The following is a 72,089-nucleotide window of genomic DNA, read 5'->3' on the forward strand; positions in this document are numbered from 1 at the left end:
ACGAGAGTGAAGATGATCAACATTCCATATTTCATGTGCCGAAACATCGAGAGGATGACTACTCTTGTGCAAAAGAAGACTCCTGAATAGCAGTACAATAGCATTTACCATTATGTGCTCATCAAGATCATTGTTGTATATCAGCTTGGCTTGCAGGGTATCACATGGGAAGACTTCATTTCTCGTGAGTTCTTCACAGCTTTTAGTAGCTCATTAGGAGGTTGTCCATCATGCAGGTGAACCTTCACATCAGCATGGAGGTCGGGAGGCAGAGACTACTAGTGTTTCGACATATTTCACCTATTAGAGAGGCATGAGAGGATTGTTTACAGCAACCTGACGAGTATTATCTCCACCTGGGGTGGAAGGGGTCTCGTTTCCGTCATTAGTAGTACAGGTACAGGACAGAGGCAAGAAGCCTATGCAGCATTTTTATAGACATTTTTGGGCACTGCAACCCCAATCATAAATGTCCATAAACCAAGGGCTCTTAAGTCCCTAAAAGTGTTGTTCTAACTTCTAAAAGAACAAGGTTAACTAATTACATCTTCTCCCAGAGGTTCTTCATGAAAAACTGCTCAGAACTGGTCAAAATTGGACCATCTCACCTACTCCATGGTCAAAGTGCACTGCATCCCACCTAAATACACACAGTAGGTGCGATGCATCTTGAAAAGCCCTTCTATGGGGTGTGATGGGCGAGAGTGGACAAATGGCAGGGTTAATCTGCAAGGTGGAGGATCAAGGAATCTTCTAGAAACTTCTCCTATGACACTTGCCTCTCTGCATTCGCCAAGGGATGAGTAAGAGATCATCAATCTCCAAGTGGAATCAAGAACTATCAGAGAGAGGACACTAATCATTTCTCAAAAGCTGACTCACCCCCCTTGCAAGCATCTATATATGGATCCCTCATCCCAGAGATCCAGAGGCTGGAATTTTGTATCTTGTAAGGAAGCGCTGCTGGTTTCTTGGTGCAATATCATAGTGTTTGGTGATCTAAACTTTTCATGAGGTGAAGAAGGGCTTTCTTGCTGAGAGGATGATGCTGGGTCAGAACAATTAGTTGTAATCCTCTTTGCTCTTTCTTGATTATCAATAAATCTATTCAAGTTTTCTTCCACATTATTGTATGATTGATGTTATGTGCATTAGTGTGGTCAATATATATCTGGTCCTATATTGTTTATGGTAATAGATCTATGTTCTTGGATAGTGTTATGTTTCTTTGATTCTACAAGTGCTCTGTGAAGCTGGGTAGACAAGGAAGCAAGTAGCAAAGATCTATCAGAAGGGAGAGGAATCAAGCAAGGAACCAAGCGCAAGACAGAGGTTGGTCTCCTTATTCCCCTCTTATCTATTTCTCATAAAGGAAAACGGAAGTAGTTTTAGTTTGTTTGTTTCTAAGGTAGCTACCAGCCTTAGTGGGACTAGCAGCTTTGCATAGACACTAGTTTTCCCGATAACAAAATGGTGACTCTGCTGGGGAGCGAATAGATTGTTTGTTTATCTGCATTTGTTTACTTTATAAACTTACAGACGGAGCCTGAAGTCACGCAAGCTAGCCTTCGAACTGCATTTTCTATGCAAGTGCAAAGTAGATCAATGCTGCTTCAGTCTATCTCTGGGTTTTGTTTATGAATTGAACAATTGATTTACAAGCTCTCTAATTGCCCTTGTGGTGGCTCTAGTAACCTTTGTAGATCTACCCCTATGATTCATTTAATGATTACCATTTTCTCGGCCTAAATCCCTGAACTGAGCTGCAAACTGTGACCTGGAACCTAGTTAAAGTCTCGTCCCTGGTCCAGCACACTGTCTCTTCTATTAATTCTAGATGCGTCACACTTCCCGAGTGTAGTAGGTGCGCTACATCTCCAATTCACTGTGTTATAGGTGCACTAATCAGACAAGTCCCTTCCTGCTCCTAGATTTGGTTTCTGTGTTCACTCTTTTCAGCTCTATTCAAGAGTTTTGCTGCCTATAGTCAGTACACCTCTATTGAAACCCCCTTCCTTGCCATTATTCCGCCTCTATTGTGCAAAGGACGGTAAATGTTTTTATGTATTTTGAGCCATTTTCAGTTCTCTTTTACAAAGAAGTAGCGTAATCGTACTGTCATCTCTTGATTTGAAAGTGTCGCAAGTGTCGTTTTCAGTCATAGAAGAGAATCTGATTGTTCTTGATAGTCGATTACACTGTTACTCTTGTATTTGATTTGAATTAGTAGTTTTTCAAGTGTCAAAAGCAAGTTTTCATTTCCAAATCGCAAAGTGTCGTCATTGTCCTCATTTTGTCTTGAAAAGAAACTTGTTAGTAATGTCGCTTTGAAAAATAATTCAGATTTGCGCTTAGCTTTCTTTTTATCATTCACATATTAAAAAGGCTGAAAACAAGTACATGCACGTGCATTTGCATTTAGACTGTTTGTTGGTTTGATTTAGGACAGTGCATATAGTGTGTGCTCTCTGCTCTATGTTGAAAGAACACCATCTCTCTTTCCTTAGTAGCTAGGATTTTCATTGCAAAAAGAAGATTAAACCACTATTTATCATCTTAGATTGCATTTTAGGAATTGTACATCTACATCACACGGTGAACCTGAAAGGCAAAATTTCTTAAGCAAGATCAACTGTAAAATAAATTTAATGAATCTAAAAATGCTTTGGAACCTAACGCACAACATCTAGAAGTCTAGGCTAGAGACGTATTCTGGCGTCGTAAAGCCTGGTAACTGTTGTTCTCATTGTTGGTTGGGTGATTCCTCCACCTTGAGACGATAAGTGCCAGTACGGACTTGTGCTCCCACGTACCATCAAGTATATATTTGGAGACCATAATAGGCTTTATCCTTTGTCCATAGGAAGCCTTGTCTGCCGCCCTATCGATCGCAATGCACTGAACACAGCATTCGGGCAGATTGACTGCCGTACCATAAAAATTATTCTGCAGTTTTGCAATTGGTTTGGTAATCCCTCTGTCTCGATTTCCAGAGCAGTCCCTTTCATTCCTTTTTAGACTCCTTAAACGAAAAGGTCCATCTGAGCACTTGTCACTTTAGGCTCATTAAAAATCGAAGGCAACTAGAGTCATCTTTTGTTTTTTCTCAACTCTTAAAAATTGAAAAAACAAGTTGTGTCAAAGCGTCTAAAATTCATCTAATTCGGAAACATACTTCCCCTTGATTTTTAGTTGATCGAGTAATCCGCAATCATGGAAGAAAGTCAATTGAAACCCCGTCGTTTGCGGAGGCTTATGAGTCAACCGTCTTTGTCTCCAGAATCGAAACTGTTACGGACAAAGCAAACTCGTTTAACCGGTTCCAAATCCCCTAGTAAAGTTAGAACAAGTGTTCCAACACCATCAGAGACTCCGGCGACTCCAAACATTTCTGGTATCCCTGCCTTTATAGAAGAAGTTTAGCAGCCACCAAAGGACAGTAGAAATGATCCTAGTGTGAAGGTAAACACTTGTATTACTAAACCAGCTCCATCTACAGCTGATTCAGAAGGTGTTATTCCCCAAACATCTGTCACTACAGATTCTATACCTTCTTCGGCACCGGAAATATTTTACGGACCTGATGGTCTACCTCTTCCACCTAGTCTGATTGCTATAGAAGAGATTGTGGAGGATCCTCCATCTAGTACTCTATCGCGATTTGGAGTCGGGATCACTCTATATACTTCTTCATTAGAAATTAGTCTACCGTCATCGGAAGCTCCTGTAGAATCGCTAGGCAATCTTTTGGATAGACTAGAAATGTCTGAACAATTGTCGACATCGAGGATTGTGTCATTCGACACAACGACAGCAGAACTTCTTGCTGTCACTCCAACAATGTTCGTCGGCATACCATCTGTCCCAACTAGCTCTCAATCGCTAGAAGGGGCCCACTCAGGGGCTATTTCGACAGTATGGTCCTTTCCTGTTTGTTCATCCGGAATAGTATACGGGAAATCTTATGTTGGGTCTCAGCAAATTGATCCTTCAGGGTTTCAATTTGGGCAGTCCAGTTCTCAGGGACAAACAATTCCTTTGAGTACTCGATTACCGCCATATGGGGGGCAATATACCCTTTCATTGTCTCCTCCGGGAGGACAACCATACAAGAGTTCACAACAGAATTCAGGTTATGCTGGAATTACATCTAGCGGTTGGGTGCCGATACTGCCTCAACAACCAAGAGTTGTATATTCGATGCAACAATGTTTACCTATGTCAAATATGCCAACTATGCCGACTATTGTGACGGTGTCGCAAGTACAAGTGTTGCCTATTGTATGCCAACCTCAGGTTTCTTAGGCTGTAATGCAACAGCCTCTTGTCCTTGCGACTCAACCACAATCACCAACTAGTGGAATGACACAAGCCCAAAGGGGTACAATTACCCCTCATCTTGGTCAAATGGTCAGTACTAGACAACAGCACATGGCTTCGCAACCATGGCTGGTGCAATACCAACAATCGAAATTCCAACAAGTATACCAAGGATCTGAGCAACAAATCTTTGCAAATAGTGGACAGTCGTATATTCAAAACGGTCAAAATCAACCATTCTACAATGGTTATGCCCATCAACCTTACCAAAGTTACCAGCATCAAATGAATTATGCTGGTATGCAAAGACCAACTACTCAGGCCATTCCATCCTATCCTAGGTATGCTTCGCCAAACCTGAATCAACAGTTACCCTTCGTGGCAACTTTAGAGTTACCAGATCTAAATTGGCTGACGAACGATCCAATTGCTTACGCCCCTTCGTGGCCAGCGATTCCGCATAAACTTCCGTGAGATATTCCTAAATTTAATGGAAATCTGGGTGAAAACCCATCGAATCATGTGATGACATTTCATCTGTGGTGTTCATCAAACACCCTAAACGATGATTTGATTAGGCTTCGCCTTTTTCAGAGGACGTTAACTGGTCCGACAGCTAAATGGTATATCGAATTGCCTAGAGCTTCACTTCATAACTTTAGTACCCTAGCTACAACCTTTTTAACCCATTTTCAGTTACCCATAAGGTACGAAACGGGAACATAACTTCTTACCAATTTCAAGCAAACGATGGCCACTCACATATTCGATCATATTCATGAGTGGCGACGTCATCGTAGAATGGTAAAAACATATGTTCCTGATCAGTTGTTGGCTGAATGGTTTATTAAGTCACTGTTACCTTCTATTACGAAAGATGTGGCAAAGGGAGGAGTCGTCACTGAAGAGCAAGTCATTGCTCATGCGCAATATCTAGACTTGATTTATAATCAGTCTGGCATGCTCTACGATAAAATCCGCGATGCTCCCAGACCGGAATTTTCCGTTCCTCCCCCTCCTAAATCAAACAAAAACTCTCATGCCGGCGATGGCGTGATTGGTACGACAAGCACGAAATCGACAAAGGCTACCTCTAAAAAGGCCCGTAAGATTTCTGGTCAAAATGCAAATGAGGAAATTCTTGCCTCGGAAGTAAATTTTGTGTCTACTGACAAAGGCAAAGAAACCAAGCAACCAGGAGGCAAGAAGAAAAAGAAAGGGAAGAAGAAAAAACAGGAAGAGTCGTCTCCTGAAAAATCTTCTGCAAACCCCTCCGGAAATAGGAAACTGAGTCATCCATGCTTTATATGTGATGAGGATCATTAGACGAGCGATTGTCCACATAAAGCCCAGCTTAAGAAATTCTTCAAGAATTAAAAAACCTCGGCGGTATTGACAAATCCGTTTCCGAATCCAGGAACAAATCTGGTTGCTAGTAACAATGCTTCCCCGTCCCAAGTGCTAATGTTGTCTGTTTCGAAGCAGCAAAATGATGCTTTGATATCGACAAGGAATAAAGATTACAGGAATCCACAGATGTCGAACAACAAGGATAATGATCAACCTAGTAGTTTGACAACAACTTCGACCGAAGTTGTGCCACCCATCATTCCCGAGCTAACGATAAAACCGCCAAAGGGAGTAGTACACAAATCGACATTTAATCCTCATGCCAGAGCAGCACAGCGTTATAATATAGTGGAGGATCTGGCCCAATCGTCGTCCGCTATGTCGACAGTTGAGGTACTGCAAAATTTCCCCTCCCAAAAGCAGGCTTTATTATCAGCAATAGGTGGGATTGACCCAATGGATTCCAATCTTGTGTCCTTTAATCACAAAGCATATGACCCTCAGTTACCAGCTCAACTAGCTTTCCTCATTCAAGTGAAAGCCCTCAACAAGACTGTTCATTGAACAATTATTTATGAGGGGGCATATACATGTATTATGTCGATGAGTTGCTGGAAAACTTTAGGATCTCCAACCTTGTTGCGATCTTCGACAACATTAAAAGCATTTGACGGATGAACATACACCCCATACGGGATTTTAAGTAACTTGCAAGTCGAACTGGGGGGAAAAACAGTAGAAATAGATGTTGAAGTAATTGACGGAAACCTCGATTACAACATCCTACTGGGAAGGCCCTGGATATATGCCATGGCTGCCGTTGTGTCGACCTACTTCAGGAAGATTACATTTTCCTTCCAAGGAGGAATTACAATCGTCAACCAATAAACATTTCTCCCCAACAGTTCACAAGTTACGAGAAGCATTCCGATGATCCACGGAAACCCTCATACGCTTCAAAATATCGGAGTAGGCCTACTAAAAGACCCTACATTGATAGGGACTTTTTCCCTACTGCCTCCAAACAATCTGGCGGAAGTGGCCATAGTGGGAACTTGCAACATGATATCTTCTAGATTTAGAAGTTTCCTGAACATTTTGACAGCATGGATCATCCCCCTAATAGAAATATTATAGCAATCAATTTTCTTGGCCTGGGGGGCAAACCCAAATCAACGCTCATCGAGTGTTTGGATAGATAGGTCTAAGGAATATGGCACCTCTTCAGATCCTTGTTCGCATGACATTACACAGACGAAGGAATTGTTCAGTCAATGATGATTGATAGGGCACCATGGGAAGATTACCACCATCGTTCCCATCTTCCGAATTACCACGAAGATTATTCCAACAACCTTAATCATCCTTCAGTTTTTGATTTTCTATCAAATACTATAAAGATGGTGGATTCTGAGGATAGTCCTTTTCCAGTGTCAACCTCATTAAAAAATGAAACAACTCCCTTTCCAAATCGAGTCTTTGACTACGATCTCGTAAAATCCAAGTCGAGTATTTCAAAGATCTCGAAGGTAAACCTTCATTCCAACCACCGTGTTGAATGCAATGAAGATTGGAGGGCATGCACCTAGATTATGCTGGGGGCATGCAAACTATCACAAGCAATGTTACCGCAGGGTTCAAGCTCATTAAAAAATAAACCCGCCACGAGCATTGTTACTGCAGGGTTCAAACTCGTTAAAAAATAAACCCGCCACGAGTAGTTTTTATGTGGAGTTCAAGCTCGTTAAAAATTAAACATAAGCAATGAGCAAATGTTTCCCCTAGAGTTTAAGCTCATTTATTAAAAAATAAACCAATTCCCGGTAAATAACCATCGTGAATGCATTATCATCAGACTTTGAGCCTTGGTCATGTTCTCATCATCACCTCCACTTTGTTTTGGCCGATCATTCACCTCCATTTGATTTTTTACCCTTTTTCAGGAACAACTGCGAAGAGTGATCCTGTTATCCTTCCTTGTGACACTGTCGTGATTGGAAAATTCCAAACCTTACCTAGAATCAGCTGCTACCCGAATTTATCACTCGTTCCTCAAAAAACGAGTCTCCTTTAAGCTCTTTTCAACTGACTCGTAAAATTTGAAAAGATTGCTGATCCATTGGCCTCTCCAGCTCGTTAAAGGGACGGAAGTGCTATCCCTCCTTTAGATTTTAATCTTTTTGGACTTGAGGGATCATTACACAAAAATATCAAGCGCTTGTTTTGTTCGGCTCGTTAAAAGTACCGAAAATTCATCTCGTTTGTATTGTTTTATACTTTTTCAGACTCAAGGGATTATATGACGAAAAAGGATTATTGGAGTTTTCTTTACGTCCCTTTTTCACACTCTCTAAAATTGAAAAGGACCGAGTTATCCTTGTCGTTAAACTTGTTAAAACCGAATAGCGACAAACTTGTCCGTACAAACAATAACGAGTTTCACTATCGCTAGGCTCATTAAAACATAGCGATGGGTTTTCTCGAAGGGAAAATTATAGAACAAGCATATGTTATCCTCCTCAAGCTTGACAAAAATAAAGAGGTACTGGTCAGCAATGACTGGGGAAAATTGGGAAGAAAACTTGAAGAAACTTTATCGGTAGCAAGTCGCTCTTGAACATGACACTTTCACTCCGCATCCGAGTCAGGTTGGGTTGTTCCATTCACTAGTCACATCACCATGGTTCTGTCACACCATCCATATTTGGGGTTAATTCTACCGATCCATCGTGTCAGTGTCGCCGATATGTTCAAGAGAAGTCGCTCAGAGAATTCACCTATGTCTCACCCACTGCAATACATTCACGCTCCATTCTTTCATGACCACCACCCTGAACCTTATATCACCACATCATTTTCACCTCCACTAAAATCATTTGCTCCGTTCCATGTCATTGATGTGGGATTCATTAAGGCCCTCCTATGACGGATCGCTTCTTGTTGACATCAGCTCATTATCCAAGAAGTCGATCTAGGAACAACCCTTTCAGTGCTTTGAAGCTTGCATGCCTCAATGGCAAGTTTCTCACTTCCGGCAATAGGTTTACATCAATGGCCTTCGACTGAAAGATTTTGCGTGGTGTTCGACGCCAAGTCCCTTATTCACACCACGTGAATTAGACTATAGTACCTAGAGGGTCATCATCATTATCGGTGATTCCTCTCGCGCCTGTTAACAGCTTACATCATTGGCTGGTAATCAGGCGATGTCTTTCCATGTTCGACTCCAGAACATCTCTCACATGGATCGACTTGTACTTTGAGAGAAGATTGAATGAGATTGAAGACCCCGGATCTAGTTTCATCCATTCGGGCTGCGATATATATTTAGGAAAATAAAGACATCAAATGTACATCATTACTACACAGATAATCATCCAATCTAAGGGATGATGGCTATACCAGAATCATCAGTCTACACTCAGACGATTGTCTGTCTTATGTACATGAATTTATAAAGCTGAGCATGGGAATGCCCGCCTCAGCTAGATCATGAAAATATTATGAAGATAATGTATTGTATTGTATCTTATTACAGGTTGCCTTCCAGCTTGAAAGAACTTCAGATCCTCATGATAAAGCATTTCACCCGACATCAACAGATTAACGACCTCATGCTTTAGGGGGCAATTGTTATAGACAATTTTGGGCACTGCAACCCCAATCATAAATGTGCATAAACCAAGGGCTCTTAAGTCCCTAAAAGTGTTGTTCCAACCTCTAAAAGAACAAGGTCAACTGATTACATCTTCTCTTAGAAGTTCTCCATGAAAAACTGCTCAGAACTAGTCAAAACTGGACCATCTCACCTGCTCCATGGTCAAAGTGCGCTGCATCCCACCTAAATACACACAGTAGGTGTGATGCATCTTGAAAAGCCCTTCTATGGGCTGCGATGGGCGAGAGTGGACAAATGGCAGGGTCAATCTGCAAGGTGGAGGATCAAGGAATCTTCTAGAAACTTCTCCTGTGACACTTGCCTCTCTGCATTCGCCCAGGGATGAGTAAGAGATCATCAATATCCAAGTGGAATCAAGAACTATAAAAGAGAGGACACTAATAAACTCTCAAAAGCTGACTCACCCCCCTTGCAAACATCTATATATGGATCCCTCATCCCAGAGATCCAGCAGCTGGAATTTTGTATCTTGTAAGGAAGTGCTGCTGGTTTCTTAGTGAAATATCATAGTGTTGGGTGATCTAAGCTTTTCATGAGGTGAAGAAGGGCTTTCTTGTTGAGAGGATGATGCTGGGTCAGAATAATTGGTTGTAATCCTCTTTGCTCTTTCTTGATTATCAATAAAGATATTCAAGTTTTCCTCCACATTCTTGTATGATTGATGTTATGTGCATTGGTGTGGTCAATATATATCTGGTCCTATATTGTTTATGATAATAGATCTATGTTCTTGGATAGTGTTATGTTGCTTTGATTCTACAGGTGCTCTATGAAGCTGGGTAGACAAGGGAGCGAGTAGCAAAGATCTATCAGAAGGGAGAGGAATCGAGCAAGGAACCAAGCGCAAGACAGAGGTTGGTCTCCTTATTCCCCTCTTATCCATTTGTCATAAAGGAAAACGAAAGTAGTTTTAGTTCGTTTGTTTCTAAGGTAGCTACCAGCCTTAGTGGGGCTAGCAGCTCTACATAGACACTAGTTTTCCCAATAACAAGCATGAGGGCCCTTTAGGAGGCCTAGACACTGATTTCATACTCATCGATGATGATGTGAGCTCTCCTAGCTCAAAGCTGAGGGAGGTTATTCAGGAGCAGAAAGCCAAGATAGATGCATTGACCAACAAGTTGCAGAGAGCTCAATGGGTCATAAACTATTTGGAGCAGTGAAACAAACAACTGGAGGATTAGCATACAGTCATGGAGTTACAAAACATTCGGCAAAACCGCCAAGCTGCCCAAAGGAGGAGGATAGAGTTCACTTCATTGGAGCAGGAGATAGAGGCTGATCGAGAGTCTTGGCTTGAGAGGGTCAATATTCATCTTGAGAAGTGGTTGGCGAAGGCAAACAAAGACAAGGACATGCTCAAGCACATGAAAAATCATTATTGGGCACAAACTCATGTTTGCAAAGCAAGGATCAAAATCCTGAAGGCAAGACTAAGGAGAGCTATAAAACGACGCAAAAGGCATGATAGTCTCCGAATATTGGCTGAAGCTTCTTTCGCTAAGCATGATACTCAATGATGGACCTTCAGTCCAAATTTCAGCAAATTTGGAGAAAATTTTGTCAATTTTGAATTTTTTGGCTTCAAAACAGATTTTCCTGCCCAACGCGTAGCGCCACTTTGTGCGCGCTTATAATTGGGAGATCCTCTGGATAAAAATTTGCATTTCTAGATTTTTTATGGAAATTTATGCATGCTCAAGAATTACCTAAGGATTTCATCAAGTTTTGGGTTGCCTAAAGGGTCAAAAACACACAAAAAATGACCTCTCTACCACCTTTTGCACCGACAGGAAGCAGTCTTGGGAGATTGAAGTTTTGGAGGGGCAAATTACATCCAAATCTAGAAATTCTAGTTGGGTTGGAAATTAGACAGGTAGGCCTTTCCAATGATCTATCATGAGTGCAATTTGGACTTCGGGAAGGGCCTCAAAATCAGCCTCAAAGTTGTGTTATGAATACAGGTTTTGAGCGCGGTGCATAAAGAAATTTGGCCTATTTTTCACTCTTCAACTCAGAATTTCGGCCAGTTTTGACTAGTTTTAATTTTTGATGTTACTCTTGTTCTAAATTGATGTAATTTCATGACCATGAGGTAATTTTGGCACATTTTTACTTGTCTTAGTAGATTCATTCACCAAAAGGTGAAATGTGAGTGAATGAATCAGTTTCCTAACATATAGAGGCAAGTTGTTTCATTGCCTATTTTTCAGTTCCTTGTTTAGATATGGTTGAAACAACTCCTAGAATGATGAGATTGACCCCTAGAGGCATGGGAAGAATTTAAGCTTATCTATATCATGTAATTTCTCAGTCATTTTCAAGGTTGGACACTTGGGATTGCCTGGCACTCCATTGTACATCTGATTTCTGCATTTTTGGCAAAGGAAAGACCAGGGTTTTGCATCACTTTTGGGATTCCTGTGGCTCTATGTTTTGATGGTGTTCTTCTCTATGTAATTTGTGAGTTCACTGAAATTTATGTGCATCATTTTCTTTTCTTTTTGCTTTTGAAATTAAACAAATGAGTGACAAAAGGCATAATTCATTAGCTTGTTGTGCTCTGCCTGTTAGTTTTGTTTAATTTTCAATGTTTTCTTCAGTTTGAAGAGGATTCTTGGTACCCTCTTTCCCTCTTCAGCTTCTCACCGGTCTGAACCCTCCACCTTTACAAATTAAAGCATCAAAACGATTTCCTTTCTTGCCCCAATCAGAACTCTGCAAAACTGGCCTTCATCCCCGGACGCAAATTTGCCTTTCCCTTGATTCCAAAAAAACCCCCCAAAAAATCAAATCAAATCCTTGCACTTCATACCTAGCCTAAAATTAGAAGATATTTCAGTTATCTCAAGCCCCATAGATCATCATTTGTTGAGATTGACCCAAAGAGAGCCCTCTCCTATCCTCGTAGGGCTAGCTATGAGGCTGAGCGTGGTTTGATGTTGGTCCTGGATCCTACCTTTTCAGCCTGAGGTAAATCTAGGCACTAACATAGTGGCGACCATACTGGGGACTAAATTATTTGTTTGTTGGTATTCTTCATTTTATAAACTACAGACGGAGCCTGAAGATTAGCTAGGTAGCCTTTGAAACGCTTTTGTTTTGCATTAGCGCAAGTAGATAAATGCTACTTCAGTCAATCTCCGGTCTAGTCTTATAAACTGAGTATCTAACTTACAGATCACCCTAGTACATCTAAGAATTCTAAGCTTTTGGATGATAAGTTTAGGATTTGATAGGCTGAACAAGTTGTTAATGTCCATTTGATTTCTTGAAATAGTAACACACTGGCTTCCAGAAGACATACCAGAGCAAATCTGGATCTTGATCCCCCTCCTGTCTACGAAAATCCCAATCTTATTCCAAGAATTGTTCGCCAAGGAAGCTCTATCATTCTCGTGTTCAAAGCTCAATTGTGTCCTGTTGGTTTTGAGTATCTTGAGGATCAAGATTTTGATGAGTAGTTTGAGTTGTCTTTGTTTGAAACCAAATCTGAAAGTTTTGTCGCTTCAACTGTCTTAAATCCCAAGTTTTTTCGAAATCTTGAAACTGAAAGGGCCAATAAATCCTTGATGATTATATCCTGAATCAACTCCAGACTTCAATTGTGGCTTCTAATATCTCTGATTTTTTAGAGACTGCGTCTGCAACCCTTAGGTCATCCGCAATTGCATCTAGTTCAAGAATTCCCACCGAACCTCCTTTCATTCCTACCATTCCCTCGCAACCTACTATCTCCAATTCAAAATTTGCAGTCATATCGCCTCCATCTACTCCTTCTACTCCAAAAATATCCAAGATTGCTTCACCCCTGCATACACCTCCTCATACTCCCCATACATCAGCTCCACCTACTCCCCCAACATCACCAAGATCGATTGCAAATCCACCAAGAGCAATGGCTACTCGTTTCGAACCTCTTGTACTGCCTCAAAATTTGGATGATATGCCCACTGACTACCAAAGCAAAATTCCTTTGTTTGATGGCACTCCTGATGGTATCACAACTCAGCAACATGTGGACAGAATGATGGATTTCTTCGATCTTCATGAGATTGATGCAGAAAATGTAACCATGAGACTGTTTGTACAAACATTTGGAGGTGAAGTAAGGAAATGGTTCAGAGCCTTGCCAGCTGCAAGCATCACTACATTGGCTGATCTACAGAGACAATTCTTAAACCACTGGGAAGTGAAGAAAAATCCCCTTCAGATTCTTTCCGAGTACGAGCACATCAAATGAAATGTGGGTGAGTCTGTTCAAGATTATTGCATAAGATTCAATTCAGTTTATAATGCAATCCCTGATCACCTAAAGCCTCCCATGGGGCTAGCCTTGATCAAGTTTCCAGATGGTTTTGACACTGATATGGCTTACCAATTAAGAGAAAGAGATCCAGCTACTTTAGAAGACATGCAAAAGATTGTGGTCAGCGTTGAAGCAAATCTGCCGGCCAAAAGAGCTAGAGCAAGAGATGAAAAGAAAGTCACAATAAAAGAAGAATCTTCCTCATCAGATCAAGTGTTTTGAAAGGTGGAACAGATGCTGTATAGACTGAAACTTGACAAGCCTGAACCACAGATCATAAATCCTAACTTTCGTGGCCAGCAGCAGCCCCAATATAGGATCAAACAAAGAGAGCAGCAAGCCCAAGATCAAACAGCGCAGCAGCAAGTGCAGACACCTCTCCAACAGAATGTTGTACTTGGTCTGGAATCAAAAGAGGAGCAGAATGTGATTGGAGAAGAAAATCATTTCTTTATGCCCGATGACATGCCAATTTACATCACTGAAGATGAGGAGTATTCCGAGAATCCAACTGAACGAGGGGATGAAAATTTTATTTTGGCAAATGAAACAGTGCTTGAGGAAGAGTCTGATGATTACCAAAGAGGATACATGAATGATTTTTCAGCTCAGCAGCGGCAATATTCACTTCGAAACAGAGATGTGCCTATAAATCCAATTTAGAAAAGGAAGGAGGCAGCAGCCTCAAAGAATGATCCTCCTAATGTGCAGAAAAAGGGAAAAGAGACAGCTGATCCTAGCAGCAGCAAATCAACATCAGCAAGTGAAATGCCAAATCAGCCCAATGTGTCAAAGGAGAAAGCAGAAAAGAAAGATGTTCCAGCAAAAGAGGTAGATAAAGTTTCCGTGTTTAACTTATAAAATGAAATTGCTAAGTTGAAAATATCCATTCCTTTGACCGAGCTGATGAAGAATAGCAATTATAAAAGTCTGGTGCCTAAAATTTTGAGGTTAGATCCATCATCAGAAATGGTAAATGTGGAGGATGACAGTCCCGAGTTGATCTTTGGGCCAGCGTTGGAAGGTCAGTCCCAAGATAGTGTTGTTGCTCCTTTCTATATCAGTCTCAGGGTGCATGACTTTGTTTTACATAATGTTATGTTTGATTCCAGAGCTTCTCATAATCTTATGCCGAAAGCCATCATGGAGAAATTGGGATTGGACATCACTAGAAAATACCATGACCTTTACTCTTTCGATTCCGGTAGAGTAAGGTGTATCGGGCTTATCAAATATTTGGTGGTCAGTTTGGATCAGATTCCGGCTAAAAATGTTTTGATGGATGTGGTGGTGGTGGATATACCTCCTAGATTTGGCATGCTTCTTTCCAGATCTTGGGGAGCAAAGATTAAAGGGACAATGAAACTTGATTTCTCCTATGCTACGATTCCTGTGTTCGGTCAGATGAGGAAATTATACCGAGAGCAGAAAATGAAGTACATGATCACTAGCAAGGAGAAACCGGTAAATCATGCGATCAACTATGTACATACTGATCTAGAGTCATTTGTTTTGTATTCAGATAGTTTTAATGATGTAAATAGCCAATTAGTGGAAGTAGAAGACATTCCTGAGATTACTAAAAATTTTAGAGAAGTCTTGATACAAGAGCGGCAAAGACTTGATGGCAGCGCTGAAAAATCAGCAGTCTGCCACCTGCAACATAGTGATGGACAGCAAGGTAAAGAAAAAGAGTTTCAGCATTTGGAAGAGGATGAAACAGGCCTATGGAGTATGGAATTTGACGGTGTTGTAGGAAGAGAAGGTGCTAGCATTGGTATATGGATACACAGTGTGGTTTTTTCCCCAAACAAAGTGCCAAGCAATGTAAGGGTCTGCTCTTATAAATTAGATTTTGACTGTTCGAATAATGAGGCTGAATATGAAGCTTTGTTTGCTGGTTTTAAAGTGCTTAGAAAATTAAATGCTAAGAGGATTTCAGTGTATGGCGACTCTGAGTTAGTCATCAAGCAGGTGAAAGGTGAGTATTAAGCAAAGCATCCTCAAATGCGGGCCTACCAAAATGTGGTGTTTGATATCTTGAAGGTATTTTCTGATTACACTATAACATGTGTGCCCCATGCTCAGAATGTCATTGCAGATTCACTTGTAACAACATCAAGCAATTTGAAGATTCCTATGAACTCAAACAATAAGTTTGATATTCATGTGAAGCATCGCTCGACTGTGCCCGACAATCAAAGGTATTGGCAAGTGTTCCAAGACGATGATGAGATCGATGAATTTCTGCAAAATAAATGTAAATTCAAGGACATTTCTATTGATATGGAGAATGATGATGGTGATGAGAATATGGAATTCAATCAGATGTTAGTGTTGCAGCTCAAAGATAACATCATTCCAAAAGGTTTAATACCTTTAGAGGAGCTCTTTGATCAGGATGATGTGGCTAAAAAGCCGACCTTGCTGCCAACCGAAAAGGGAGTCAAAGATGTGAACATTGGATCAGCTGAAAATCCAAAGATGGTAAAATTATCAAAGGCGCTTCCCCCACAGGTGAAGGCAAAATATATTAGTTTGTTATCCTATTTTACTGATGTATTCGCTTGGGATTATTCAGATTTGAAAGCATATGACACAAGCATAATTCAGCATGTGATCTCGATCAAGCCAAATCAAAAGCCTTTTCACCAAAAGCTAAGAAGAATCAATCCAAAGTTGTTGCCCTCAATCGAAAAGGAGGTGAACAGGTTGTATAAAGCTGGTATCATAGTCCCTGTCCGATTTTCAGATTGGACATCAAACTTGGTTCCCATCCGCAAGAAGACAGGTGAGATTCGGTTATGCATTGATTTTAGAAATCTGAACAAAGTCTCCTTGAAAGACAATTATCAATTTCCCAAGATGGATCACATACTTCAGCGAGTAGTTGGAGCATCACGGATGTCACTACTTGATGGTTATTTGGGTTATAACTAGATTTTGGTCCATGAGAATGATCGTGACAAGACAGCGTTCACCACTCCGTGGGGCACTTTTCATTATGCAAAGATGTCGTTTGGATTGAAAAATGCTAGTGAAACCTTTTAATGGGCGATGGATATAGCATTTGTCAATGAAAAATATGTTTTTGTTGTTGTTTATATTGATGAATTAACAGTTTTCTCCAATACAGATGAAGAGCACCTCTATCATTTGAAGATAGTCTTTCAGCGGTGTAGGAAGTATGGCATCTCGCTCAATCCAAAGAAAAGCTTGTTTGCCATGGATGAGGGAAAACTTCTCGGGCATATAATCTCAAATGAGGGCATCCGAATTGATCCAGCTCAGGTGGAGGCCATTCAAAAGATTGATCTCCCATGAAGTAAGAAAGAAATCCAATCCTTCAATGGTAAGATAAATTTCCTACGCCGCTTTGTTCCCATTCTTGCAGAACACTTAAGAGAGATCACAATTATGCTGAAAAAGGATAGTGCAGTAAGGTGGACAGAGTAAGCGATTAAGTCTTTTAATTTGGTGAAATTAGCTCTTTCTTCAGCTCCGGTTTTGATCAGCCCAGCCTATACTCAGGATTTTATTTTGTTTTCATTTGCCTCGTATCATACTTTGGCAGTGGTCTTGATGCAGAAGAGAGACCAGCTCGAAAAACCGATTGCATTCTTCAGCAGAACCATAAGGGATGCGGCATTAAAGTATATTATTATTGAAAAACAGGCTCTTGCATTGTGTTATCTCAAAATCAAACCCTGGAAGGCTGCTGACCAGGAAGACTTCAAGTAACTGTTTCAAACCAATCTTTTGACTAAGGTTTAGCCTCCTTAGCCTGAGAGGGCTCTCTCAAAAGGTTATTGATTTTGATTAAAAAATAAGAGGGCTAACTCTTGTGAAATAATAGTGACAAATATGAAGGTTGGACAAACATTACATAAGTTTCCATTGGGCCTATGGAGTCAATAAAACCTCAGAAAATAATGATACAGCCTTTACATAGAAGTCAAGGCATGTGGCATTTAAATGTTCAAAACACAACTCTTATAAAACCACAGTTCATGAATGTGTACAGGAAATCAGAGCAGCATAAGTGAATTATGAGTGATTACACATCTATGCAACTGTAAAATAAATCAAGGATAAAGTAAAACCACACATCTTGAACATAGAAACACTTTATGAATCCTGAGAAGAAAAGCAGTTCTATTATATTACTGAACTCTGTTTTTCTACATAAGCCAAAACAGTACTCTGTTTTATGAAATCTCCAACCCTCATTACATAGATGTTCCAGCTATATATAGAATCCTTATTCTAACTACTTCGAGCTTCCTCCTCCAGCATGAGGGGAACTCGATAACTGCCTCTAATGACACCTATTAGCTATTGAACTAACTAATAAATACAATAAGGAACTGACTGTAGTGTTTAAGAGTTCTAAATTAACTATGACTCTAACTCCATTTTGCATGCATAATGACTTCTTCTTATTCTCTGACACCTGGTCCTCTTTCGACTTGGCTGAGCTGGATGTTTAATACTCCATAGTGATCTTGAACGCTGAACCTTTCAACTGCTCAGAAGTATTAGGAGATTTCCCTTACTTCTCGGCTCCAGTTTTCCTCAAAATGCTCGAATGTACCAAGCATGTTTCTAGCCTTTAATAACCCACAATATGGAACACTGCCACGTTCTGGATGTGTTGTGAGCTGCATCGATTGACATGTGTGCAAGCAAAAGGTCCTTGTATGCAAAAGATTTGCTACCTCTTGAACGGTGACAACGGGGATATCACAGAACTTTAAAAATGGGTTGAAATATTCCACCTTTTTAAATCCTCCACCTGTCTTGTTTTGATTGGCTATTGTCGTTCCCGCTGATATCTTGTATACCCTTTTGGCGTTTCCCTTTCAAAATTTCCGCTCAAAATACAAAACTGCATGTTCTGTGTTAAAATCATCACCTTCAGCAGTTTCGTAGTGCGCTACGAAACTGCTGAATTATTTAAACAGCTTGCCTTTAGCCCGAGATTTTTATCACCAAAACATCTGACTGCCAAAAATTTCCTTCGACTTTTCATATGTATAGCAGGGATTTACATGCCTTCAAAAGCAATAAGACTAAACAAATTTGACAAAAATTTGGAACAAAACCTCTCTTGAAGAGAAAATTCATTTAGTAGATAAATGGTCCAGCTGTACCTTCAGGTCTTCAATCTTCTTCTTCAGAGCTTTATTCTTAGCTCTTAATTGCATATTTATTTTTCTAACGAACTGGGCCTCTTTGATGGCTGGTACTGTCCATGTGTGAAATTGTGCATGGCTATCAACTACTGAATTCAACTGGTTTTGAAAGGTTTCAGTTCCACCCCAAAGAGCTTTACGATATTTTGTATACACATCTGCATGCTTTCTAACTGCTTGCTTCAGTTTGGCAATCTCATATTGGGTTGCTTCTAATTGGTTCTTCATGACTGCTATATTATCTTCTTGAGATGTGATGATTGTTCTACTTGCATTATTTTGCCTAACTTTCTCGATTGCCTCTATTTTTGATAGTGCTTCTTTTACTTGCTTCCTTGTAATAGGTCTTCTGGGTTTTAAAATGAATTCTTCACCTGGCTCATCGAACTTGAGCTTTTTTGAGGCTTTAGACTTCTTGGCAGTTTCTGGTGATGACTGTGTCAAATCAATATGAACTGGTTCAAACTGCTCGAATTCAATGGCCTGTAATAAATCATTCAAGCTTGCCTTGGATGTTGGGCTCTCTTCAACAGCTATGGCTTTACCCTTTTCCTTTTTAATCTGACTTCTTGTCCTTACTCTTGAAACTGCTTCAGCTCTACTTGTTTCAGGAACAGTCTTCTTATCATGAGTTTTTTCCTTTGTTGATTTCTGAGGTTGTTCTTGAATGATTAGTGGCTTCACTGGTTTGTTTAGCTGTGTCTTGGTTTGCTTTTTAGCTCTTGCTTCCTTTTGGAGCTCAGCTATTGTTAATTCTCTGGCTGGTTGTGGTGTAAGGCCAGTCTTGCTTTGAAATCCAGCCATGAAAATAAACGAATTCCAGTCTCTGCCTATCTTTTGGAGGCCATCTAACACTAACAACTTAATCAAACCATGATGAAATAAAGAGGTTTCACAGTCCTCTTTCCTTAACTGCACCTTGTCACACATCTTACTCAAACTGCGAAATAGGTAAAAAGGAATGTCTATGGAGACTTTCCCAGTGAAATGTAAAAGCAATTTGAAATGGTAAGAATAGACCTTATTGTACCTTCCTTCACAGGTCAAGTATTTTTGAATGCAGGTGAGAAGAAGAGCATAATGTTCCTTGACATAATTTCTGGGCACTGCTTTTGTTAAGTCTTCATTTACATATGCCTCCTTCAAAAACTCTTTACAAGGGTTCATATCAAATTTAAAATTTTTAAACCATTCTTCCCGTCCTCTTGGGATCTCTGTCACAGCAGCTATGGCTTCTGGAGAAACTTGGACTTCTAGCATAGCAATCTTTGAATTTAACCCAGTGAAATTAAGCGCAAATTCTTTGGTTACCTGCGCATGTCCTCCTTGTAGCTTCTTGCAAAAGTTCCAGCAGCCGGCATCTTTGAACGCTTTCTTCACACCTTCATCCCTCAACGCTATATCCAAGCCCTCAGGTTCAGTCCTCTGGAATTTACCGGATCTGTGCTCTTTTCTCTCCATTTTCCTTTCAAGATCTTCACACGCACAGAGTCTAACAGCTTCAGTTTCAATGGTAATTCAGTTCTTTTTAATTCAGCCTCGCTTGTAATCAGGCTCGCTTGTAATCAGGCTCGCTTGAAATTCAAATTCTTTGTCACTCATGCAGCACTTACGACTATCATTAAGTACATGCACGGTAAAATCCCTTGGGAATGATATTTCTGTGCATATTAATAGAGCTAGTGGTGGAATAGTGGCAAATGAGTGTTCAAACGTGATACGAGAGGTACAAAAACTGACATGAGTGGACACAACTGATGACTCGGATAACAGACTTGACCTTTTAGGAAAGATTCGCTGCAAAAAGCACGAATCCATGGTTTCGCAGCGCTGTTAGTTTGAAATTCTAATAATGCGCTGCGAAACGGCCTAATCATGACGCGCTGCGAAATTGCTAAACCATAATTGCGCTGCGAAACTAGCCAATGGGATTTATGCTGCGAAATCACTAAAAGACACGATGACTCGGACATGGATAAGACATGACTATGGAACAATGATGGATGAATTAGAACCAATGGGAGTCGAGTATGGTTTAAGTTAAGAACTTTAACACTCAAATCCTAAGTAAGAAAAAAAAAATGAAATCAACCTAACACAGACTTTTGCTATTGGACTAGGGCAGACGATTATATACATCAAATTTTTCAGTTCTGAGTGATAACAGTGGCTCCACTTGGGATAGTGTGCTCTTGTAGTACACTAAGAACTCGTAGATCCAGTGCTTTGTCCAAAACATAAACAAAGTTGACAAGCATTCCTTTATAGCTTTATGGGCCTTCACCTCGGGCTTGAGCTTCCTGTTCAGCTTGTCATTTATTTTCAACAAGAAAGACTAATAAAACGGTTATATACAATGTTTGTGAGACACTTGGCAGAGATTCAATTAATTGTAATGCTTTAGGAACCTGCCATTAACAGGTCCTCCAGCATATGGTGTTCCATCAACCTCCTGCAGAATGTAGGTGTTATTCCCATGAAAAGCAGAAATTTGATATGGCCCTTTCCATAAATTTTTGAATTTACCATGTTTACCTTTCTCTTCAATTCTAGCTTCCCATTTCAGGACTTTATCATGAATCTGGAATGTTACCTCTTTGATATTTTTGTCAAATGCTCTCTTGATCCTGTTCTGGTTTTGTTGATCACTGTCAAACGCCTCATTTCTTTTCTCCTGCAAAGCTATTCGTTGATTTATCCTTCGCTGTATAGCTTTTGGTTCCTCTTCTAATCCTTGAATCAGCTTCATTACTGGTACTCCGAGAGATGTTGGAAATATAGCCTCTGCCCCATACACAAGCTCATATGGTGATGTTCCAATGGACCTTTTTGTGCAAATCCGGTCAGCCCACAAGGCATACTTCAGTTTCAAATGCCAAGCCTTTTTATTTTCTTGCAGCAGCTTCTTAATGATTCTCACAAGACTCTTGTTTCAGCTTTCAGCTAAACCATTTCCCTGTGGATAATAAGCAGTGGAATGTCCAAGGGAAATGTGATACTGATGACAAAAATTAATCATTCTTTTGGACTTGAAAGCCTGAGCATTATCTGTAATGATCTTGATTGGACAACCAAACCTTGATAATATGTTATTTTCTAAGAAAGAAATAATCACAGAATCATTTGCTTGCCTTGTGGGTATTGCCTCTATCCATTTTGTAAATTAATCGGTGGCTGTGAGAATCCAACGATGTTGTCCTGATGAAGGAGGATGAATTTCCCCTATAAAATCTAATCCCCACTGCTGGAAAGGTGCTTCAACATAAATGGGAACCAAGGGCATTGGCATGAGCTTTCTCTTTCCCTCAAAGATTTGACATTCATGGCATGTGGCTATCTTTTTATAAATATCTCTAAACATAGTTGGCCAAAAATAGCCAGCTCTCAAAACCTTGTTTGCAGTGGCTTTCCAATAGTGATGACCTCCACAATCCCCTTTATAACTCATCAATTACTTTATCAGCTTCTTATTCAATGAGACAATTTAATAATATTCCTCCTGCATCCTTCCAAAACAGATTTTGGTCATATACAAAATATCTGAGAGATTTCAACTTGGTGAACCGAGCTTTGGATTTTGAAAGGTTATCAGGAGCTCTATTATGCTGCAAGACAAATGCTATATCCTTATACCATTCTGAGATCAAAAATTTCTCATTGATTTGGACCAACTCTTCTTCATTTTCAGAAATTTCTGAGATTTCTGTGCTTAAATTAATTTCAATATAGTCCAGATTTGACTGAGTCAACAATTTGGCTAGGCCTTGACCCTTTACCAACTTGGTGGGTTTGATCTCAATGTCATACTCCAATAGTTTTTCTATCCACTTTCCCCCTTTTCCATCTGGATCAGCTTGTGTAAGAATGTCTTTTATAACAGCATTTGGCACGTATGCAACAATGTGAGAGTGAAAAACATAAATCCTGAAATCCTTAATTGCTTTCACCAATGCATAAGCTTGTTTTTCTAAGATATTATATTTCAATTCAGCATTAGCCAATGTCTTGCTAAAGAAAGAAATGGGATGTTCAGTACCTTGACTTCCTTTTTGCAATAAAACTCCAGCAATTGTGTCTTTAGAAGCAAATGTGAAGATCAGAAACTCCTTGGTAAAATCCGGGCTGATGAGGACTGGTGCTTGAGTAAGTGCTTTCTTGATTTCTTCAAAGGATTTCTTTTCTTCAGCTGTCCATTTAAAATCTGCTCCTTTCTTTAACATCTTTGTTATGTTCTTAACCACTTCAGCAAAGTTAGGAATGAATCTTCTAACAAAGTTAACCTTCCCAAGAAAGGATTGAATCTCCTTCTTACTTCTTGGTAAATCTAACTTTTGAATTGCACTAACTCTATTAGGATCAATCCTAATTCCTTCTTCAGAAATAATATGTCCAAGAAGTTTGCCAGAAGTTAAAGCAAAAATACTTTTGGTTGGGTCTAAAGAAATATCAAACCTCCTACACTTCAGTAGGACCCTTTCAAGGTGCTTTAAGTGGTCTTCTTCCTTTTTTGAAAAGACTGTGATATCATCAAGATAAACCACCACTGATTTGTCCTTTTCTTCAGCAAAAGCAATATCCATTGCTCTCTGGAAAGTTGCTCCTGCATTCATGAGGCCAAAGGGCATTTTTGCATACATGAATGTTCCCCATGGTGTAGTGAAAGTTGTTTTCTCCTGATCATCTGGGTGAACAAGGATCTGATTGTACCCTGAGAAGCCATCAAGCATAGACATCCTTTGTGAACCAACAATGTTTTGCAGAATGAAATCCATTTTGGGGAGAGGGTAGTTATCTTTCAATGAAGCTTTGTTTAAGTTCCTGAAGTCTATACAAATTATGATCTCCCCATTCTTTTTCCTGACTGGTACCAAGTTAGCAAGCCAATTTGAGAATCTGATTTGAACAATAATTTTGGCATCAAAAAGCTTTTTCACTTCTTTTTCAATCAGTGGCATTAGAAGAGGATTAATCCTTCTTAGCTTCTGCTTAAAAGGTTTCTCATTCTGCTTAATAGGGATGGTGTGCTGCATGATTGAAGAATCATATTGTTTCAAATCAGCATAGCTCCATGCAAAAACATCAATGAATTTTTTCATCATTTCAACATATTTGGTCTTCATATCAGCTGAAAGGAACTTTGAAATCTTGACTATTTTAGGCACAACTGAGTCACCTAAATTACAGCTTTCTATTTCCTCTTCATTAGCTTGCAGCCTTGGTGCTTTGAATACATCATTTTGATCAAATAATTTTTCAAGGGGAATGAGGCCTTTAGGTATTAAGTTATTTTGTAGCTGTAAAACTTCAGAACTTCCCCTTGACTCTGTTAACATATTCTGCTGATCTATTTGATTGTGCTCAAACTCTTCTTTTAATTCAATGAAATTCCTTACCTGCTGATCATCTTCAAAGACTTGCCAATTTATGATATTATCTGGTATGACCGGTCTATGGCGAACCTCTACTTCATAGCTTTCAGAAGAATGCTTGGGAATAATAAAGAGACTAGCTGAAACAGCAAGAGAATCTGCAATAGAATTTTGATCTCTAGTTTTGATGCTGAAGGAATAGGATTGAAATTTTTCCAACAGTTCCAACACTAAATTTCTGTATGCTCTCATCCTTGCATCCTTTGTTTGATATGTACCTTGTACTTGTTTAATGATCAATTCAGAATCTCCACAAACAACAATGTTTTTTGCTTTCAATTTTATCAAGGTTTCCAAACTTTCTTCAGTTGGACTAGTGATCCAAATCCCAGCTCCTGCCCCTTCGTTTCCTGCTGATCGATCAAAGAATAATGACCAGCAACCCGTGATGTCTCTTTCATCTCTTTGTTGTCCTTTTTGACACTGATTTTCTGCATGTTCATCTTGTGATTCTTTTCCAACTGATTCATTGAAAAGGATAGCTGATCCAAGACCAGTATCACATGAGTAAATAGGAAAATTCTGAGGCTTGTCTTTGCTGCTTACCATGTAGGCCATCCTTGTTTCACGATACAACCTCCTTTGTTCACCAAACACTTGGATGGTAGCATATGTTAGATCCATTTGCATGGTACCCTTAATTTTTGCTGCCCATGACCTTGAAAGGAGCATCCCAAACTTAGGTGGAATATCTGCAACAACAATGTCCATGACAGTTGTTTTTGCTGGGATTTGTGTGAGTGCCACAACAACATCCTTTATTAAACCAATGCAATGAACTCTCTTTGAATCAAAGGAAAATAAGTCCTTGTATGGTCTAGTTACTTCTAACCCTAGTCTTTCCATGATTACCTTAGGCATGAGATTATGTGATGCCCCTGAATCCAACATAGCATTATGTAGAGTCATATCATGAATATTAATGCTTATGTAAAAGGGGGGAAACTCATCATTTTGTTCATCCTCAAGTCTTGGACCTAAACAGATAATAGGTTTATCATCTTGTACATTTAGGATATCAGCCACTCCTGGTGGAGAATTAAGCATTTCAACAATCTTGCTTCTGTATTTGTCTACCTTGAGAATTTCATTGAAAGGAACTGATATTTTAATTTTTGCAATCTCATTCTCAATGTTAAAAACAGAAGTAGACTTTTCAATTTCTTTAGAAGGAGAAGGAGTTTGAATATCCTTTTTATCAAGAGGGGAATCACCTTTACCTTCAACCACCTTTGATTTTTCCTTTTTATCCTCAACTACCTTTGAGATATTCTTCTTGGGCTGTGCTTTGTTTGCTGTAATAGGAACATCTCTATTCCTAAGATTGTACTGCTTCTGTATCTCAAATATAGCATGCTGATAACCCTTTAAGAAATCTGAAGGTTCTTCTTCTGATTTTATCATGCTGGACTCATCATGTTCCTCCTTAGTTAAGAAAATTCCTGAATCTTCTTCATCAAAGCAATGGATAGATTCCTCAGGGACTTCAGGTTCTTCTTCTTCATCCACCAAGTTTTGTTGGAAAGGAGATCTCACTGGAGGATCTGCCTGCTGATTTCTGTTTTCTCTTGGCCTTTGCTGATTCTGAGGCCTTCTGAATTGAGGGTTCCTAAATTGAGGTTCTTGCTGTGCTTGGGGAGCAGAAGTATTCCCAAGAGCTAATCGGTCCATCAATTTCTCCATGGTTTTCATCATTGTTTCAAACTTGTCTTCTTGAGCAGAGGTAGAAGGCTTCTCTTCTTCATTTATCTTTGTCTTTGCCATCTTTGATTTCTTAGCAGCAAGCATATTCACTTCTACCTTAATTGCATCATTTTGCATGTCAGCAAGAGTGGCAGACTCTCTTTCTCTGAGTAAAAGAGAGAAATCTGAATCAAATGACTCAGCATATCTCAACTGTGCCAAAGCTCCAGGAGGTTTCAAATGTGCTGGAATAGAATTATATGTTTTATTAAACCTCTTAGAAAAGTTTTGGACAGTTTCATCTGGAGCTCTTCTTCGATTATTGTATTCGGTGAGGGCTTGAACAGGGTTGGTTTTGTTTCCCCATTTCCTCAGAAAGCTATCTTCAAATTCAGCCCAACTACGAATGCTACCAGCTCCAAGGGCTTTAAACCATTTTCTGACTTCCCCAATGAAAGTTTGAGCAAACAGTCTTAATTTTACATCTTCATCATCCACTTCTTCCCTGTCAACAAAATCATTGAACCTATCCACATGTTCCTCAGCTGTAATATCTTCATCTCCTCCCCATGTTGGAATTCTGGCAGCATATTTACTAGGAAGATCATGCAAAACAGTAGGGAGAGCTAGAGGGGCATACCTAGCAGGTATAGCCATAGTGAATGGAGGAGCAGTGATAACAGGTATTGTATGACCAGTGGAACCAAAACTAGTATGAGATGTTTTCTGAGGACTATTTGGACTAGCAGAGGCAGAAGATAAAGTATGGGTACGAAAAGGGCTATTTGGACTTTTTAAACCACTGACAAAAGAACTCCAATTTGGGAGAGGTAAACCAGTTTTAGATTTGAGCAAAACTTCAAAAGGGTCAAGCTCTTTGAGCTGTTTCAAGTCCTCTTCCTCTAATAGCAATTCTGAAGTAACAACCTCCCAAAACTCTTCTTTATCCTTTTGTGACACTAAAGATGAAGTATCAATGCCTCTTTTTTGTAAATCCAAGATGATTCCAATAAGCTCTTCTTCGTTCTCAGACCTCAACAATACCTCATGAATTTTATCATCTACAATTTTATCTTCAGGACTTCTAGAAAATTCAGGGAACAAAGATTTTGATACAGATGAGGTACCTGGTATATCAGAAAATCTTTGCCTGCTCCTTGAGATGATGTTTGGGTTATCCACAGGAGTAGGTGGATCTGGGTCAGGATTACTCCTTGTATATCTTCCTCTCGAAGCCACATTTTAAACTTTAAGATTGAATGGAGTCACCAAGGTAGAATGCAGCCTCGAAAATCCTCTGAGCGCCTGCTACCTTCAGAAGTTCAGCTTCATAATATCGGGAATGAGTAATCTTCAGACTCCCGGCAGACGCACCAAAATGTTATCTCAAAATCAAACCCTGGAAGGCTGCTGACCAGGAAGACTTCAAGTAACTGTTTCAAACCAATCTTTTGACTAAGGTTTAGCCTCCTTAGCCTGAGAGGGCTCTCTCAAAAGGTTATTGATTTTGATTAAAAAATAAGAGGGCTAACTCTTGTGAAATAACAGTGACAAATATGAAGGTTGGACAAACATTACACAAGTTTCCATTGGGCCTATGGAGTCAATAAAACCTCAGCAAATAATGATACAGCCTTTACATAGAAGTCAGGGCATGTGGCATTTAAATGTTCAAAACACAACTCTTATAAAACCACAGTTCATGAATGTGTACAGGAAATCAGAGCAGCATAAGTGAATTCTGAGTGATTACACATCTATGCAACTGTAAAATAAATCAAGGATAAAGTAAAACCACACATCTTGAACATAGAAACACTTTATGAATCCTGAGAAGAAAAGCAGTTCTATTATATTACTGAACTCTGTTTTTCTACATAAGCCAAAACAGTACTCTGTTTTATAAAATCTCCAACCCTCATTACATAGATGTTCCAGCTATATATAGAATCCTTATTCTAACTACTTCGAGCTTCCTCCTCCAGCATGAGGGGAACTCGATAACTGCCTCTAATGACACCTATTAGCTATTGAACTAACTAATAAATACAATAAGGAACTGACTGTAGTGTTTAAGAGTTCTAAATTAACTATGACTCTAACTCCATTTTGCATGCATAATGACTTCTTCTTATTCTCTGACACCTGGTCCTCTTTCGACTTGGCTGAGCTGGATGTTTAATACTCCATAGTGATCTTGAACGCTGAACCTTTCAACTGCTCAGAAGTATTAGGAGATTTCCCTTACTTCTCGGCTCCCGTTTTCCTCAAAATGCTCGAATGTACCAAGCATGTTTCTAGCCTTTAATAACCCACAATATGGAACACTGCCACGTTCTGGATGTGTTGTGAGCTGCATCGATTGACATGTGTGCAAGCAAAAGGTCCTTGTATGCAAAAGATTTGCTACCTCTTGAACGGTGACAACGGGGATATCACAGAACTTTAAAAATGGGTTGAAATATTCCACCTTTTTAAATCCTCCACCTGTCTTGTTTTGATTGGCTATTGTCGTTCCCGCTGATATCTTGTATACCCTTTTGGCGTTTCCCTTTCAAAATTTCCGCTCAAAATACAAAACTACCTGTTCTGTGTTAAAATCATCACCTTCAGCAGTTTCGTAGCGCGCTACGAAACTGCTGAATTATTTAAATAGCTTGCCTTTAGCCCGAGATTTTTATCACCAAAACATCTGACTGCCAAAAATTTCCTTCGACTTTTCATATGTATAGCAGGGATTTACATGCCTTCAAAAGCAATAAGACTAAACAAATTTGACAAAAATTTGGAACAAAACCTCTCTTGAAGAGAAAATTCATTTAGTAGATAAATGGTCCAGCTGTACCTTCGGGTCTTCAATCTTCTTCTTCAGAGCTTTATTCTCAGCTCTTAATTGCATATTTATTTTTCTAACGAACTGGGCCTCTTTGATGGCTGATACTGTCCATGTGTGAAATTGTGCATGGCTATCAACTACTGAATTCAACTGGTTTTGAAAGGTTTCAGTTCCACCCCACAGAGCTTTACGATATTTTGTATACACATCTGCATGCTTTCTAACTGCTTGCTTCAGTTTGGCAATCTCATATTGGGTTGCTTCTAATTGGTTCTTCATGACTGCTATATTATCTTCTTGAGATGTGATGATTGTTCTGCTTGCATTATTTTTCCTAACTTTCTCGATTGCCTCTATTTTTGATAGTGCTTCTTTTACTTGCTTCCTTGTAATAGGTCTTCTGGGTTTTAAAATGAATTCTTCACCTGGCTCATCGAACTTGAGCTTTTTTGAGGCTTTAGACTTCTTGGCAGTTTCTGGTGATGACTGTGTCAAATCAATATGAACTGGTTCAAACTGCTCGAATTCAATGGCCTGTAATAAATCATTCAAGCTTGCCTTGGATGTTGGGCTCTCTTCAACAGCTATGGCTTTACCCTTTTCCTTTTTAATCTGACTTCTTGTCCTTACTCTTGAAACTGCTTCAGCTCTACTTGTTTCAGGAACAGTCTTCTTATCATGAGTTTTTTCCTTTGTTGATTTCTGAGGTTGTTCTTGAATGATTAGTGGCTTCACTGGTTTGTTTAGCTGTGTCTTGGTTTGCTTTTTAGCTCTTGCTTCCTTTTGGAGCTCAGCTATTGTTAATTCTCTGGCTGGTTGTGGTGTAAGGCCAGTCTTGCTTTGAAATCCAGCCATGAAAATAAACGAATTCCAGTCTCTGCCTATCTTTTGGAGGCCATCTAACACTAACAACTTAATCAAACCATGATGAAATAAAGAGGTTTCACAGTCCTCTTTCCTTAACTGCACCTTGTCACACATCTTACTCAAACTGCGAAATAGGTAAAAAGGAATGTCTATGGAGACTTTCCCAGTGAAATGTAAAAGCAATTTGAAATGGTAAGAATAGACCTTATTGTACCTTCCTTCACAGATCAAGTATTTTTGAATGCAGGTGAGAAGAAGAGCATAATGTTCCTTGACATAATTTCTGGGCACTGCTTTTGTTAAGTCTTCATTTACATATGCCTCCTTCAAAAACTCTTTACAAGGGTTCATATCAAATTTAAAATTTTTAAACCATTCTTCCCGTCCTCTTGGGATCTCTGTCATAGCAGCTATGGCTTCTGGAGAAACTTGGACTTCTAGCATAGCAATCTTTGAATTTAACCCAGTGAAATTAAGCGCAAATTCTTTGGTTACCTGCGCATGTCCTCCTTGTAGCTTCTTGCAAAAGTTCCAGCAGCCGGCATCTTTGAACGCTTTCTTCACACCTTCATCCCTCAACGCTATATCCAAGCCCTCAGGTTCAGTCCTCTGGCATTTACCGGATCTGTGCTCTTTTCTCTCCATTTTCCTTTCAAAATCTTCACACGCACAGAGTCTAACAGCTTCAGTTTCAATGGTAATTCAGTTCTTTTTAATTCAGCCTCGCTTGTAATCAGGCTCGCTTGAAATTCAAATTCTTTGTCACTCATGCAGCACTTACGACTATCATTAAGTACATGCACGGTAAAATCCCTTGGGAATGATATTTCTGTGCATATTAATAGAGCTAGTGGTGGAATGGTGGCAAATGAGTGTTCAAACGTGATACGAGAGGTACAAAAACTGACATGAGTGGACACAACTGATGACTCGGATAACAGACTTGACCTTTCAGGAAAGATTCGCTGCAAAAAGCACGAATCCATGGTTTCGCAGCGCTGTTAGTTTGAAATTCTAATAATGCGCTGCGAAACTGGCCAATGGGATTTATGCTGCGAAATCACTAAAAGACACGATGACTCGGACATGGATAAGACATGACTATGGAACAATGATGGATGAATTAGAACCAATGGGAGTCGAGTATGGTTTAAGTTAAGAACTTTAACACTCAAATCCTAAGTAAGAAAAAAAAATGAAATCAACCTAACACAGACTTTTGCTATTGGACTAGGGCAGACGATTATATACATCAAATTTTTCAGTTCTGAGTGATAACACATTGGTAAAAGCATTGAAATATTTTTGGGTTTATATTTTTCATTCTCACATCCTTTCTTATGTTCCTAATGTTGTTGTCAAAGATGTCCTAGTGCAAACAGATCCAGAGGGAAGGAGAGGGAAATGGATTGCTTCCTTGCTGGAATATGATGTAGAAATCAAACTGACAAAGCTCATTAAAGGACAGGGGCTGGAAAAACTTATGGCTGAGTCAAATCTGCATGCCTTGGACATTAATTTAATTGCTGCTATGTCCGAGGAAGATGAAGAAAATCTGCCCACTCAGGTATCAGAAATTTTCCTCCTTTCTCCTTGGTATTCAGACATTGTTTTTGTGCTTCAAAATTTGTCATCACCTCCCGGAATGGCCAAGAACAAAAGTAGAACATTGAAGTTGAAAGCTGCTAAGTTTTGTATTCTAAATTTTGCACTTTATTGGAAAGATCCCGGTGGTGTTTTGTTGAATTGTTTGGTGGAAGAAGAAACGAAGCAGGTCATGGAGGATTTCCATAAAGGAGATTGCGGGGTCACCTTTTTTGGAAGACAACGGCCAACAAGATTTTGAGAGTCGGATACTATTGGCCGACACTTTTTGCTGATGTGTATAAGACTGTCAAGAGCTGTCATAAATGTCAGATTTTTGAAGGAAGATAGAAATTGCAGCATTTTCCACTTAAACCTATTGAGGTAAGCACCCCTTTTCAGCAGTGGGGTTTGGATTTCATTGGTGAGATCCATCCTCCTTCTTCAGCTCATCACAGGTGGATCCTCACGACGACTGATTATTTCATGAAATGGATCGAAGCAATTCCCACCAGGCAGGCTACGGATGTGGTAATAATTTCATTCCTTGAGAATAACATTTTGTCTCATTTTGGTTTCCTGAATAAGTTAAACACTGATAACGCAGAAGCTTTCAAATAAAAAAGGATGGTTGAATTTTGTCATAAGTATCACATCACTTTGGGACACTCAACCGCTTATCATCCACAAGGCAATGGATTGGTGGAGTCTTCCAACAAATCTTTGGTTAAAATCATTAAAAAGTTGCTGGAAATAAATAAGAAAGGTTGGCATAAGAAATTAGTTAACGCACTTTGGGCAGACTGAGTGAGTCAGAAGAAATCCATTGGTATGTCCCCCTTTGAGTTAGTATATGGAGTTGACACAGTGTTCCCTACCTCTCTCGCAGCTCTAGTAATCAAACTTCTTCAGGAAGCTGGCAGTGAAGAAGATCATATGCAGCGAAGATTAAATCAAATGATTCATTTGCAGCAAACGAGATGTTGAAAATAATACTAAGAGGGGGGGGGGTGAATCAGTATTATCAAATTCCTTTCACTATACCTTCCAAATTTATAATTTAATTTATGCTTCAGATGTTGACCATTAATTTGTATGTCAGTACCATATAATAATGAATAGGAACAAGAAAAACAGACAGTCACACCAAAGAACACCAAATATAAGGTGGAAACCCAATGTGGGTGAAAACCACCTGCTGCAATATGTCTTTATCTTCTTTCAATTAGAAACTTCTTTTTACAATGATTTTGTACTGGTGCAGTCCTTTACCAGTACGCAGGCTACAACTTGTAGAGAGCTACAACCCTCTCTTGTTTTCCAGACTCTCCTGGAAGGGAGCTACAACCCCCTTAGCTCTTTTACTAGCTGAGCTACTAGTACGTAGGTGTTCACCTACTAAAGGCTTCAACCTTCTCCTTTCTTCCAGGGACCACATTTCATAAATTTTCCGATTGGATCCATGAACATCAAACAAACATCAAGTACATGTGTATCAACCAATATCCTTTCGACAATCAACTACTAAATCAACCACTATCCTCTCAGAGTGCAGTAACCAGAAAACAATACCAGTAACTAGACACCTATTCTGAACCCAGAACACTACAGTAATAGACAAAAGCAGCTAAAATAAGTTTTAATAAAAGTCCGCAACTTCACCAATAGAAACCTGCGGATATCCGCACTTTGTCTGTGTCGAGCCTGCGTACCTTCGCACTGAACCTGTCGCTGAACTGCGCACCTCCGCACTGAACCCGTGTCTGAACTGCGCACCTCCACACTGAACCCGTCTCTAAACTGCGTACCTCCACATTGAACCCATGTCTAAACTGCGCACCTCCTCACTAAACCCATGTCTAAACTGCGTACCTCCACACCTGAACCCGTGTCTGAACTGCGCTCCTCCGCACCTGCGCTATGGTTTGCCTGCGGACCTCCGAATAGAGCCAAATTATCAGTCCTCCAATATGCCCCAGACTGTCAGATCCATAGATCTGATCATGCGTCAAAGTAGATCTTCCTTCTAGCGCTCAGGGCTCTCCTTGATTTAGCTATCACTCTCCAACCGATCATCAGAATTTCAGATCTTGATTTTTTTTAGATATTTCACATGCAAGAGTGCCCAGCCAAATTATCTCCTTTCCTTTTTATAGACTAGTCCCTACTCAAACCATGGTCCAAAACCATAGAATTCCAATACAAGGGACCCAAAACTTGGGTTCAATACTTTAGAAGCAAAGCCACGGACCAAAACCATAGGATCAAAAACTTCGGACTAAATACCATGGATCACCCATAAGTTTTCCCACGTGTGTGTGCTTTTCTCTACATGAAAGTCTGTGAACTTTAGGTCCGCACCTTTTGTTCGAAACACCTGCGAACATGTCCACACCTTTTGAACGGCGCACCTGCAGACCCAGCCTAAGGCCGCATCTTTGTGAACAGGAACCTGCGGGCCTTTCATTTTCTACATTCTTTGTAGTCTGATCATCAACTTTTTGCTACTGCCCTGCTGCACTATGATCTGTCATCTGTGTGAGTTGCCATCAAGGACAATACTTGTATCATAATGCCAACAATCTCCCCCTTTGGACTTGATGGCAACAACACCAAATCACTCTCCCCCTTTGACATCAAGGGAAAAGGGCGGACCAAGATATTCTCTTTCCTTGATAACCATCCCACTGACCATACTCCCCCTGAGAACCTACTGAAATCTCTTCTTCTACTGAAGTGTGCTGAACATGCTCCCCCTGACTGTAAGCAAGGTCTGCAAAAAGATGTTCTACAAGAAAGAACATGACTTCATACATGATAAGGGACCTTCCTATCACCTAAGACTCGTACATACAACTCCCAATCAAGTGGGAATATATAATAAGCACATTACATTATCCATCCCAGGCATAGTGGGGTAACCAAGATAGGCTGTTACATGACCTTAACAAAGGAAATATAAGACATAGAGACAAAATATCAGCAACATCTATCAATCATCATTCAGATCAGTATGCATGTTCTCCTTCTGTACTTGCTCCTCCAAGATCTTCTATAATAATGCCAACAACACATTAATTAGAAGAATATATGCTCCCCCTGAACCAGTGCTAGCTGGTCTTTGACAGATCCATAGCGAACTCTTCTCATCGTATACCCCATATGAAACTCGCGTACAACCAACAATTTCTGAAAAAAAGACAAGTTTTCAACAGCAAGATGATGCATCAACTACCCCCAGCTTTTGTCTAAGGTATTCAAAGGTCTCCCTGGGCAGTGGTTTGGTGAGAATATCAACAACTTGTTCCTTAGAGGGAACATACTCCAACTTGACTTTTTGTTCAAGCACTTGTTCCCGAAGAAAATGATATTTAATAGGTATGTGCTTAGTCTTTGAATGCATGATAGGATTCTTTGAAATGTTGATTGCACTTGTATTATCACATAAGATGGATATAGGTGGAGTACAAGTGATTTGAAAATCCTGCAAGGTTTGCATCATCCGCAAGAGTTGTGTGCAACAAGATGCAGCAGCCACATATTTTGCTTTAGCTGTTGATAAAGCAATCGAAGTCTGTTTCTTGTTGAACCAAGATACTAATCTGGAACCCATAAAGAATGCACCACCACTAGTGCTTTTTCTGTCATCCACGCTTCCAGCCCAATCTGCATTTGTATAAGCATGAAGAGTGAGTTCTGTATCTCTAGGATACCATAGGCCATAGTTTTGAGTTCCTTGAAGATACTTGAAAATTATCTTAACTGCCTGAAGATGAGTTTCCTTTGGATTTGCCTGAAACCTTCCAACTATTCCCACTGCATGCATAATGTCTGGTCGGGTACCGGTTAGATAGAGTAGACTCCCAATCATGGATCTATAGGTTGGTTGATGCACTACTATCGATTCATCATTTGCGCTGAGGCTGCATCCTGTCACCATCAGGGTACATACAGGTTTCGAATCCTCCATCCCATATTTCTTCAAGATCTACTTGAGATACTTGGTTTGTGATAGAAAGATGCCATCTTTTTTTTGTTGGATTTGTAAACCAAGAAAATATGTCAATTCTCCAAGCAAGGACATTTCGAATTCCTTCTGCATTACCAAGGCAAAGTTTTGACTCATAGCTTCTTCATTGCTACCAAAGATGATATCATCAACATACACAACAAGTATTAGCAATCTGTCATTTTCATTTTTTATATAAAGGTCTCTATCTGCTGATCCTTTTGAAAAACCTTGTTGATGAACGTATTTGTCCAGACGAAAGTACCAGGCCCTTGGAGCCTGTTTAAGACCATAGAGAGCCTTCTTAAGTCTGCATTCAACTTTTGGATCATTTCCAAGAATGAATCCATCTGGTTGCTCAATGTACACTTCTTCTTCTAAGTCTCCATTCAGAAAGGTAGATTTCAAGTCCATTTGAAAAACTTTGAATTTCTAAAAGCTAGAGAGAGAAAGGAACATTCTGATGGCCTCGAGTCTAGCAACGGGAACAAACATTTCTTCAAAGTCAATTCCTTCTTGTTGAGCATACCCTTTACAAACCATTCTGGCTTTATTTATAATAACTTCCCCATTTTCATTCAACTTTTTTTTCAATATCCATTTTGTCCCTATGACATTCTTATATTTTGGTCTAGGAACCAACTCCTAAGTGTTATTTTTCTCGATCTGCTCAAGTTCTTCATCCATTGCCTTGACCCAACATTCATATTTGCATTCCTCTCTTACATTTTGTGGCTCAATGGAGGATAGTAATGCCAAGTAGCTTGAAGCTTCTGCAATTGTTCTTCTTGCTTGTATACCAGCCTCTTTCTACCCCAAAATTTGAGATTCTGGATGATTCTTCTGAACGTACCTAGATGGAGTCTTTTTTTCTATCCTTATCTATTCTTCTGGCGCCTCATGGGTTTCTTCTTCATCATGAATCTGATTTGATGTTGATGGATAGTCCTCATCATCTTCGAAATCTTCAGATCTTACCTGCCTAGGAGTGCTTTCTTCTTCATCAACCACTACATCAATACTTTCAACAATTTTTCCAAGCCTTTTATTGTAACACTTGTATGCTTTGCTGTGGGGAGAGTAACCAAGGAGAATGCCTTCATCTGCTCTAGGTTCAAACTTGCCAAGATTTTCATCGATATTTTTGATGTAGCATTTACTTCCAAAAATTTTGAAGTATTTTACTAAAGGAGTCTTACCATACCATAGTTCGTGAGGAGTCTGAGTGTTTTTCACCCGGACATTTGTCTTGTTGAGAATAACAACTGCAACAAATGCAGCTTCACCCCAGAAAATTGCGGGAGTTCCAGACTCATCCATCATAACACGAGCCATTTGTTGAACTGTTCTGTTCATCCTTTCCACTACTCCATTTTGCTGAGGAGTCCTTGCAGTAGAGAATTCTCTTCTTATTCCATGTTCTTCCCAAAAATCAAAAAATTCATTTGAGGTAAACTCCCCACCTCTATCAGACCTGAGGCATTTAATTTTGTGATTTGATTCGTTTTCAACCAAGGCTTTAAAAGATTTGAACTTTTCGAAGGCTTCGCCTTTGTGCTTCATAAGTCCTATCCAACACATCCTGGAAAAGTCGTCAATGAATAATATAAAGTATTCTTCTCCTCAAGGTGACCTTTTCCTAGATGGACCACGTACATCAGTATGGACTAGTTCAAGCGGCCTGCTAGTTGATCCTTCCTTCTCAGGGAAGTTAGTTCTGGTTTTCTTACCATACTGACATGATTTTCATAATATATTTTCTGGAATTTTGATGTCTGGAAGACCATGAACTGCCTGGTATTTGCATGCTTTTCTTATCTGTGAGAAGCTTAGATGCCCCAATCTTCTGTGCCATAGCCAGTGTTCATCATTCATGCTTAGATAGAATTGATGTTTTCCTTCTTTGAATATGTATAAATTATTTGTTCTTATGCCTTTGATCACTGTTTTTCCTGTATCAAGATCACGAACACTACATCTATTTGATCGAAATATTACCTCAATTCCTTGATCGCACATCTGACTGACACTCAATAGATTATGCTTTAAGCCATCAACATACATGACATTTCCAGCTTTGACCTTTTCCTTTAACTGAACAAAACCTTTACCTTTAATGAGAGCAGCGGTGTCTTTTCCAAAAGGGACCTTCTTCTCTTTCTCTAAGGCACTATATGACTGAAGTTTTTCTTTATCACCCGTCATATGTTTCGAACATCCATTGTCAATGTACCATTGATTTTCTTGCCCTTCCGCATATAAAGCTATACCACATCTCTCTGGTTGTGGTTCCTTCATTCTCCATGTTTTGGCACTTGAGGCTTGCTCCTTCTAAGTTGTCTGTCGAAACCTGCTCCTGCATTCAAAATCTTCATGACAGAAATTGTTACAAATAGAACATTCTATTTCATTTTCAAGAGAGGAAACGTTATTGTAGGTTCTTTTCATGATCCTAGTCATACTCCTCTGTTTTTGATCTTCTCTAGTCATGATTGTCTTATAGGCAACAAATTGAGCTACTTTGTGGCCAAAGTTATGACAAGAGAAACATTGGCCATTGAAGAAACTCCTGAGATTATCAAATCTACCAGCCAAATGATTGTAGTTTCTATTAACATCCATTCTTGAGGCAAATTGAGAAGGTTTTACCTGAGGCTGGTTGTAGCTTTAGTTTGTCCTTAAAGTAGATTGCCCCCGATTTACCTGGTAGTCTTTGTTCATTCTTAAAGTAAATTGTCCCTGATTTACCTGGTGATTTCCATTGTGTCTTTGTTCACTTCTCCTTTCTGCATCAAGATAAATTTTGGAGGTAGATGGTTTCTGCGCTTGGGTTGTTTCTTCATTATATCCCAGACCTGTCTTGATTAGTGGAGAATGCTGCACTTTGATAATCTCATCTAACATTTCAAATCCTTTAACAAATCTAAGATTAAGAGCTTTAGTTTTCTCAATCTCTTTTCTAAGTCCCACTATTTGACATTCTAACTTTTCATGATGTTTTTCCCTTTCAGCCAGTTGACATTGCAGAGTATCAATAATCATATTTTTCTATTATAAACAAATTTTGAGTTTAGAAATCTCTTCATAAAGACCTTCTTCATCTATAGCATCCATGAAATCATCATCTTCAAAAGCCATTAAAAGTCTATAATTATTACCTTGTTCATCTTCATCACTATTTGAAAGTCCATCACTGTCTTTATGAGTGTAATATCTTTTCTTATTTACATGTTGTTTCTTGTTCCATCTAACAGGTTCCTTACCTTTGTCAAGCTTATCTTTATGAGGACACTTGGCAGCATAGTGACCGACTCTTCGACAAGAAAAGCATTTGAAAGGCAACTTACCTCTGAATCTTCCAGCACCCCGTTGAAGGTTCTTAACAAAATTTGATTCTTCCTCTTCTTCTGACATATGTCTTGATTCATAGTAATCTCCTTTGCCTGAAGCCTTGAACGCAGCTTCTCTCCTGTCTGATGGTCCTCCTTTCCTCATTTCGTAAGGAGTTAGAATTTTGTACAGTTGTGACATGGTAAGGTTTTGTAGATTCTGTTTTTCTTCTATTGCAGAAAATTTTGATTCAAACTTAGAGGACAAAGATTTTAGAACCTTTTCAACCAAAACAACCTCTTTTATTTCTTCACCCAAGTTTTTCATACAATTAACAATCTCATCTATACGTAGGAAATAGTTAGCCACACTTTCATCATTGTACATTCTGAGATTTTCATACTGAATTCTGAGGGTTTGAAGTTTTGCTCGTTTTACCTGTTCATCTCCTTCATAGCTCAGAACAATCTTATCCCATATTTCTTTTGTGGATTTGTACTGCATAACCTTAACGAATTTTGATTGAGATAGACATCCTAATAGAGTATTTACAGCCTTTGCATTTGTTTCATATTGCTTCTTACCAGCTGGATCTGTAGGAGTTACTGAAGGAAAAGTGTATCCTGTATCTATGATATCCCAGACTTCTGTACCAAGAGATTGAAGATAGGTTGTGACTCTTACCTTCCAATAGACAAAGTTGGTCCCATCAAAAATTGGTGGCCTAATCGATGCTTCTCTCTCATAGTTGCTCATGATGATAGATCTTCCGTCAAGCAATCAAGCTTCTTCTGAAGGACCTGCTCTGAAACCAATTGTTGAAAATAATACTGAGAGGGGGGGATGAATTAGTATTATCAAATTCTTTTCACTATAGCTTCCAGATCTATAATTTAATTTATTCTTCAGATGTTGATCATTAATTTGTATGTCAGTACCATATAATAATGAACAGGAACAAGAAAAACAGACAGTCACACCAAAGAACACCAGATATAAGGTGGAAACCCAATGTGGGTGAAAACCACCTGCTGCAATATGTCTCTATCTTCTTTCAATTAGAAACTTCTTTTTACAATGATTCTATACTGGTGCAGTCCTTTACCAGTACGCAGGTTGCAACCTGCAGAGAGCTACAACCCTCTCTCATTTTCCAGACTCTCCTGGAAGGGAGCTACAACCCCCTTAGCTCTTGTACTAGCTAAGCTACTAGTACGTAGGTGTTCACCTACTAAAGGCTTCAACCTTCTCTTTTCTTCCAGGGACCACGTTTCATAAATTTTCAGATTGGATCCATGAACATCAAACAAACATCAAGTACATGTGTATCAACCAATCTCCTTTCCACAATCAACTCTAAATCAACCACTATCCTCTCAGAATGCAGTAACTAGAAAACAATACCAGTAACCAGACACCTATTCTGAACCCAGAACACTGCAGTAATAGACAAAAGCAGCTAAAATAAGTTTCAAGAGAAGTACGCAACTTCACCAACACTGAACCTGTCGCTGAACTGCGCACCTCTGCACTAAACCCATGTCTGAACTACGCACCTCCGCACTGAACCTATGTCTGAACTGCGCACCTCTGCACTGAACCCATGTCTGAACTGCGTACCTCCACACTGAACCCGTGTCTAAACTGCGCACCTCTGCACTGAACCTGTGTCTGAACTGTGTACCTCCGCACCTGAACCCGTGTCTAAACTGCGCTCCTCCGCACCTGTGCTTTGGTTCACCAATATGACCCAGACTGTCAGATCCACAGATCTGATCATGCGTCAAAGTAGATCTTCCTTCTAGCGCTCAGGTCTCTCCTTGATTTAGCTATCACTCTCCAACCGATCACCAGAATTTTAGATCTTGATTTTCTTTAGATATTTCACATGCAAGAGTGCCTAGCCAAATGATCTCCTTTCCTTTTTATAGACTAGCCCTTACTCAAACCATGGTCCAAAACCATAGAATTCCAATACAAGGGACCCAAAACTTGGGTTCAATACTTTAGAAGCAAAACCACGGACCAAAACCATAGGATCAAAACTGTCGGACTAAATACCATGGATCACCCGTATGTTTTCCCACGTGTGTGTGCTTTTCTCTGTATGAAAGTCCGTGAACTTTAGGTCCGCACCTTTTGTTCGGAACACCTGCGAACATGTCCACACATTTTGAACGACACACCTGTAGACCCAGCCTAAGGATGCATCTTTGTGAACAGGAACCTGCGGGCCTTTCGTTTTCTACATTCTTTGTAGTCTGATCATCAACTTTTTTCTACTGCCCTGCTGCACTATGATCTATCATCTTTGTGAGTTTCCATCAAGGAAAATACTTGTATCATAATGCCAACACGAGAGAAGAGGTTTTTCAAAACACATTTAAGCTACAGGAGAGAACTAAGAAAATCTATGACAAAAAAGAAAAGGCGGACAAGTTCCAATTGGAGAATGTGGTGCTGAAATAGGATGCAAGGAATGAGGAGAAGGGTAAGCATGGTAAGTTCAAGAATCTCTGGAAAGGTCCCTTCAAAGTTGTTGCATATTGGGGTCAGAATGATTTTCTTTTGAAGGAGATGAATGGGGAAGACTATCCAGGAGGGCCGGTCAATGGTCGGCTACTCAAGCGGTATAGTTTTTGAGATGTTTTCTGCTGATTACATTGTCATTGTATATACCATTTTATTTTAGTTTCATTGCAAGAGTGTGATGTGATCTTTTCTTCGGTTTGGGGCCCGAAGTGAAGGCTATAATTCGGGAGAATGATTTCAGCTTTGGTTTGAGTGTGTCGAGTCATGTTTTTAAGTCATTTTGGTTTCAAAAGTTAGTTTGAGTCAAATTTTAGTCAATAAATGAGTCAAAAGTCTTGTGTCAGTTTGTTAAGTTATCGACTCCATAGCCCAATGGATGAAGGCACTGTCTATCTCTCCCAGAGATCTGTAGTTCTTGGCACCTCCAAGGAGCTACCATCCCCATTGGAGCCACTGTTAGAGTCGGTCTGTTCAGCCCTCCGTCAGAGATCAAAACCTCTTTTGTTGCATTTCATTTTAGGTGTCTCATTCAACTCGATCATCTGCATTCCATTAGGAGCATCGATCTTCTGACGGAAGGGTCTTGTCTCCATACTTCCCTCATGTCATGTACCTACTGGTTCGTGTCTGATCATCAAAGTTCATCAAATCAATTTTACAATCATTATGGATGGTCTTTTGGTCAGCCAAGAGTCATTTCAATCATTAGGTCTAGGGTTTCACAAATTTTGTCTTCAAAGTGTCCAATAATGCCAGCAGGCACATGAGGATGTCCCTAATAAGTTTTCATTCCAAAATTTTCATTATCAATAATGCTTGAGAAGGATTCTTCTTCAAAACTCTGTTTTGAAGAAGAAATTGTTAAATTCATTTTTTGTAATAAATATGTAATTTTTAAGGTTTTTCAAGTTCTACAGTTCTTCAGTGCAGCCCTGGTCATCCTTTTCCAAAATCCAAGGCCATCATCCCTGCAAAAAATTTCCAAGAGTTTCATCATTTCAGTAAAAAGTCAAAGGAAACAACAAAAAACAGAGTTTGTATTAGAAAGTGAAAAGTGCCAAAGTTGAAACATTAGAAAGTGGGTTATTGAGATCAAAAATTTAAGTCCAATGGCTATACAAGATATTTTTGTGTCCAAGCAATTCATTTGCACACAAGGAGACAACAAGAAGTCAAGTTATATTGTGGAAGGGCGGAATTGTGATTTTGAAGGCCGACTGTGTGTTGAATTGCTTGGGCGACGCATTGGGAGGTAGTCGTGGCGCACTGGGAGGTTACAGCGCATAGAGCCGCCGTTCACAGTGTCATTTTGAACATTCGCGGCACACATAGACAATGTGGCGCACTGGGTATGCCGCGGGGCGCATACAACCAAAGGTCCGAAAATGGTCAAAATTCGCTCAAATCACTCAACAACACACAGAGTTGCCTCGTTTCAAGCAGGTAGAGTCTCCAATACTATTGTGCATTAAAATGTGATGATTGTGTGATGGTTTTTATTAGATGATGAATGTGTAAAGGAGAAAAAACCCTATCTCTTCAAAACTGTCAAACAAAATTGCTGCCTAGGGTTTTGATGATTGTTTTGCCACCAAGTTTATTCCCTTGTTCTTTTGTTTCCATTTGACTCCTTTATCCCCTAGTTCCCCTACCCCCTAAATTCACTAATCCCCTATTCCCCCATTTATTGCTATCCCTATCCCTAAACCCTACAATATCCCATCCCTATCGCTTTCCATGTCATTTGCAAAAAATCCCTAAATCCCAATTTTCAAACACAGTCAAGTGACTGTCCTCACCTTCACTTGATTGAACCATATTTTTCCCATAGTCCACTATACCCACTGTCCCTATTTATCACAGTCCTTTCCTACTTTGCACATGTGGCATTGAAAACAAAGGCACCAATTAGTCATTCTCAACAAAACAAACATACACCTTGCTTGAAACATTATGGAAATGGAGATTGATTCATCATATGAACAAGACAATGATTCTACCACAGAGCTTCATGCACCGAGAAGGCCTCGTAAAGGAGGCAAACATGTTAGAGAAGAGCCCACCTCTTTGACTGAACTGCAAGCTTGCCCACTTGCCATGGCATGTTTCCAACAACAGTCATGCTTTCAGTATTGCAAAATGATTGCTCAGATTCAACATCATCAGGAGTTGGATCGGTTATTTGTTTTGCATTTGCATGATGGACAGGTAACTCTTGTTGGTGTAAATTTCACCTTGACACCAGAGACCATTTCTCAAGCAACAGGAATACCGAATGTAGGTGAGGAGTGGAACAAAAGAATGCAGGTAGAAAAAGTACATTATGAACCATACATCAGGCCTAGCTATGTGAAACAGCTCAGCAGGGTGTTCCCATTCCGGTTTTTGAAAGAATCCTATGCACCATTGATGAGACTCATTATCAGATACTTCAGTTGTGAGGGCCGCTTCTCACGCCTCTATGCATACCATATCAGATTGTTGATGCATTTCACGAGAGTGAAGATGATGAACATTCCATATTTCATGTGGCAAAACATCGAGAGGATCACTACTCTTGTTCAAAAGAAGACTCCTGAACAACAATACAATAGAATTTACCATTATGCGCTCATCAAGATCATTGTTGTATATCAGCTTGGCTTGCAGGGTATCACATGGGAAGACTTCATTTCCCGTGAGTTATTCACAGCTTCAGCAGCTCATCAGGAGGTTTTCCATCATGCAGGTGAACCTTCACATCAGAATGGAGGTCGGGAGGCAGAGACTACTAGTGTGCCGACATATGTCACATATCAAAGAGGCACGAGAGGATTGTTTGCAGCAGCCCGACGAGTATTATCTCCACCTGGGGTGGAAGGGGTCTCGTTGCCGTCATTAATAGTACAGGTACATGACAAAGGCAAGAAGCCTATGCAGCATGAGGGCCCTTTAGGAGGCCTAGACACTGATTTCATACTCATTGATGATGATGTGAGCTCTCCTAGCTCAAAGCTGAGGGAGGTCATTCAGGAGTAGAAAGCTAAGATAGATGCATTGACCAACAATTTTTAGAGAGCTCAATGGGTCATAAATTATTTGTAGCAGTGAAATAAACGACTGGAGGATCAGCATACAGTCATGGAGTTACAAAACATTCGGCAAAACTGCCAAGTTTCCCAAAGGAGGAGGATATAGTTCACTTCATTAGAGCAGGAGATAGAGGCTAATCGAGAGTCTTGGCTTGAGAGGGTCAATATTCATCTTGAGAAGTAGTTGGCGAAGGCAAACAAAGACAAGGACATGCTCAGGCACATGAAAAATTATTATTGGGCATGAACTCATGTTTGAAAAGCAAGGATCAAAATCCTGAAGGAAAGACTAAGGAGAGATATAAAACGACGCAAAAGGCATGATAGGCTCTGAATATTGGCCAAAGCTTCTTTGGCTGAGCATGATACTCAATGATGGACCTTTAGTCCAAATTTCAGCAAATGCAGAGAAAATTTTGTCAATTTTGAATTTTTTGGCTTCAAAACAGATTTTCCTGCCCAACGCGTAGCACCACTTGGTGCGCGCTTATAATTGGGAGATCCTCTGGAGGAAAACTTTGCATTGCTAGATTTTTTATGAAAATTTATGCACACACATGAATTACCTAAGGATTTCATCAAGTTCTAGGTTGCCTAAAGGGTCAAAAACACACAAAAAATGACCTCTCTGCCACCTTTTGCACCCATGGGAAGCAGTCTTGGGAGATTGAAATTTTGGAGGGGCAAATGACATACAAATATAGAAATTCCACTTGGGTTGGAAAGTAGATAGGTAGGGCTTTCCAACGAGCTATCATGAGCTCAATTTGGACTTCGGGAAGAGCCTCCAAATCAGCCTCAAATTTGTGCTACACATACAGGTTTTGGGTGCGGCGCATAGAAAATTTTGGCCTATTTTTCACTCTTCAGCTTAGAATTTCGGCCAGTTTTGACTAGTTTTACTTTTTGATGTTACTCTTGATCTAAATTGATGTAATTTCATGACCATGATGTAATTTTGGCATATTTTTACTTGTCTTAGTAGATTCATTCACCAAAAGGTGAAATATGAGTGAATGAATCAGTTTCCTAACATATAGAGGCAAGTTGTTTCATTGCCTATTTTTCAATTCCTTGTTTAGATATGGTTGAAATAGCTCCTAGAATGATGGGCTCGACCCCTAGAGGCATGGGAAGAAGTTAAGATTGTCTATATCATGTAATTTCTTAGTCATTTTCAGGGTTGGACACTTGGGATTGCTTGGCACTCCATTGTACATCTGATTTCTGCATTTTTGACAAAGGAAAGACCAGGGTTTTGCAGCACTTTTTGGGATTCCTGTGGCTCTATGTTTTGATGGTGTTCTTCTCTATGTAATTTGTGAGTTCACTGAAATTTATGTGCATCATTTTCTTTTCTTTTTGCTTCTGAAATTAAACAAATGAGTGACAAAAGGCAGAATTCATTAGCTTGATGTGTTCTTCCTGTTAGTTTTGTTTAATTTTCAATGTTTTCTTCAGTTTGAAGAGGATTCTTGGTACCCTCTTTCCCTCTTCAGCTTCTCACTGGTATAAACCCTCCACCTTTATAAATTAAAGCATCAAAACGTTTGCCTTTCTTGCCCCAATCAGAACTCTGCAAAACTGGCCTTCATCCCCAGACCCAAATTTGCCATTCCCTTGATTCCAACAAAACCCCCAAAAAAGTCAAATCAAATCCTTGCACTTCATACCTAGTCTAAAATTAGAAGATATTTTAGTCATCTCAAGCCCCATAGATCATCATTTTTTGAGATTGACCTGGAGAGAGCCCTCTCCTGTCCTCGTAGGGCTAGCTACGAGGCTGAGCGTGGTTTGATGTTGGTCCTGGATCCTACCTTTTCAGCCTGAGTTAAATCTAGGCTCTAACAATATCCATCCCAGATTCTGAGGAAAGTCTTTATGCAATAGGAACAGGTTGGTCACAGGGCAACATCCAATTAGTGAGAAACGGGAGGGCAAAGGAGAAGATACATCAAGACAGGACTTCACATATCACTCCTCAACACAATTGGTAATTAGATGCAATGGATCTCGAGGATGAAGAGATGAAAATTAGGTTGAAGCAACCATCTACCTAAACCCTACCTTCGAGTTCCCAGTTTTAGGACCTGGATGTGTCTCTGGATTTGACTAGTGTTCCTCTAGAAGACAAGGTCAATCTACACATGAAGGTGGGAGAAATGTTGTACAATGACATGAATAAGAATCAAATGACTACTGATCTAGCCCAAGACTACATAGACACGATTGTGGAGAATGTAAAGGTTGAGAAGGTCAAGTCTCATGCTCTCTTTAAACAGAAGGAATATTATAAATATTTGATCATGAAAATGGGACTAGATCTTGTAGATGATGCAGCAGTGGGAGTAGTACTAAAGGAAACCAAGATGGAGAACGTAATGTTGATATGGCTTGGAGGTGAGCATATTCAAGCCCCTGAGCTAATCCAAAGTGAAAAGGAAAAGGAGGCGGTAATGCAGGAATTGAACTCAAGCAAAGAAAGAGTTGCAATCCTGTAATGAATGGTGGACAATTTACAGAACTGGATTGATTCTCATGTTTGTACTATACTTTCCCAAGATGATTCTCAAAACCCCACTAATTACCTTACTAAGGCATTAATAGAACTGAAAATTTCTGAGAACAAGTTGGGGAGAGTTGAAAGGGAGTTGGATGCAACCTAAATCCACGTAACCTAGAAAGAGAGACAACTCCAAGCTGCAAATTTGCAAAATTGACAAGCTTACACAAGATTTACAGAATGCAACTCAAGAAATCAAGGAGTTGAAGACCAAACTAAAATGAAATCTAGCCCTCATAGGAGTTGAGCCCACTTGACATATCAGATAGGATGGAAACAGTAGAAGAGATTTCTAAGGTTATCTTGAAAGAGGAAGTCACGGCTAAGGCATAACAAAGTCTGGGAAAGATACAGAAAGAGCTGTTGAGATTTGATGTCAAGTTCAATTAGCTTCTCAGGCTGGGTTACCTAATTGGTGGGGAGTAAATGGAGAATTGCTCACATAGGAAGAATACAACTAAAAACGGACCGAGAGCAAGAGCAGGATAAGCGCAACTCCTAAGAAAACACCAGTCCTGAAAGGAACAACTATAACAAACTTCTTGAAGAAGGAATTTCACCTCCTCGATATGGTTAAAGATTTCTCTCAGTGTAAACTAGATTATGCCATGGACATGGGAGAAAGAATATAACACAACCCAACATTCTCCCACTTGTTTTCTTTCCACAGGGGGCTACAGGAGAGCTTAGTCATTTATCTAGCCCTGCAATGCCCATTGTTTCTCTACACCAAGAGAACTTCTCGGAGCTCACATATTTTGCCAATGCATCTGTAGTATTCTTCAAAGTGTCCACCTTTACCAGCAACACCTTTTTGTCTTCTATCATATCCCTCACAAAGTGATACTGAACATCAATGCGCTTTATCTTTGAATGGTAAGCAGGGTTCTTTGCCAAGAAAATTGCACTTTGGATGTCACAGCCTATCCTTATAGCTCCATGTAATAATCCCATACTTGAACACAATCTCTGCAACCAAACTACTTCCTTGCTTGCATGAGTGGCTGCCACGTATTCTTCCTTTGTAGTTGATAGTACCACTACAGACTGTTTCTTACTCATCCAACTGATTGCACCTCCAAATAGGTTAAACACATACCCACTTGTAGATCTTCTATGATACAGATCTCCAACCAATCTGCATCAACAAAGCCACGAATATCAAAAACTCTATCCAAACCCAATCTTCCTTGGTAGAAAAAACCATAATCACTAGTGCCATGAAAATACCTGAAAACCCACTTCACTACTGTCCAATGCTCCTTCCCTTGTTTTGACATAAGCCTACTCAATACTCCCACTACCTATGCAATGTCTAGTCTCGTATAGACCATCACATACATCAGGCTATCGATTTCATTTGCATATGGAACACAGGACATGTCCTCTTCTTCTTCTTGTGTCTCGGGACACTATTTAGCAGATAACTTTACACCTATAGGAATAGGAACCTTCATCGATTTACTATCCTGCATATTAAACCTCTACAATATTGTCTTGACATACTTCCTCTAGTTTAACTAGAGCTTTCTCTTTGCCCGATCTCTCTTAATTTCCATGCCCAAAATATAATTTGCAGCACCAAAATCTTTCATGTCAAATTTGGAGGACAATTGGGTCTTCAAATCTTGGATAATTTCTTTGTCATTTCCAACTAGTAGCATATCATCCACATAAAATACCAGATAAATAATACGATCACCAATTAGTTTAAACTACACATAGTGATCTGCTTTGCTTCTGGTGAAGCCAAGTCCCTGTATAAATGTATCAAATTTATGATACCACATCCTAGGTGACTGTTTTAACCCATACAGAGACTTCTTTAACTTGCATACTAGTTCTTTCTTACCCTTCACCGAAAAACCTTTAGGTTGCTTCATGTAGATCTCTTCTTCCAGATCCCCATGAAGAAATGTTGTCTTCGCATTCATCTGTTCTACTTCAAAATCAAAAGCAGCAACAACAGATAAAAGTAATCTAATAGAAGCTACCTTGGCAACAAGAGAAAACATATCACCAAAATCAATTCCCGGCACCTAGGAATAACCTTTTTCTACCAACTGACCTTTGTATTTCTCCACCTTTCCTTCTACATTTGTATTCTTCTTGAACACCCATTTGCTACCAATGGGTTTCCTTCCAGCCAGCAACTCCACCAGATCGCAAGCCTCATTTTTGTGCAAAGATTCCATTTCATCAACCATGGCCTCTTTCTAGAGTTTTCCATCCTATGAATCTACTGCTTCCTTCATAGTTCTGGGATCATCATCAGTAATATATAAAGAAAAATTTGAACAGAAAGCAAATGGACTATACCTTTCTGGCCGCCTTCTTTCTCGAACTGATCTTCTCACAACCAGAGTTTGTGGCTCTTCATCTTTTGATTCCTCTTCTGTTATAGAGTCTGATTCTTCCTCCTTTAGCTCAAAATCTATATTTTCAGGTTCCTTTGAATGGACTTCATGTTTAATAGCATCTTTCACCTCTCTGAACACCACATCTCAGCTGTACACAACCTTCCTTGTTACTGGGTTCCAAAGATTATAACCCTTTAACCTTCAAATTTACTATCCAACATTTTTCTTTTCTCCTTTAGAACATGTACATATGCATCACATCCAAATACCCTCAGATGTGAAAGAGAGGGTTTCTTACTAGTCCATACCTCTTGTAGAGTCTTATCCTCCAACACTAATGAAGGTGATCCATTGACCAGGTAACATGTTGTCTCCACCACCTTTGCCCAAAAGTCTTGTCCTAACCCGACATTACTGAGCATGCTTCTTACCCTTTCCATCAATTTCTTGTTTATTCTTTCTCCAACTCCATTTTTCTCAAGTGTGTATGGAGTAGTCTTCTGTTGTGCTATACCAAACTTCTTACAGAATTCTTCAAATTCATTATTGCAAAAATCTCCACCATTATTTGTCCTCAACACCATTATCTTCTTCTCTATCTGGTTTTCCACCAGAGCCTTAAATTCTTTAAACCTATCAAAGACTTTAGATTTCTTCTTAAGGAAAAATATCCATGTATTCCTTGAGAAGTCATCTATAAATGATACATAGTACACAGAATAACCCAGTGATGGAACCTTCACAGGTCCAAACACATCACTGTGCATAAGCTCTAATATCTATTTCACCCTCTTACCACCAGAGGGGAAACTCACCCGATTCTACCTACCATATACACAACTTTCACAGAAATCAAAATCCAGAGAGCTCTTAGTCATACCATCTACCATACCTTTACCATGAAGTATTCGAAGGCCCTTCTCTCCAATATTTCCGAGCCTTTGATGCCATAGCATGGTCTTTTCTTGAGAGATCATTAGATTTCTGCTCCACTTTCATGAACCATAGAACCGTTGCACCCATCAATAACAGTGCTACCTTGAAGCTTGTACAAAGTTCCAATCCAAACTCCCCGTATCAATACTAGTGCTCCCTGAACCATCTTGCAAGTATCTTTCTCGAACATTGTTTTTACACCTGCATCATCCAGCTTGCTTACAGAAATTAGATTTATGGCCAATGCAAGAATATGCAAAACACCCGAAAGTGTTCTAACCCTTCCACCTTGCAACTTCAACTTTACTTTTCCGCGACCAATGATTCTAGCCTTCCTATCATCCCCTAGGAAGACATCACCACCATCATAGTTCTCATACTCACAGAACCATTCTCTATGGGGAGTGAAGTGAAAGGATGCACCTGAGTCAATCAACCATGCCTCATGATCTATATGTGTACTTCAAGAAGCCAAGTATACATCCCCACCTTTATATGAGGTGGTTTTTTCCTCTATAGAAGGAGAATCATTATTAGATCTCTTTCCTTTGTCAAGAGCTTTAGATTTACAGTCCCTTTTGTATTGCCCTTCCTTTCTGCATTTCTAACACACCTTTACATGTTTTCCTGGAGATTTAGATCTACCACTCGATGACTTATTTTTGTTTCTGTTCTGGGACCATCCTTGTACAGACAAGGCATCACCATTCTGTCTCTCCATATTTTTTCGTCTCTTCTCCTCCATCAACAAGGATGAGACTATTTCATCAAACTGCAAGGCAATTGAATTGCTACCTATTGCAATAAACAAACTATCCCACGAATCTAGTAGAGAACACAACAAACTGATGCACTTATCTTCATCTGAAATTTTAATATCAATAGATAATAACTAACTTACCACAGTATTAAATGCATTCATATGCTCTATCATCGAGTCTCCATCTTTCATCCTCGGGTTATACAACATTTTCCATAGGAACAATTTATTCACCAGAGACTGAAATTGGTACAAAGTCCCTAACTTGAACTGCAAAGCCTTAGCCGTAGCTTCCATCGATACATTCAGCAATAATGAATCTGAGACACAGAATCATATTGTGCTCTTTGCCTTCTGATCCAACTTCTTCCATTCTTCATCAGACACTCCCATTGGTTTAGTACCTAGATCTACCAAATCCATTGATCTTTATCCACCAACAAATCCTCCATCTTGAGTTTCCACAACTCAAAACTCTGACCATTAAATTTCTCGATCTCTATCTTTCCACTGCTCGCCATCTTCTTTCACCACCAAAATTGATCCCGCAGATCTCCCACTGAACAGGGTCTACCACAGGCTCGAGCAAAACCCCTCAGCAAAAAAGGCATACCCTTGAATCCAAAACAACTCCGATACCAAATGTAGGTTTTAACCCCATACAAAAATTACCTGCATACAAATTCTAAGAACGGAAAATAAACAATGCGAGAGCATAACACATAAAACACATATACACAGAGATTTTCCCATGGATCCCAAAACCGGGACTACCAGCTTTATTTTTCATTATGTTCCTTTCAATGTTACAATACATATATATACATACTGAAGCATCCAATACCATGGACTGAAAAACCATCGCACCCAAAACAATGTGCTAAAACCATGCACAAAACCATAGGTAGGTTCGTCCCACCTAATATAGGGTCCCAAAAAATTTTCCCTGGGGCATTACCCTAGACCCTATAGAGGGGGGCTACCTGCCCCCCCTCAAACCTCCTTGGACAAGCGGGGCTATCGCACCCCCTCTAACCCCCCTATTAACTAGGGCGACTAGTCGTGGAAAGAATATAACATAACCCAACAATCTACTCCAACCGTTATTATCTTGACCCAAGTTCCTCTAGAAAATATCACTCCTCCCCCATTAATTCAGATGGTTGTTCCAGGTTTCTTACTTAATAAGTATTCCCTTCTTGATTTTCCCCAACCCCTGAGTGCCATGCCTCAGGACTACCTAAAGATTTTTCCTAGGTTCAATGGGGAGGACGAGAACACTGCACAGAGACATATTGAAACCTTCTGTGATTTTGCCGAGAATCTAAATGTAGAACAATTGGATATTGTCTTAAGGCTCTTCATTCAATCCCTTGACGGTGAAGCTAGAAAATGGTTTAAAGCCTTGTCTAATGCTTCCATCACCACCTAAGAAGAACTCAAAAACTCTTTCACACAAAAGTGGGGTGAAAAGAGAGATCATGAGTATGTTCTCACATAATTCAATGTTATAAGGAAGAAGCCAAAAGAAGATATTTCAGAATTTATAAAAAGCTTCAACAAGCAATATAACAACCTACCTATTGAGATAAAACCTCCTCAAGTTGTTGACCGTGTAGTATTTGTGGGATCCTTTGAATCAAAATTTGGATTTACCCTAAGAGAGAGGAAGTCTCAGACTTTGGATAAACTCTGGGTTGATGCTCTTGAGGTAGAAGCAAATTTCACCTCGGCGAGGAAGTCAAGACGAAAGAATGATTCTACTGAGAAGAAAAAGGGGAAGGAGGAAACATCCTCCTCTGGTCAAGCTAAAGAATCACCAGATCTGAAGTGGGAAGAAATCGATAAACTAATTAAGAGTTTATTACATAAGTTGGTAAATCTTGAGCTCAAGAACAATGGTCTCCCAAAACAAAATCATCAAGGTAACAACCGAGGCTATAATCCACAGTACGGAAGGCCACCTTTTCAGATACTTTAAAGGGAAAGAAAATATCAACTTGATCAGATTCCCCCTTCTCTATACATAGAAAATGACCCAAATGAACAACCAAAAGATACCCATGAGGTGCAAGGTAACTTGTAGTCCTCCTTCTCTGAAGGAGAACAGGCAAACATAACTCGCCATGAGACAAGTCATGATAGGGAAGAAATAGTAAACGAGGAGGACATAGGTGACTATTTTAAACAATTTTATGATTTCATGCAAGCATAGCTACACCGAAAGTATGATCTCAGATCTTCAAGGAAGAGGTCGAGGGAACTTGAACAGCAAGAGGGATCCTCTCCTGCAGATACTCCCCCAACACCAGGCAAAGGGAAAGGGAAGTTGAATCCTATCTCATCCAAGGTAAAATCCCCCTTAAACAAGGAATGCAATAGCTCTATGGAAGGCATAGAGGAGAAGGCACTTGTTCTGATAAAAACTACATGTGAAAAGTAAAGAGAAGTAGAATCAGGAGGTGTAGAGAAAGGACAATTTGCATTCAATCTTTAGAGGGAACTCGAAAAGGTAAAGATCCTTGTTCCTCTAATTAAACTTCTGAAACAACCCACTTATAAAGCCCAAGTCTCACATTTCATTCTTCCATCCACCTCGGTACCATCTCATGATTGTTTAAACCTTCAAGAAGAAATACCAATGGTTATTTTTGGGCCTCATGTAGAAGAACTAGACCCTTCCACTGCACCCTTCTATGTGACCCTGGTAATTCATGACCTCTTATTTCATAACTGTATGTTGGACTCTGGAGCCTCACATAACCTCATTCCCTTAGTTTTGATGGAACAACTTGGTTTACAAATCACCAGACCTTACAAGGACCTTTACTCCTTTGACTCTAAGAGAGTAAAATGCTTGGGAATGATAAAAGACCTGGTGGTGAATCTGGTTCAGATCCCTGTGAAGAGCATAGCGATGGATATAGTAGTAGAAGATATCCCTGCTTGATTTGGAATGCTCCTATCCAGGTCTTGGGGTTCCAAGGTGGGGGGTTCTATCAAGCTAGATCTGACTTATGCCACTATTCCCACTTTTGGAGGTGGAGAAAGTAGGTTGTATAGAGAGTCAAGATTCATAAAAACAGTGACATAAGTAGAAGGTTCTAAGAATTCTCCTGTGTATGGAAAAGAAAGTGACCTCTCCTGCCTTCTACTAGAATAAGATGAGATCATTTCAGAAGAAACACAAGTACATCTAACGATGCCCAACACAAAGATAAAGGCAAAGTATGGAAATTATACTTTGATGGGGAGAATTCCAAAGAGGGAAATGGAGTAGAGGTATTGTTGGTATCCCCTGATCGTAACTTAATACCAATCTCATTCAAGTTTGAATTTGAGGCAACCAAAAACGTGACAGAGTATGAAGGATTGCTCCTTGGACTACAAACAACAAGGAATATGAATATTGAATTCTTAACTGTAGATGGAGACTCCGAGCTGGTTGTAAAGTAGGTCAAAAATCAGTGCCAGGCTAAGCACCCCAGATTGAGGGCTTACAAGAATGAGGCATGGGACTTAATCGAAAACTTCTTATTGGCCTTTAACATTCAATTTCTTCCCAAGGAAGGAAGCAGAATGATTGATTCCCTTGCTATAGTAGCAAGAAATTTCAAACCTCCTCAAAATTTGCTTCTCAGGTATGAGGTAGAGGTCAGACATAGACCCTCTATACCTGATAATGTCAATCACTGGCAGGTATTCAAGGACGATGAACAGATCAAATGCTTTATAGAAGTAGTTAGGGAATTTTCTAGCTCAAGTATTGACCAAGAAGAGGAAAAAGAAGTAGACCAAGGACCAACTTCGTGGGAAGACACAATGGCTAGACATAACATTTTACAACTGAAAGGGAATACCATTCCTCATGGGCTAGTTCCACTAGAAAGCTTATTTAATAAGAATGATGTGGCTTCCAAACCAACAGCTCCGGGGATGGACAAACAGGTTGAAGATTGTAATATTTACTCAGAAGATGAACCCTAGATGATTAGACTATCAAAATGGATCCCCTCACAATATAAAAAAAGCAATTTAAATCTCTTCAAAATCTATAAGAACGTTTTTGCTTGGCCTTATGACGATTTAAAAACATTTGAAACTAACATTATACAACATAAGATTCCTTTAAAGAGTGGAATGAAATCATGTAAACAGAAGCTCAGGAAGATTAATCCTCTCTTACTCCCCTCTATTGAAAAAGAGGTGAGGAAACTTCTACAAGCTAAAATCATAGTGCCTTTAAGGTACTCAGAATGGGTAGCAAACCTAGTCCCAGTCCGGAAAAAGAATGGGGAAATAAGGTTATGTGTAGATTTTTGGAACCTTAACAAGGCATCATTGAAAGATAACTAACCACTGCCTAATATGGATTACATATTGCAGAAGGTGGTTGGATCAGCTAGAATGTGAATGATGGATGGGTTCTATAGTAATAACCAAGTGGTGGTCCACCTGGATGATCAAAAGAAAATGATGTTCACCACCCCTTGGGGAAATTTCATGTATGTTCACATGCCTTTTGGTCTAATTAATTCAGGGGGCACGTCTCAAAGGGCTATGGATATAGCTTTTGTAGGGGATAAAGACAAGTTTGTAGTGGTATATTTGGATGATATCGTAGTGTTCTTTAAGACAAATGAAGAACACATCATACACTTGAAACTCACCTTTGAGAAGTGTAGGAGGTATGGGCTATCTTTAAATCCAAAGAAATATCAATTTTCCCTAAGTGAGGGGAAAATACTAGGACACATAGCAGCACAAGAAGGAGTGAAAATCGATCCTAAGCGAGTAGAAGCTATCAGACACATTCTCCTACCCAGAAGTAAGAAAGAGATCCAAGTCTTTTTGGGAAGAATCAATTTTCTGAGAAGGTTCATACCTGACTATGTAGAAATAGTGAAGGGTATTACAAATATGCTAAAAAAGAAAAATGGAGTCAAATGGAGTCCTATCTCTTAGGAATATTTTGCTATAATTAAAGAATATTTTTCCGAACACCAGTACTAGTCAACCCTGACTACTCAACAACTTTCTATATTTTTTCTTTGCTTCTCCACATACTATTGTTGAAGTTTTGTTACAAAAAAATAAATATGGTTATGAACAGCCCATTTCTTTCTTCAACCAAGTTCTGAGGGATGCGGAGTTGAAATACAATATCTCGAAAAAGCAGGCCTATTCACTAGTCAAAGCTTTAAAGGCATTTCGAGTATATGTATTATAGTCAAAAATTACAACATACGTTCCAATAATAGTAGTCAAGGATATTCTGGTGCAAGGGGACAGTGAAGGAAAAAGGGGTAGGTGGATCGCTAAGCTCCAAGAATATGCATTAGACATAAAACCTACTAAGCTCATAAAAGGCTATGGGTTGGCCAAGATTTTATCAGAATCTAACTACCAAGCTTTGGGGATAAGCCCAATAACAGAGGGAGGTGGAGCATGAGTTCAACAGAATGAGATCAAAACCTCAAAGAAAAAAATCTGCGTCAAATATGAAGGGTCACCTTGGTATAAGAATATCATCCATTATCTCTTATTCCTGAGGTTCCCACTAGGGATGGATAAATCAAAATACAGAACGTTGATATTGAAAGCTCAAAATTTTATCATATCTAATGGCCAACTCTACTAGAAGGACCCACTGGGAATTCTATTGTTATGCTTGGTAGAAAGTGAAACTCATAATGCGATTAAAAAATTTCATGGAGGGGTTTTTGGAGGTCATTACAGCTAGAATACCACTGCTCATAAAATCCTCAAAGCAGGGTTGTACTGGCCTACACGTTTTGGAGAAGTTCATTCATAAGTCAGATCATGTTAGAAGTACCACATGTTCGTTGAGAAGAAAAAACTTTCTCCTCTCCCCTTAATCCCAATACATGTGGAAGAACCCTTCAAGCAGTGGGGACTGGATTTCATAGGTGAGATGAATCCACCTTCTAGTGGTCAACATAAGTGGATATTAACGACCACAAATTATTCCACAATGTTGGTAGAGGCCATCCCAGCCAGAAACGCTACTGACTCTGTGGTAATAAAGTTTATGGAGAACATAATATCACGTTTTTGTTGCCCTACCAATACCAACAAGGACAATTATCAAGTCTTCAAATCCACCAAATTCATCAGCTTGTGTCAGAGGTTCAATATCATCATTGGGCACTCTACTACCTACTATCCTCAAGGAAACGATTTAGTTGAATCCTTAAATAAAACTATAGTGAGAGTGCTAAAGAAGACCAACACTGAGAATCAGAGAAAATGGGACACTCAATTGAATTTTTCCCTCTGGGATAACCGAGTGACTCCTAAACGATCCACTGGAGGATCTATTTTCAAGCTAGTATATGGTAAGGTTGCAGTCTTCCCAATTCAATTGGTGATGCAAGTAGCAAAGTTGCTGAAAGAAGCAGAGGAAGAACCAAATGCTATGACACGAAGGATAAACTAACTGGTCGAACTTCATGAAAATAGGGAATAGGTACGGGCTAAATTGGAAAACTACCAACAAAAGATGAAATCTTTGTTTAAAAAAAATCCAAGAATCGACCTTTACATCCAAGAGATTTGGTTCTTCGATGGAGCGTTGGAAGGGAAGAAAAAGGTAAATACGGGAGATTTGACTCACTATGGTTTAGCCCTTTCAAAATTTCAGAGGAGAAAGGAAATAATATGTACCTGCTAGAAAATCTGGAAGGAGAATTGTTGGAGCTACCAGTAAATGGTCAATTCCTCAAACTCTATTTTAAGAATTAAAGGTGCCCCTCTTTCACACATTGTAAATATTGGTGTGTACATTATAAGTATCATATGAAATGCCATGGCCAATAGAGAAATTCCGAGCCTGTAGGTTCTTGATGCATTGTAATCCAATGCCTCGTCCCTAGGTGGAGCTAAATGTTATCACCATCTCGCACTAAGGCCTCCTCATAGAAATGAGATGAGATGATGTTCACATAAAGGTGCCAAGCAAGGTTCAAAGTGGGCACCTTAACCTATAAAGGTTAAGAATCACATGTATTTAGGCGGAGAATATAATGATCAAAGTTTTAAACTAATGATGCGGAAGGGGTTGTGTTTTAAGATATTATACACTTAAAGACCTAGCTCCCCCCCGAGAAATCTAGATATGATCGCATCCAAGCATAGTTCCAACAGTAAAGATACAGCGAGTTAACACCGCCATTGAATAGTCAGTTCCCAATGAACAACCCTGATCAATTCCAACTCATGACAAAGGCTTCCTCTGCACTGTATACACTCTGCTATAACAGGTGGGGATCACCTGACAGGTGGTCTCCTCTCATTAATTGCTCAAAGATTTAGGTATCAGGTATGATGGTAAAGTACTAATAAGCAACGAAAGGTAAAGTTGCTCATTGATTGTATGATTTCATCCCTTTTCCTCCTTTTCCTCTCGAACCAACCAAATACTATTGTGTTTCGTCCACTCATGCCTTTGTCCCCTGCCACCTAGGCACACGTCTTTGTCTCTGCATAAAATACCTAACCCCCTAAGGTTATTACCCGACAATGATTATTCATCCCGATCAAAGAATCTCTCGCCTAGGAAATTTCACAGGAGCATTATGTACACTCTCCCAAAGATCACGGGCACCCTCCCAAGTCACTTTCATTCCCCTGCGGGCTCCAAGTAACCCAACACCCCCGAGCCTTCGTGTTTTCTTATTTCTTTTATTTGAAGGGATGAAGCACGCGACCCTTGTAACCCCCAACACTCATGAGGTCAAGAACCCTGGTGCCAGTCTTTTAATCGAAATTGAGGCCCATATTTTTTACCCTATCTGCCCCTTTTCTCTTGCCAACCTCTGTTACGAGATATTCTTAGAACACGTGAAGAATGAAGACCCATTTAAAGTTGTGGCTTCTAGGTTATACTACCAAATTGCTCCCCCAGTTCATCATCTCCCTGAATTCGTAACTTGGTTGATGGATTCCTACCAAACTGAGAAGAGCCATTTTGTTTCTCCTTCAGGAAGGGTAATCCTTGAAATAACCCCTCTTTTAATTCAGAGAACTCTCAAATTCCCCACATCTCCCACTATGTGCACCTTCACTAATTCAACCCTATATGGGATTTTTATGGCACACCCTACGAGAGAACTGCAGGCCTTCCTAGAGAAAATTCTCGCTCTCAAATCCAAAACCAAGTCTTCATATAATCAACTCCCATTGTCCCTTTTTAAATCCATTGTTCAACCAATCTTAGTCGTTATCATTGGTATTTTGGGAGGACACACCACTTTGCGATTAAGCAGGGTGGCTCTCAGGTGTTTACATAAGCTAAAACAACCAGAATGCTAGTTAAACATCCCAGAATTCCTCCCGACCTCCATTCGCTTTCAATTCAGTTATGTCATAACCTCTTCTTACTTCTGCTACTACTCATTGTTGTTTTATTTGTTTCTCTATACTCACATTGAATAATTCCAATGTCTTCACCTGGATGTATTTACCCCTGATAAAGAGAGAAATTTGGTCTTTGACTGGAATCTCTTTGTAAGAAAGAGACTAGGCTTGGGAGGATATTCTCAATTTCTCTCATCCTTCATGGCTATTTCTCACCAAATCATTCATGAAGTGCCACCCCCAGAATCTTCCTTGAGCAAAAGGAACTCCTCCAACTCCATGAACAAGTTTCCATTGGAGACTAGTACCTCTATGAGGACTATACAGAGATCTAAGTTTACAGGTGCGAGCTTCCTCCTTATCATTTTCTAGTGTTTCTGCCAATGAGGGTGTTTGCCCTTGAGTTTATCAGGAAAATCCTCAATGCTGACCTGCTCCACTTTGTGCCGGCCAAGAAAGGTTACATCTTTACAATGGGACAGTCGATAGGTCCTTTCGTGATAAACACCAGGAAATCCTTCAAAATAGTTGAAGCCATGCTCGAAGCCATGGAATTTGAGAAAGGTCAAATTTGGCATTACAATCCCCAAGGTATCCTTTCTCGGAGAAGGGAAAATATTAAAGCCTTAACTTATGTGCATGATCCTAAGCCCGAGGTCGAATCAAAATCTAACTTTGATTCTTGGCCTCTAAATACAAACATGGAGACTGAGTCCCCAGTCAACACAGACAAGACACAAAAGAGAACTATTGACACTTCAGGGACAACTAACATGGAAGAAGGACCAACCCATAAAAGGGACAGAAGTCAAGGGCAAGAATAGGAAGAGGAACAAGAACAGGAAGAGGAAGAACCAAGCATCTAGCCCCAAAAGCAAGTGTCTAAGAACCTAGAATTTCAGGTTCATTTTGAAATACCTCTAGAAGTTTCAACAACATCCTCGATGGAATTAGCCATCCCAAAGTCTAAGGAAAGTCTTTATGCAACAGGAATAGTTTGGGGACACGGCAGGAACATCCAAGTGAGAAATAGGAGGGCAAAGGAAAAGATACATCAAGACATGACTTCACAGATCACTCCTCGACACACTCAGTTGCTCGCTACAATGGATCTAGAGAATGAAGAGATGAAAAGCAGGTTGAAGCACCCATCTATCCAAACCCTGACTTCAGGTTCCTAGTTTCAAGACCTAGATATATCTCTGGATTTGTCCAGTGTCCCTTTGGCAGACAAGTTCAATCTACACAAGCAGGTGGGACAAATGTTATACAATGAAATCAATAAGAATCAGATGATTATTGGTTGGGTCCAAGTCTACATAAACAAGATCGTCGAGAATGTAAAGGTTGAGAAGGTCAAATCTCGTGCTCTCTTTAAACAAAAGGAATATTATAAAGAATTAATCATGGAAATGGGACTGGTTCTTGCAAACGATGCAACAATACTAAAGGAAACCAAGATGGAGAATGTAATGTTGAGATGACAACTAAATATGCTTGGAGGTGAGCATATTCAAACCCCTAAGCTAATCCAAAGTTAAAAGGAAAAGGTGGTGGTAATGCAAGAATTGAACACAAGTAGAGAAAGAGTTGCAGTCCTGGAACAGACAGTGGACGATTTACAAAGTTAGATCGATTATCATGTATGTATTGTAATTTTCCAATATGATTTTCAAAACTACACTGATCATCTTAATAAGTCATTAACTAAACTTAAACTTTCTGAGAATGTGTTTGGGAGTGTTCAAAGGGAGTTGGATGCAACCAAAATCTAGGTGACCTAGAAAGAGAGACAACTCCAAGCTGCATATTCGAAAATCGACAAGCTTACACAAGATTTACATAATGAAACTCAAGAAATCAAGGAGTTGAAGACCAAACTAAAATGAAATCTAGCCCTCATAGAAGCCAGCAAGGGGTGTGGGATGAGATCATCCAGGAAGTTAATCACAACTGGGAGCAATTAACTCTAATACATGATTAGAAGAAGCTCTGTATTGAATATTCCCCTTCTCTTCAAAATGACAAGCAAGTTAGTATTGCTAACTCCCAATATTCTAAGAAGTACATTCAGTGCTTAACTAAAAGAACAATTGAGGAGTTGAGGCCACTTGACATATCAAATAGGATAGAAATAGTAGCAGAGATTTCTATGGTTATCTCGAAAGAGGAAGCCAAAGCTAAGGTAGAACAATGTTTGGAAAAGCTACCAGAAGATATTTCAAGCTTTGATGTCAAGTTCATTCAATTTCTCAAGTCTGGGTTACCTAATTAGTGGGTATTAAATGGAGAATTTCTCACACAAGAAGAATATTACAACCAGAAAATGACCGAGAGCAAGAGAAAGATAGGTGCAGCTCCTGAGAAAACACTAGTCCTGAAAGGAACAATTATAACAAAATTCTTGAATAAGGAATTTCACCTCCTCGAGATGGTTAAAGATCTCGCTCAACATAAACTGGATTATGTCGGGGTGATCAACCTTTGACTCCACTATCAGCAATTCAATTCTATTCAACTTCCTCCTCCAGCCATGTGGCAGTGATGCGAGTAGTATGCCAATCCTCCCATGCTTCAAATGGTTCACCCACGAGGTTTTGCAACTTCACACAAAGCATCCACATCATCTCGTCGACCATGAATATCATGTTTATTTCACCAGTGATGGCCTTTGATTTTACTTTTCAATTGTTTTTACCTTATGTTTGTTATGCTTTTAACAAGACATTTTATTATGGTTAAGAGAGATGTGCCTTTGCGCATGCTCAAATTTTGATTTGTAATTTTTGTAATGATGATAAAAATCAAGAAGGAATATCTTCTTAACGAACTATGCTTCAGAGGATTTTTGGTGTATATACATTCTTGAAAAAGGAAAACAGGTTCAGAATCTGAAAGAAGAAACTCTATGTTATTTCAGAGAATGTATTACTGTGAGAGATGTATCTCTTAGAATGTTACTGAAATCGTGGTGATTCCTCATTCCAATACTACAATATGTTATCTATCTATTTAAATTCCATTATGTTCATTTTCCTCTATGATTTCACATTATTGTAGCTACCCTAAGTGTTTCATGTGTTCTTACAGGTTCATTTGTATTAAAGTGTTAATGCCTATGTCTATATGAATCTTCGAAACTAAATCTTTACATTGCGCTCCGTGAATCAACGCACCCATCCCTAACTAATCCATTATGTCTTTCTTAACTCAGAAAAGTATAGAATTCTTGATGTTTCAAGTTGTATGTGATGAGTTACCAGTTCTCTTTATCTACCTTCATCTCTCTGCTAAATCAGCTAAACTTTAAATCCTTGAACTGCTTAGCCTTCACGATTTATCATATATATTTCTATGTGTTACATATGTATGATAATGTACCAAGGAATACATGGACTATGTATTTTTTATAAATGAACCAATCAAATGTTGTTTATGATATATGTATATATGTGTATAAGGAAAATATATGTGATGTCTCCAGTCTTCGAAGAACTATATGAGACACCCAAGATCTAGATGTTCCAGGAACTGATCTTATAGAAATCTGAGGTTGTCTCTAGAATTGACAACAAGGAGGGCGATAGATTGGCTTATTCGTTGCACCAGGTGTAGCAGGGGGGTCATAGGGGAGGCATAGTCCCCTCTTTCAGGGGGTTTCAGGGGGTGGTAGCCCCCCTGCACCAGGTCCAAAGCAGCGCCCTGGGAAAATATTTTTGGACCCTATATTAGGTGGGTGAACCTACCTATGGTTTTGTGCATGGGTTTTGCATATGCTTTTGGGCATGATGGTTTTTTCCCATGGTATTTTGTAGATTTGGTCAAGGGAACTAAGGTTATGTTTTAATCCAGGGTTAATGGATTGGAGTATATATATGTGTGTGTGTGAGTGTGTGTGTGTGTGTGTGTGTGTGTGTGTGTGTGTGTGTGTGTATGTATGTATGTATGTATTGTGACATTGAATTGAACATAATGAAAAATCAATATGGTAGTCCTGGTTTTGGGATCTAGGGGAAAATATTTGTGTATATATGTTTTATGTTTTATGTTCTCACTATTTTTATTTTATGTTTTTAGAATCTATATGCAAGTAATTTATGTAAAGTGTTAAAACCTACACTTCTTCTACTCCACTTTCAATCACTGACTGAGGCTCTAGCTGTTAATGTGCATTCTACTTTATAGACTTCTCGACAAGGGATGATATCTTCTTGATGAAGCTCTAGAAATTTTTTATGTCATTATTGTTGCTTTATAAATTGGACATATGTGATATGACCCCCTGAACATATACTACCTCTTCTTTAATATTCCTCCAATTCTGAATGCCTTAGGTTGTTGGTTGTATACTCTTTCTTCTAATGCATTTTTTGTACCAATTAATAGAAATTGATACCAACTGTTAGGATTCCAAGAAACTCTCCTAGGTTGTAGCTCAGAAATGCCTGGTAACATATAAATTCAACTATTGTTGCAGGTTTAATGGAAGGAATGATGATTTGGTTCAAGAAAGATAACCACTTCTACTTTTTTTCACTCCAGACATGTGTGAACACCCCCATACTACAAGGCTTTAGACCACCAACTGCTCACAGTTTGAGGTATTAGGTGAATATGCAAAATACTAACCACACCAACAGATGCACAAGACCATGTGATGGCTGGCTGCAACTAGTAAAGAAGTCTGCAAATCTAATCTACTAATGCAAAGACAGGATGATAGCTCTCTAGCATTTGATAGTAAGAAACCTGGACAACCTGTTCAATGATGCATACAGTACTTTAATACAAAGATAAGATGACAGTTATCTAGTGCTAAACATCAAGAGATCAAGAACATAGCATATCAGGCACAACTTAGAACAGAGGGAAATGGAAAGTGAGCAGTTAATAACAAAAGAATCTTGTATTAGCTGAAAATGAAGACGAGACGCTGCAAGTGACAAAATATCTACAGTCTCCAAAAGTCGAACCTTACATAAAATGCCAACCTTGATTACATCTTGTTTTTGGGTATTTATAGATTTCACAAGCGAACTTGGCCATTTTAGGTATGGAGGGGTCATAATTGACCATCAACCACATTTAACTACCTGATGGAGTCTCAAAATGTGTTTTCTTGCTTCAGTGGATAAATCTGATTTGTTCAAGTGTTGTGTTGTCCTTGCAGATGGTTGGGATGCTCGTACCAGTGGAGTCCATGACTGATAAAATCAGTTACAAGGTCATGTTTGTCCTTTTCTCCCTTGGCCATGCCTTCTATTAAATATGGTAGTTGTGAACTTGACTGTGACTGGTACTGGCACACTGGTCATCCCCTGGCTTGGGAAAATAGAATGGTCAGAGGGCATGGAATGTATAGGCGAGTGGACGATTTGGATGAGTAGGAATAATGGCCGTCGGATCGCGAAAATGGACGGTGGAGATGGCTCGGTAGAGGCTATCGGCCGAGGTGGGAGCGGGGTGATTCATAGCCATTGGATCTTCAACGGACAGATCGGACGGTGATCGAGCTATGAAGCTGTGTGGTCATTTAACGGGCACAGGCAGTTTGGATGGGAAGTAATGGTATTCATCGCACCGCTTTATGGCATGAAGCAGTAAAAGCCTGAGATCGCGCGACTCCATCTAGTGATCGACACGTTGCGATGGATGAGAGAGAAAAACCGCTCTCATCGTGCGCTAACATTTGATTGAGTTGCGGACACGATAAGGGCGAAGGTCATTAGATCTTCGTGGGGAATATCTTACGGTGGGGAATGATCGAGCGGGTTACTTTATCGGGTGTGACAGGAGCCATTGGATCGACAGGGTAATCAACAGTGTGGAAACAGTGAGGGGTTATTTAGCATGTGAGGGCGTATGGTTGAGGTTATATGGTGGGTTTGGACTTTGCGCTCAAGGCCTCAAGTCAAAAGGGGCTATTTTAGGTTTTGGAAGGCTTATTCAGGGAATGAGGAGGGTTTTACAGAAAAAAATAGGGGAATGGAGGTGGCATATAGAAAGCAGGATAGAAGGAAAAGGGAAAATGACCCATGAGTGGCCCCTTTGAAAACACCATCGCACAGACCAGAACTCCTCCATGACCTTAAAAAATCAGCATTGTGTAGCAAAGCTAACACTGGCTCCTTCTGGGGATGAAATCCTCCCTGTGAGGTTTCAAGAACCATAGACCACTGCCTTTCATACAAAAACAAGATCAGCAAAATTTCCTAGTGTTCCATTAGGCATGGAGTCTAATCATGCCTACACTAAAACTTGTAAAAAGAACATATTTACAATGTTGAGGCATAAAGGTTTCAAACAACATAAATTTTCAAAAACCACCCATTGACTGGGCCATCAAAAATTGTTTCTCCTTCCACAACTTGCAGTATGAAAGTGTTGTTCCCCTAGATCTGAGAAATGACAAAGGGTCCAGTCCACAAAGCATCGAAATTCTCATGATTGCCTTTCTTTTCTTTGAGTACATCCCATTTAAGTACCAAGTCTCCAACTTTAAAGTTGTCCATCTTTGCCTTTCTTTAAAAGGCTTCCTTGACTCTCTTTTGATGTGCTACAGACCTTTCAACCAGTTGATCCCTGATCTGATGTACTTCTGCCAAGTCAGTAATCCTCTTTGTCATGTCATTTTCCTCATTCTACTCTTCCTGCAAGAACTTAGCCACAAGGAGGGTCAACTGAATTGGGAATATGGCCTCAGTGCCATATACTAGTTTGAATGGAGAATTCCTTGTGGATTTCTTGGTGGTCACCCTGTAAGCCCACAATGCATACTTGAACTTGGAATCCCAGTTCCTTTTGTTGTCCTCCAGCAGGTTTTTGATTATCCTTATTAGGCTCTTATTGGATGATTCTAGTAGGCCATGACCTTGAGGCTAATATGAAGTGGAATGCACTAGCTTAATGCCCATTGAGTCACACATGTCCACCAACTCTTTTGTCCTGAAGGCTGCTGCATTGTCTGTAATCAATTTGTGTGGACAACCAAACCTGGTGAAAATGTTTTCTGTCAAGAACTTCATAACCACACGATGATCAGCTTTCGTAGTAGGGATGGCTTCAATCCATTTAGTGAAGTAGTCAATGGCTACTAAGATCCATTTGTACTAGCCACTAGAATGAGGATTAATTTCTCCTGTTACACTAAAATTTGTCACCATGACTATTTGCAGTTAGTATGGCTCCATCAACTATCATACTATCCTCCTTGGCAAGTCTTATACCTCTGCTCTTCATGTCAAACTCCAAGAAAGAGAGAAAGTATTTAAAAATCTATATAACTCTGGGTACGTAGTTTCTCTTAGCCTTACCTGCGTGTACGCACCTCAAGTTCACATTACCTGCGTACTTGTATGCTCTGTCTGTAAAGGGATGGGTGCGTACCCCTGTAAAGGTCAAAAGGCGCGAGTTTTACTTCAAAAAAGTTACTTGTGGTCGATTCTAGAGCATTCTAGAAGTTTGTTTGATGTGTATTGAGCGCCTCCAGATGGTTCATGTATCCCTATGAAAGAGGAACTTATCCCATCAAGAGGGGAGCTATCCCATTCAAAGAGGGGCTTATCCCATTGATGGTGGACCTGATTAACTTCCTCTAAAGCACTATAAATACAGGCATTGGGCCAGAGGGAGGGGAGGTTGAAAGCTGAACATTCCTAAGGGTAGATGCTGCTGGAAGTAGGACTCCCTTATAGAGCTTGAGAGGAGAGATTCCCATCCTTTCTTAGCTTCATTTGGAAGTGGGTGAGCTGATCAAAGTAAAGGAGAACTCTTGCTGGACCCTAGGAGGGACCTGCACAACACCAAGGCTCAGGTTGTAATGGTTTCTTTTGTTTCCACTTAATACAATTAAGCTCATTTTTCTCAACAGATTGTTATACATGATTTGTTTCATATACTCCTTGGTCTGTATGATGAATATGTTTTATTTTATGAGTTATTCAGGTGCTATGTAGTCGTTTGCTTGTTAGTGAATGCAGGTTTCGAAGAGAAGGAGGAGCTCATCCGGATCGGCGAGGCTGGACTACTACAAAGCGTTGGACTAAAGGTATGTTATAAACACCTGATTACTTGTATTCTAAATGCATATTTAGGGAAAGGTAGTGTTTAATTGTCTTGTTTGTCACTAGAAAGCCTTAGCTTCTAGGGAGGTCGGTTTTGTCCGCAAAATTGATGCTTTCCACATGACAAAATGGCGACTCTGCTGGGGAATCCATGGATTTGATTGATTTCTCTTTTGATTGATACTTTGATTTGAGAAAAGTCGATTTCTTTCTGGTTTTTGGCTGATTGACTGTGAATTTGGGTGGAATAGCTTAGGGTTAAGTTAGATTTTACTTTTCTTGGTTTTGCTAGAAGTACGCAGCCTCTGAGTTAAGCACAGTGCGTACTTGTACGCACTGCAGCTTTGTACACAGAGCGTACACGCACCTGTGCAAATAGGTTGCCTGCGTACCCTGTCAAAAGTTGAGAAAATTTCAATTTTTCCTTTTTGCCTCTTAGATTTTGTTTTTAATTTGTTTTTGCTGCCCAGATCCACTGGTTACCTGTCAGAAGTCTTCATCTAAGCTTGTTTCATTAGTATCAAGGGTTTTAGTGAAATTCATAGAAGTTCTAGCCTTAGGGTTTGATTTTTGCATTGGTCCTGTAGTGACTTTGGCTTTAGAAGTTGTAAAACCTTGGATCTCCCTGGTCTTTTCAGTCTTCTTAGGAGTCGGACCTTTCATAAAATCCACCTGTGTGAGAAACCTACCTTTGTGTTGTCTCTTTGCAGAATTTCGAGAAAGCTTGTTGGTTAAAGTTGTGAATTTCATTCTTAAGAAAAAGAGCAAAAGATTTTAATTTTTGTTTTTGACTGGTTTATGATTCTACATGAACGAGTCCTTGGTTGAATTGTAACTGAGTAAAACATCCTGGAATTATACTTGGTAGGCCTTTGCCTCATTAGATTTACTTTTAGGTGAATTTCTCTTAGATTTGCTTTTGGGTCAAATTGAGTTGATTTGATTGTCATAGATTTTTTAAACTTGATTTTTGTTAAAGTAGTTTTACGTGCTTTGTTAATATAGGAAAAAGTACAAAAATCTCTTTTGAAGAAAAGTTTGTTTTAGTAGCATTTGAAGTCTTTGAAAAGAAAAAGGAATTTTCATGAAATAATTAGTGGTCATGTGTTGTATGCTTTTGGAAAGATAAAGAGTTTGTTTCTTTGATTTTCATTGCTGAGAAAGTTGTCTTTATATCAATTTTGCATTCTCCAACTCTCTTAGCTAAGAAATTCATTGAAAAAGAAAAATAGTATAAATCATCCTAGGTGCATCTTTTTAGTGGATTTGAGTCAAGTCTACACACCATCAGTTTCATCTCCACTACCTTTTGTCCTAAAGAAAACCCATAAAAATTAACGCTTAAAGTAAATTTACTTAGTAACTTTTTATTTACTAGGGCTCTGAAACACCAATATAGATCAGGCTAGTGTCTTGGAGTAGGAGAGTAATTAACTCTCCAAGACAACAAAACCAAACAAGTAGCTCATCTTGTGGTAGGATAAATCCAACTGTTACATTTATGCTCTAGGAAAGCTCATCTTAAAGGAGAAGCACGAGACCGTGTCCGAACCAGTGAGGGGATCAATCCTCCTTCATTGGGAAAGACGCCAGATACGCACGTACTACAAACGATAAACCTCGGATTATTGTCGAGGAGCCTGGGGTCACTTGTCGATAAACCTTGGATTATTGTCAAGGAGGCGGCAAGGGGATTGAGCTTGTTACTCTGCCCTTGCGTGCTATCGGGTCGTAGACTGTTCCCCCAGGTGTATTTGTTGCTGTTGGTGACCTTAGTGACCATTATCTTTAGGGTTCTACCCAAGGTGACGGTGGAGGGAAGATCCCACTGTACCTAGAGCAGACGTTGGCTAGACTCACTTGGATTTCCGGGGGGTTCACTTCACTCGAGACGGTTAAAGTGGAGGAACTTGTGCCGGTCTATTCATTAAGCAGGTTGCCGGGGTAACTGTTCCACCCGCCACTTCTGTACTGAATTCGACGATGTTAGGCTTCATCACCAACTAGTGTTTTCGGTCCGGAAGGCTACTGTTTGTCTATGGTTTGACGCCCTAGATTCTTTAGGCGTGTGATTCGAATTTGTTTGGTTCTTTAGAGACTTTAGGCAGTTTGCTTTGAGATTTTACTTTGTTTGCGTGTGAAGTAGTTAAAAGTTTTTAACTGTGGCTGAATTACCGATACAGTCCCGTAGACTTCGGGGCCAGTCACCTGAGATTGTAACCGTGGCTGATTTGTTGAGGAAGTCCCGTAGACTTCGGGGCCAACCTCCTGAAGACGTCCCGAGTCATTACGAAGGTTTGAAAGTCCTCGTAACTCCTAGTGGCAGTAAAGTAGGTTCACCTGAAGAAGGAGAGTCATCGTTGGTAGTCCATCCAGATTACCAAGGTCTAGAAACAGGTTATAATCCCGAAGCTATTGCAGTTTCCAAGCTTGCTAGTAGTTTTTCATCTACTAGTGATATAGGCCAAGAACCTGAAATCTTTGAACCTGTTACTCCAACTTCTAGTGCTCCTGATTCACCAAGGGTAGAAAGAGTCATCACCGAAAATCTTCCTTCTGGTTTGATAGCTATTGAAGAACTTGCTCCAGAAGAAGAAATAGGCGTCCCTATCCCTGAAGATCAACCTACTATTGATCTAAAGGAGCGTGAATCCATTTTTTACAGTCCTCCTAGAAGTACTACTTGGTATCTTTCGTTAACTAATTATTTGGACAACTCAGGGTCAAGTTTTTCTCCACCTCGTACTCCTTATCCACCTGGAGGTATTTATACTCCTGTAAATATGTCTGGTCAGTCGTCTATGTTTACTCAATCTCCTGAATCTTTCTTGTACGGCGGTCCTTCTGTTCCCTCTGGGTATCAGTCACTTTCTGGTACTTTTGCGGGAGCATCTCCTCAACCCATTGAACATGGGTTATTAACTGGAAACAATGGTAATAAACCGTTTGGTGTAGGATACATTTACATGATGTCAAGTTCAATTCCCAGTTCTCAACCTCAAAGTGGCCAGTTACCGCCTGGGGGGCAGCCTCAATTAACGCCTGGGGGGCAACCTCAAGGTACACAAATTGCACCTGGGGGGCAACCTTAAGGACAGTATGTACCCGTGGTGCAATACATTCCTCAAGGTCAACCCCAGTATCAGTACTTACCTCAAGGGTATTTACCCCAAGGTCAGTAATCGAGTCAAGGTTATCAACCACCCCAAGGTCAATCTTATGTTCAAGGTACGGGAAATGTACCTTTCAATTATCAATCCTACCCTCAATCCGGTTATGGATCTCAATATCCTCAACCTGTCATGGGTCAATACCCCGGAATGAACATAGTGTGGGATCCATCACAAGTTCAACAGGTATTGCAGCCAAGTGTACAGTTGTCATCTCAAGCTGGACAACCCTTAGTTTCTGGTTCACCCCAGCAACCAGTCCAGTCTAATGTTCAAACTTCTGTACCTTCGATAGTTTCTCAGTCTGGGCCTATTGCCCCAAGTACTCCATCTCAAACGACTGCTGCGACTACCGCAACATCTGTTCAGTCTACCACACTTACTTCTGGAGTATCGACAGCTCCGGTTTCTACTGTCTCTGCAACTACTCCTCAGACATCTTTACCATTGTCTGGATCCACGATTCAAACTACGGTTCAGTTGCCTGTAGGACAACCTGGTTTAAGTACGGTTGTCACTAGTCAATCTCAAATCACTTATCAACCGTACCAGGGGAAGTACTAATACGGGCCTGCTGTCCAACAGCCAGTTTACCAGTATCAACCGTATCCTAGGTACGCTTATCAACAACCTCAACAACCCCAGTACGGTCTGGTTAATCCTGGTTTTCCGGGAGGATACAATATCCCGAATGCGATTCCTATTCCAAGTTATCCTGGATATCCTCCTCCTCGGACTGGTCTTGTGACCCAGAGCTTTAGGGATCCTAATCGGCAGTTACCGTTTATCGCAACTTTGGATTTACCAGACTTGTCGCGCCTAACGAACGATCCAATAAATTATCTTCCGTTTTGGCCGCGAATGCCAAATAAGTTTCCCAGTGACATACCCAAGTTCGAAGGTAAGTCTGGAGAGGACCCGTCGAATCATGTGATGACTTACCACCTCTAGTGTGCCTCTAATTCCATCTCGGATGATTCGATCCGCTTACGACTTTTCCAGAGTACTCTCATTGGTCTCGCGGCCAAGTGGTACATTGAGTTACCACGGGCCTATTTTTATAATTTTAGCCAGTTAGCTACCTCATTCTTAACTCATTTTCAGTTGCTGGTCAGATATGATAATGGCACAGAGTTACTAACTTCATTAAAACAATCGACGTCCACTTATATTTCTGATCATATTCATGAATGGAGACGTCGAAGGCGATTAGTGAAAGTTTTTATCCCGGACCAAATCTTAGCTTAATGGTTTGTTAAATCATTATTACCGAAGATTACTGAAGATGTAGCTAAGGCCGGAGTAGTTACTGAGGAGCAAGTGATTGCTCAAGTGCAATACCTTGACTCAGTTTATACTCAGTCAGGTACGTTACACGAAAAGATCCCAGATCTTCCTAAGTCGAATCAAATCGTTGCTGCTCCTTCGGGGTCTCATGCCGCTGATGGCATGATTGGTACGGTAAATACTAAAAGCAAGAAGAAATCCTCAAAGAATTCTTCTCCTATTATAACCTTACCAGACTCCCCGACAGGAGAATCTTCTGCTGAAGTTTCCACCGATATTCACGCTGTAGAGTCATCTACGGCTAAATCAAAATCTGGTGGGAAAAAGAAAGGTAAGAAGAAGAATCAAGCAGACAAAGCTCCAAAGGAGAAAACTGA

This window comes from Pinus tabuliformis, chromosome 7 (genome assembly GCF_031772625.1).
Source record: "Pinus tabuliformis cultivar Carrire ecotype Pingquan chromosome 7, CPIR1, whole genome shotgun sequence".
NCBI classification, from domain to species: Eukaryota; Viridiplantae; Streptophyta; class Pinopsida; order Pinales; family Pinaceae; genus Pinus; species Pinus tabuliformis.